Below are 70,447 nucleotides of genomic sequence, written 5' to 3'. Positions count from 1 at the left end.
GAAAAAGGGTAAAAATGAAAAAAAAACTGTCTGCCTTTTTCGCAGTTGGTGAAACATTTACGCGGCGGCGATCAGCGAAGATCCCTTCACCTTCGTTCACGGCATTTCACTGTCTCCGCAAAACCCTCCTTCCAGCTTCACGCCTGCCACAGCCTTGTCAATGGCGTCGGCGTTAGTGCCGGCCTCTTTTTCCCTGGCTCACCCAGCAGCCCGCCGCCCCGTGAATTCAACCGGCCCCGCGGCGATGTTAATGTTACGCCGAGCGGGTCTCGCCACCGTATGCCCGCCGGAGCGGTCGCTGGGCTCCGATTGCCTGAGGGCTGGCGCTGACCCGAGGCTGGCGATCCACGTTGCTTTGCGCTGCCGCTCTGCGTCGTCGACCGGGCGTGGGACGCGCGCCGCGGCGACGATGACCAAGAAGAGCGTGGGCGATCTCACCGCAGCGGACCTCGAGGGGAAACGCGTGCTCGTGCGCGCCGACCTCAACGTTCCCCTCGACGACAGCCAGAACATCACCGATGACACCCGCGTCCGCGCCGCCATCCCAACCATCAAGCACCTCATTAGCAACGGCGCCAGGGTCATCCTCACCAGCCATCTGGTAAGCCTCGATTACTATCGTGATATGCACGCATATGTCTCCCATATGAGTGTACATCAAACTCAAATCGGTTCGATACTTCTATCAAATCTATAGAACTGAATAACTGATGCATATATTAGCTGTGGATTCAGATGTAGTAACAAGTCTGAATGACTGATACATATATTAGCTGTGGATTCAGACGTAGTAAAGCCGCATTGGCACTTGTGTTAGTAGGTGCTTGAGTTGTGGACTGGTGGCCATTTAAGTTATGTTGAGTGACATCCTCTTTGGTGATTTAGATAACACGCGCATAATTTTTTGAAAACTTTTACTTAGACTAACCATATTCCTTAGCATTCTTCTGTAATTCGTTTTTCTATCTTCTAAAATAATTGAACCTGCACAATCGAATTTACCAAGAGATGTACTCCCTCCATCTCAAATTAAAATTCGTTTTTCCCTTTTAGTAGATTCATATAATAATTAATGTATCTGTTCTATATACGTGTCTAGATTCGTTATCATCTATATGAATATAGACATACAAATTTAGAACTAAAACTACTACTATTTTGAAACAGCAGGAGTAGTTAACTCTACATCATGGAAGCTAGTGTTCGAGTTTACATGTCCCGGATCTGGCATAATATTTCAACTTTCAAGTGACGAGGTGATGTGGATTATGTAGGGATAGTAATTCTTTGTCGGGGGAACTAGAAGTTCTGAATGATCTGCACTTGTATTTGCTGCTGGTGAAACTTTTACTAGACAACATTTATCACAACGCAAGGTTCATGTGGAGGGTGTCCCTAGGGTTAAACTTTTGTGAATGACATTTAGGGCTAGTTTGGCAACAAGAGGATAAAAAATCTAGGGAAGCATTCCACCAAAGGGATTCTAAATGGCACTTTAATTCCCTAGGAGGATTTTCCCCACGAGTATACTTTCCCACCACCGTTTGGCAACCAAGTGGCTAAATACCCCTCTTGAGTAAAAAACGCTTTAAAATCAGAAAAAATCAAAGAAAATAAGAAATATTTAGACAAATTAGAAACACAATGAAATCTCACTAAAAATCCAAGAAAACTGCACTAGATATAATTCACGCAAAGTATAAGTTCAAATAGCTAGCATACGTTCAAATAGCTAGCATACGGACAGCAGGTAACCAATTACCATCTGTCCCGAATTGGTAGCCAAATTCACTTCTGAACCTTCAAGCCAAAACCGTAATCACCATTCTTTCAACCAATAGTTTTCATAACATAAACAAATATTTTCAGAACCAAAATAGTACATAATGACCATACATAAGACTTTAGTTTTCATGACAGAATAAAATAGAAACGTAAGCTACAAAGATAAGTAGGTAAGAGATGGCTTTGGTCTTCATGTCAATGTGATAATTTCAGTCTTCTCGACAGTGCTTTCAGTCTCCTACTCTCCTGGACCCCGGTCTTCACGGTAGCAGGAAATGCAGCATGCACAAGACAGGGAAACATAACCAAGGAGATCATCCATTTTCCTTTTCCGTGTCAGCTTCATATGTTGCTTCCACTCAGCACTCTGCAAGTACCAAGTAACACCAATGTAATGGCTTGGAGATATATAATCTAGTTGGTTGTCCAGCCATCCTTCATCACCATTTTGCCCTCTAATTATGTTGTGAAATGTAATGGCTGCAGCTGCGATCTTGATTTGATTTTCTATGGGATGGAATGTGTCTACTTTTAGAATTGGGAACCTTTTCTTAAGAACACCAATGGCCCTCTCTATATGGTTGCGGAGAATTGCATGGCGATGATTGAATAACTCTTTGTAGTTTGCATAACCACTTTGTGATGAACGACTCCTCCTAAATTGACTGAGATGGTATCGAACACCTCTGTATGGTGCAATGTATGATGGTGTATTTGCATACCCACCATCTACAAGATAAAACTTTCCTTCTGGCACACTAAATCTTTTGCTAATAGCAGATCGAAGCACCCCTGCGTCTGATGCCGACCCTTCCCATCCACACGAGACAAATGTAAAATTGAGATCAAAGTCGCAGACTACCATAACATTGTGTGAAAGAGTTCCTTTTCTATTTCTATATGGAGGGGCCCTATCTTCTGCGATAGTGATGGATACATGTGTGCCGTCAATGGCACCAAGGCAATTCTGCATTAAAGGAACAAATATGAAAATATGTTGAGGACATGTGGCAATTAGCATAGGATAATTGTGTGTTTGCAGTTGTAGCTCACCTGAAAAAAGGGCATGAACCTAGAATCTGTTGCAATCCTAGCATGAGTTTGAACTGAGCTAGGAAGCTTCACAAATCGTTGAGTTAGTATGGGAACTATCTCAAAAACTTCAGATATTTTTCGATGGATAGTCTCTCCACTGTGTTGAAAAGCCTTTTGTAGCATTTGGTTACTGGCGTTGTGGGAGATCATATACATGAACATCCCAAGTTGCTTCTCAACACTAACTCCTCGTGTGTCACGTAGTAAATTCTCCCTTCTAAGAAAATTTGACGTGGCTTTGAATATTTCCTTTTCCATTCTAAACTCAGATTTGCACCAGCTCTCATGCCCTTCAAGAATTTCTTTAACCTTTTTAGCACCGGTGAGGGAGGATGTGTGGATGGGTCTTTTCTCTTCCGAGAGGTATGGGATTATAGCAGGGAGAATAACAAAGAATAGTTCATCATCATCTTCCTCCTCCTCCAACAAAAATTGCCTAACATTCTCCTCCCAAGAACCCATTATCTAGAAACATAAATTTTAATCATGGACTTATATAGATGTGCTACCTATCAATATAACATATAAAACTGATGCAAATTAAGGAAACAAATTGGAACAAAATATAGTCGTGACAATGTGAAATATAGACTTCAGATTAATGGTCGTGGGGAGTCGGGGGTGGTGTGGGGGGCAATATAATGCCGGCAAGGAGATCCAGGACGAGGAGCATATATATGGATATGAAATGTCTGTAAGCAGGGGTGCTACTCAAAAGCTCGAAGCAGCAGCTTCCAAGAAGTGAATTGAAATCTGGTTGGGTGTATTGGGGCGGGCAGGCAGCAGGCAGTTTGATCACGAGCAGACACTGACAGGATGGCGACGACCTCTAGTCTAGCTCCATGTGACAATGTGCGACCTGTGCTCAGTGTCGTCCGAAAGGCACCGCGCTCGCTCGCTCCAACTGCAATGCCGCCGTCGGCCGCCCGTCGCTTTTGGTAGCGCCTGTGATCGCTTTTGGTAGCGCCCGTCACTCCAACTGCAACTGCAACGGCGTGATCGATAGGAGGCGAGACAAGTCTAGATCTGGTAGGGTTCGACGCACCTGTGATCTGTCAGGTTGTGATCTGTCAGGGTCTGAGGCTGCTAGCGCCCAGGTCCTTCGCCGCCCAAAGCACGACCACCTCCTTCCAACTCGTGTTCGTCGCGCGTCCCAGAAATCACTGGCGGAGGGGGCAGCGACGGAGATCGCACAGCGCCGCCATTCGCGAGAAGAGAAGACGAGACGAGGCCAGAGGGATAGTGGCCCGACGTCAAGAGGCCGGGCGTCTTTCCACGCGTAAGTTGGACTCGAGGCGGGCTGAGTTCCCCACGGAGCCGCCTTCCAAACAAGCCAAAAATCAAGCCCGTGGAATCTTGTCACGTGGGCTGCTGGCCCAGGGAAAATGCTGGGTTCCCGACGGGGAAACGGGCTGCGAAACCAGCCCTTATGGGTCGGTTGGATCCCTTCATTTTGAAGGAATTGAAATTTACTTAATAAACTAATTAATAGAGTAGGTTATTTAGTTTGGAATTTGATGTTCCACCGCTTTCCCAAGTTCAGGTGTGAAAATTGATTTTATGTATCACTAGTTTATGTTTCTATTCTGCAACTTATAATATGTTACTCGGCTCGCTCCCGGTAATAGAAATGTAGCATATAAATATCTCACACATATGATCAACAATAGTATACAAATAAATTCTATATAAAATTATATTAACTTAATTGATCTATGCCTAAATTAGGATTATTATTTTCTCGTTCTTTGTTTTCCCCACTGTGGATGTGCAGGGTCGCCCTAAGGGTGTTACTCCCAAGTTTAGCTTGGCTCCCCTTGTACCAAGGTTGTCTGAATTTCTAGGTATACAGGTACCTTTTGCTTTCACAATGATACAAATATCAAAATTAGAGCTCATCTATTGCTTTATTTATGTTGAGTATATCGTGTGCACATGCACAAATAGGTGATAAAGGCAGATGATGTTGTTGGACCAGAAGTTGAGAAATTGGTGTCTGCATTGCCAAATGGTAATGTTGTGCTCCTTGAAAATGTTAGATTCTACAAGGAGGAAGAGAAGAATGACCCAGAGTTTGCAAAGAAGCTTGCCTCTTTAGCAGATCTTTATGTGAACGATGCCTTTGGAACTGCTCACAGAGCACATGCGTCAACTGAGGGAGTTACCAAGTTCTTGAAGCCCTCAGACTAGCTCCAACAATGAGCTCTAAAGGGTCCTGTACCCTAAATTTAGAGGATGAAGACGTCCTCTACCCCTCCAGCAGCGTCCTCTAAACGGTCCTCTAAATTTAGAGGACGCTGCTGGATCCTCTATGTATAGAGTTCCTCTAAACGGTTCTCTATCTATTTGAATACTTTAAACAACCGTTTTAGTAAAACTAAAATATGTACAATACATTTGAGAGTATGACAAACACGTATGTACAAAAATTTAAAAATAAAAATGTCTTTAATATATGTATTTACATATAGGGGACGTGATTTAGAGGACGTTGTTGGAGAGGAAATAAATATAGGGGGTAGAATCTTTTAGAGAAGACTGTAAAGGACGAATATAGAGGATGTATATAGAGGACGTTGCTGGAGACAGTCTCAGTCGCAGGGTTCCTTTTGCAGAAGGTTTGTGTATTTTATGTCAATATATGAATCCTAACCATGAAAAGTTTAAAGAGCAAATGCTATTATTTCCTTTTATTTTCCTGTATTTCTCTTACATGCACAGGTTTGTCTCTTCAGTTTCCTGATCTTCTACACAAAATAAAAATAGCAGGAGCTTGATTACCTTGTAGGAGCTGTTTCAAACCCCAAACGACCATTTGCTGCTGTTATTGGTGGCTCCAAAGTGTCATCTAAGATCGGAGTTATTGAATCACTATTGGAGAAATGTGACATCCTTCTTCTGGGTGGTGGTATGATCTTCACGTTTTACAAGGCACAAGGGCACTCAATAGGTTCTTCCTTGGTTGAAGATGACAAGCTTGAGCTTGCGACCTCTCTCCTTAGAAAAGCAAAGGAGAAGGGTGTCTCCCTTATGTTGCCATTCGATCTGGTCGTCGCTGATAAGTTTGCTCCTGATGCTAGCAGTCAGGTTGGTTACATTTTTATTTCTAGTATTGTTATCACGGCATGCATGACACTTAAGAGAAAAAAACTAGCTGCTCTTGTATGCTTGTAGTGATGGTCTGAACGTGAGATTGCTCTCCAGGTTGTTCCTGCATCTGCAATTCCTGATGCATGGATGGGTCTGGACATAGGTCCAGATTCGATTTCGGCGTTCAGTTCTGCCCTGGAAACTACTCAGACAGTCATCTGGAATGGACCCATGGGAGTTTTTGAATTTGACAAGTTTGCAGTTGGAACCAAGGTAATGCTATGTGATGTCTCCTCTGCTTAATATAATGGCGCGCAGTTCTCTTGCGCTTATCGAGAAAAAAATGCTATGTGATATCATTGTTTCTGCTATTGACACTTTTGAGGAAATTGTGTAAAGAAACTTGACCATGAATTCTCTTCTTCAGGCAATTGCAAAGAAGTTAGCCGAGCTTAGTGGCAAGGGCGTCACTACAATAGTTGGTGGGGGAGACTCCATTGCAGCTGTTGAGAAGGTGGGTGTCGCCGACTCTCTGAGCCACATTTCAACTGGGGGTGGTGCAAGTTTGGAGTTGCTGGAAGGGAAGGAGCTCCCAGGAGTAGCTGCACTGGACGAAGCTTAGGATGACCAAGCTTAGGATGTCTTCAGGAACATCACCTAAATTTCATTATCTAAAGAAGCACATTCTAAAAGATTTCGTCTTTTATATCTTCTCTATCTCCAGTGTCCTCTAAATTCGGTTCTCTATATTTATAGTGATAACAAAATTCTTATTCCAATTTATTTTCCCTCAAAATTGCATTGTTTGTCAATTATAAATTATGTACGTATTCAAGTTAAATTTTAAATTAACTATTTAAAATTCGAAATTTGTGGCCTCATAAATTATTTAGGATAAAACAAATTTATCGGGACCACTCCAATTGAGTCCCACTCACTCACTCCTATAAATCACGAGAGCATCCAAATACTATCATGTTGGCAAAACTTAACAATTGTACATTGACAAGCAATGATTATATTAATTTGTTGGACAGAGATTTCAGAATCTATAATAGCATTGATCTCTGCATTGAGAAAATACATTGAAGACTGCTCAACAAGTGAACTATATACTTGTGCCAACTGATGTTTGATACACTAGTTTTTCAACAAATTGGTCATGAATCTTTACAGGATTTCATAACCATCACAGCACATGTTTGTCTGTATTTGAGCGTACTGGTAGTTGTGAACTTAAATTTGTATAGTTATTTTATAATGACACAACCCGATGTCACACAAGATACAAAAAGCCAGAGAGAAATTTTGATATAGCTGGAAGGATCACACGAGATCTCAAAAACAACAGCAAGCTCCATCACATACACAATGAAGGAGGAGATGCAGTGGCACAATTGGAGTTGAGAGAACAATCTGCATTTAGTATGGTGATGGCTTCTGCTCAATGCATGCACAATGAATTCATCCACTATAATTTACAACCTTCAAAACAATACATACTACTAAATAAGAATGCAAGGATTTTTTAAAAGAAGGAACGTTGCCATACCAAGACTGGTATACATCTTCTGTCTTTATATATAACTGGCATGTCAACGTAAAAATTTAACAAAATAATTGAAGAGAACAGCACAACATCAGGTTTTGGTTTTGCTGAGGGCGCCGTAGGCAGAGCACACATGGAAATTGGGTCACTGTCATTCTGATCAATTAACTGATGCTGCTCTTGCAACAGCCTGGGACATGGAGTAGATTGAGCAAAACGTTTATTCACCTAACAATGCAAACTCAATGAATTACATTGCCATATTATTCAAGTGAACTGAAGAATTATGTTGCCTTGAAGATATATAAGTCTGTTTAATCCGCAAGTCACATGAACCAAAGGACTTAGGTAGTTGTGATGAACTGCAACATGGTTTCATAACATTCTCAGTCTCCTGGCCAATTACAGTGTTCATTGTTGGATGACTCATTTGTGAGGCAATATTTGGAATATAATTTGGATCAGAGAGAGTATTGCATTTCATTTCAACGTGTAAATTCAATATTAGATAAATTAGTAGCCACAAGAACCAGCATAAGTTTTTTAAGAAATATTTTCAGAAGCCAGATAAGAAAGCAAAAATGGATGCAGATAAATTGACCACAACAAATTGCATAAGTTTCCAAATTAAAGAACTAAATTACCATCTAATTCTTCAATAAAAATATATTACTGAAACAGAAAGAGAATGGAGAAGGGTTTTCGTATCAGTACGTGTCTGCTAGCCACCCCATCAAAGAGCGGCTTTCCGTTGTAGTCTCGGCCTTCCAGAATTGCTTCGTCGCATAAGCTGATAACGGCACCGGCAGCGATGGTGGGCTGGTGGCTGGATTAGCTTGAAGAAACCTGGGGGCAGGTCAACGACCGCTGAAACCCTTGCCCGATTCATCACGAAGTCGTCCCATCCTGTGCCCCTCGCCCTCTCACCGCTTCCGACCGCACCCTCGCCGTCTAATCAGAGTCGCTGCCACCATCGAACCCCACATCATACCTCGAGGAACAATTGCCGGAGCGAGAGTGGTGGCAGAGATTGGGGGCTTGCTGTGTGAGGATTGGATGGGGAGTCGAGGGAGCGTGCGCGGAAGGGGGGGAGCTCAATGTCATCGGAGACATACCACAGAGACGATGTGATGCTCGGTCGACGCGACAACACAAGAGGGTTCTGACTTCCGAGCAGCGTGGGAGTGAATCAGAAGGCGGCGGCGCGGGAGGTAAGAGACAATAGTGAACGGTAGCGAGTTCACCGCATTTGGCGACACTCAGTTTATATTCGTCATTTACGGTCTATTCTAAAAAAATTTATCTTTTATATCTTCTTTCTTTTCAACATCATCCTTTAAATCACGTTCTCTATTGTAAATATCTATATTAGAGATATTTTTTATTTTTTATATATGTATTTATCATACTCTGAAATATTATACATATATTTAGTTTTGTTAAACCGGTTATTTAAAGTATTCAAATGGATAGGGGACCGTTTAGAGAAATTCTATATATATAATCCAACAACGTTATCTAAATTTAGAGGACGCTGCTAGAGACCATAAAAGACCGTTTGATTCTCTATATTTAGGGTAGAGTAGCCTTTAGCGGCTATCGCTGCGTCCGCTACAGGATGTTTTAGCACACCTCTTTTGCACACCTTATCGGAGAAAGACTCAGACCATCTACAAGCGATTCTTTATTTTTAGCTCTCTATTTAACTCTTTATTTATCATTTCTTAAAATATATACTATATATATAATATCTTATTCCAACAGACAATCTATCTAGTTTGGCTAGTTAGATCTAGTTTAGCTAGTTAGAGTGGCTAGTTAAATTTAGCTAGTGAGGAAGCCAATTTGGAGAGTCTAATAACTTGGTAAGCTAAATAACGAGTCTGTTGAATAGCCAAAATTTAGCTTTACGAGCCATTTAACTAATCTCTCGAAGATGTTGTCTCCACTACCACATTAAGGTCCACTACATAGAATCATCTTCAAGGCTATATTGCAATTTATTTCAGGTTTTTAAAACGCTCACCGGCTTGAAATGTAAAGATTGAATGTTTTCGGCGTTTCCATGAACTACTCGAATGTATTGTGACGTGGCTATACTGACAAGAGATGAAACCAAATTGCTTGTTTTATCTTTATAAAAGGGATTAAGAGAGGAGGTCCCGATAGAAACCGGTTTATTTAGAGTGATGCAAATAAATATATCAGGACTTATTCTCTTCATCTATTTTTTAGATAAAATAAGCAATTTGGCTTCATCTCTTGCCACTATGAGAATCAGATCACTTATTACAACATGAAGATCAACAAGAAAAGTTTATCTCAAAACTCAATTTTAATATTATTTGACCATTCAAAGGAAGGAAAAAAAATATGCATTGGAGCCTGTCTCGAGTAATTGACAAGCGTAGTATTGTTGGCTTCACCAACATAAAAACTATTTTATTTACTAAACACTCACATGAACTTTTAAAAAATATAGGGACAAGATCATAATTAGACTTCAAAAACAAGGGCACAAGCACAAGAGTCCCTACAAAATAACGTGGGCATCTATGTCTCAAGATTTCATAAAAATATAATCTACTGTTAATCTAGTAACATTTATTTGACATCTTAGTATTTTTATAGATTTTATCAAACTTGAAATTATTTTTTAAAAGAAATGCATTCTTGAGACCATTGATTTATTTTAAAAACAAGAAACGAACTCTTTTAGGCGGAAGTTTTTTTCTATAAGGAATCGATTAAATCGTGGAGAGCACAGTACAAAAATTTAAGGGAACAGTTCTCAAAGACACAAGTGCAGCTCCGTACCTATGACTCAAGAGTCAACACAACGATTCATACAAAGATGCTCAATGGAAAGGGGGGAAATGGATCTAGGCACCAGCACGGCAGCACCACAGCGGCACAGCCTCACACGAGGTACAACTCTTGACCAGCAGTCCAGCTCATGAGCAGTCCGTATCATGAATACACCAGAAACCACTAGTAGATAATGAGGTTCAATATAGGAATACACACACAAAAAAAAGGAACACTCGTTTTACATCAGATGTTCAACAGCAAGAAGAAACTGCAAATGCAAGACGGCTTGTCGGATACATGACCATTGCACTTTCCGGTTATCACTTATCCAGTTATCCCGGAGAACGGGTACGTCGTCACACTCACACAGCATGATGCATTGGCATCAACAAATGTCTCATGAGAAGTTTGAACAACATACACAAAAAGCAGCGCAATAGCTATCACGACGCACCCACTGACCCACCATGAAAGTGATATAAAAAAAATGTCCCCCCATAGTGACCGATACCACTCTTGATCCCCGTAAAACTACTATATTGGCGAAGATAAGTCTTTTTTTAGCTCCAGCGATACTCCAAATAGTTTTTTTTGGCACCAATATCCCTCTCAACGCACCCCCCCCCTAACCCCAACACACACACACAAATAGATGAGGTTATGGGTCTCCCCAAAATAGGCAAGGACCCCACCTATCGCTCACCTCCCTCTTCCCCTCCATCATAGTCACCAATGCCATGTGCGCCAAGCACGTGAAGCTAGGGTTAGACAAAATACTTGAGCTTGGTTCGTTTCAATTCTTTTACAAGCTGAGCTAGTATCTCACATCGGTTTGTCAATAATTCGACTTGAGACAACTCGCGAGCTTAAACTAGCTAGCATTTGTCAGCAAAACGTGGCTGGTCCGCGCCCTAGGTTGGGCGATGTGGAGGCTCCTCCGAGGTCAAGGTCGAGTTCGTCTTCCGTGGCCGAGGCCGAGTCTGAGCCCCTAGGTCGGGCGAGGCGTAGACTGTTGGTGAGGCCAGGGCGGAATTTGAGTCCTGGGGTCGGGCGAAGCGGAGTTCGTCATCTTCTGGGGCTGAGCCCAAGTCTGAGCCATGTGTCGCCTTTCCGCAAGGAGGAGGGGGGAGAGCGCCATGTTGCCCTCGGTGGGCGCCGAACATGGTGTCTCCGGTGAGCTGCAGGCGGGTGATCCGAGCGGACGTCCGTGCCCCATTCGTTAGGGGTCGGCTAGAGGCCCAGAGGCGCGCCCAAAAGTACCTGCGGGTGATCTGCCGGACTCGGTCCCCTGGCGACGGGGTCCGAGGGCTCGATGCCTCCCTCCGATGGGATTCCGTTACAAGATCGTTCCCGCTGGTCTCGGAAATGTCCTATGGTACCTCGAGAGCGCAGCCCGAGCCTTGGTTATGTATCGAAAGTACCCATGGTCATCCCTTGCTCTGTGTCTGAGGCGGCTGTGAACCCTTCGGGGGCCAGCCTTCGAACCCCTGATCAGTAGTGGGCGCGGAGCCCGAGTAGCCTGAGGCGGCCGTTGAACCCTTCCGAGGGGCCGGCCTTCGAACCCCTGACCAGTAGTGGGTGTGGAGCCCACGTGCTCTAAGGCGGCTGTTGAACCCTTCCGAGGGGCCAGCCTTCGAACCTCTGATCAGTAGGGAGGCTCGGAGCCTGGTTCCTTCATAGGGAAGGATCCCTTCCGGGGTATCCCCTTTCCCGGTCCCTGTTGCAAGAGAGAGAAAGAGGAAAAAAGGAAAAGGATACGAAATCGAACGACGCGGCGTACCTTTTTTGACGCGGTCATTATGGCGAAGGCGAAGCGTCGCTCGCTTCTCCTGCCAGAGGCGCCGCCTGTCCTGCCGCGGAGTTAATGCGACGGGGCGAGTGGTTCGCACGGCAGCCGTTGCGCGTGCGCGAGCCATTCGAGGAACGGGACACGGGCGCGTTGTCTTCACGCCGTGAGAGAGGGTTCTCTCGCTGCCCCCGGATGAGACGTAAGCTTGGCTGACGACGTGACCGCTGCTCTTGCCCGCCTGCCACCGCCATTACTGCCGGCCCATTTTCGGCCGCATTGACCGTCGCGCCAGGCTGGAGTCGCTAGGTTGTGCGCTGGGTCGCCTCGAGTCGCGGTATTGGTTCCGCAGTCGAGGAGGCGCGGTGGTGGCGCAGGTGGCGGTGCAGTTGCAGACGCGAAGCATTCGGCGCGCCGGTTGCATGACGCGTGGGTCTGGGCCTCCATGCTGGGCGTGTTGGGAGTCGGAAAAGCGGCCCACTTGGCACGGTTGCATGCCGCCCGCATGGCTGCCCGCCCTCTCGCCCGCTGGTCTGGGCAAAAGTGGAGAGCCGCTTGTAACCGCTGGGCGGTTGCACGTACCACGCGCGGCGGTTTGGCTTCTTCTGCTCTGGGCCGGCTTGCATGACGTGTGGGACCCAGCCCCCGCGCCGTAGGGGGAGGACCTTGGAGCGTGTTGGAGAAGACTCAGCCCACGACGGCTGGGGACGCAAGTGGGGAGAGTCGCCTTTAAAAGGAGGGTGGCCCTCTTTGAAGGCGACCGTGTCTTCGCGCTCCCTTATGCATCGTGTCTTTCCACCTTCCAAGCCCCCGGATGGGGGATATCCGCCGTCTTTCCGCTTCGTTGTTGGAGGAACGCAACTCCGCGGGAGTTGGTACCTTTCAGCCGTCGTTCGGCTTCAAGGATTTTCATCATGCAGCCCGGCTGCACCCCTCCGCCGGCGGTCACCCAAGACGGTGACCTCCAGCCCCTGGATGGGGAGAGGCAAGCCGAGCTGCGATCTTGGTCCCGCCCTCAGCCTCAAGGATGTTCATCATCCTCGCTGGGGCGGGGAGCGAGGCGAGCCGGGGCTCTACCTCCCGCGCGGGCCGGCTGGCCACCCCTTCTTCCAGCTTCAAGTGGTGGCAACCATCCTCCAGCTCTGCGGAGGAGGCGTCCTCCAGCCATGCCGGGGAAGGCGAACTGTTGCTGCCCAGCTAGGATGCAACATTCCGCCTTCTTCCTCGCTTTCGTGGCGAGGACGGGAACGAGGACCTGCCGGTGCGCTTTGGAGTGGCCCGCTCTTTGGCTTTGATGGCTGGTTCGCGTCCCTTGAGCGGGAACGTGAACGAGAGCCTTCTGGCGGCCGCGTCCGTCCTGGGACCATGGCTGCTGCTGCAGAGGTCGCTGGCGGGTCGCCCGGAGCTCGTCGCCCCGCAGGCTCCCCGGAGTGGAGGCTGTTCATATCCGTGGGGACGGAACCAGAGTTCCGTTTGTAATGGCACTTCGAATGCCAGTGTTTTTGTTCACTGTGGCTGTCGAGGCCTGAACATGTATGTAAATTCGGCATGGAGCCGTGTTTTTCCCCATTTTCGAGCACTAAGTCTCGCCTGTTGGTTGTCTGAACCGCTTCACCAAGCGTGAGTCGCCCCGTGTAAAGGTGACGAGTGAGGTATCTGTATCCCGGAGGCGTAGGAGTCCCTTGGCTCGGTCAGCCTTGTTGTCCGAGGCTTCCCTTGCTTAGTTAGAGGAAACCCTCGGCCGCTCTTCGATGAGCCGAGGCCAGGGGTAGCGGTGCCAGCGCGAACAGAGGCAGAGTTGGCTCGAAAAGAAGACCAGGTCGGCCGGAGCCTGGCCGGGTCGTCTGTTAGCGGGACCGACGCCGGAATTGACCTGCCGAGGCCTCGGGGTGACCGGCCGAGACGCCTGCTCGGGCCGGATTCTTGGAGAAGACCCTGGCGGCGATGGCCCGAGCTTGGTGATGACGTTGTCCTTCAGAGTGGAGACCCTTGGACCGCGTCGCCGTCCGAGGCTAGGTCGGACCTCGCCAGAGGTGTTGTCGACGCCGAGGGTGCTGCTGCTCCCTTTAGCCATCAAGATCCGAGCCTGCAGGATTGGATTATCTTGTAGCGTGTGTTTTCTGCGGCCGCCGAGGCCAAAACACACCCTCGCCGTATTGTAAAGCCGCGTCTCCTTTCCTCTTGTTTCGAGTATCTGGACTTTTTTGTTGGTAACAGAACTGTTTGTGCGAGCGAGAGTTGCTTCTCACGGAAGGTGATGAGTGAGGTATCCGTATCCCGGAGGCGTAGGAGTCCCTCGGCTCGGTCGGCCTTGCCGCTTACGCGCACTCTTACCCGTCCATGGGGTTCTGTCACCGACGCAGTCGAGAAGGCTCGAAGAATCGCTCCGGCAGAAGAGCTTCCGAACGTGAAGACTTGTTCGGTCCGCGGAATCACTTATCTGAACGTGAGTTACTTATGGCAGAAGGTGATGAGTGAGGTATCCGTATCCCGGAGGCGTAGGAGTCCCTCGGCTCGGTCAACCTTGGCTGCTTACGTGTACTCCGTCGTTTTCAGGATCCACCTTCGAAGTAGTCGAAAAGCACGAAAGACATTCCGGCGGAAAAGATCTTTTTTCGAGGAGAATTTCGACGCAGAGGGGTTCCCCCCTTTTAGCCCCCGAGGGAGGGTCGGGCTTTGCCGGGGCAAGGCTGACCCTTCCTTGACGACTAAACTTTGCGTGAGAGCGAGGTATATGAACAACTTGAAAACATCTTAAGGGTAGAGGCGACGTAGCTGTTGGATGTTCCAAGCGTTGCTGTAGACCTCGCCTTGACTGTTGGCCAGCTTGTATGTTCCGGGTTTTAGAACTTTGGCGATGACGAACGGCCCCTCCCAGGGGGGCGTGAGCTTGTGTCGACCTCGGGCGTCTTGTCGCAGCCGAAGCACCAGGTCGCCCACCTGGAGGTCTCGGGACCGGACCCCTCGGGCGTGGTAGCGTTGCATGGACTACTGGTACCGCGCCAAGTGTAGTAAGGCCTTGTCCCGAGCCTCTTCCAGCTGGTCCAGCGAGTCTTTTCGACTAGCTTGGTTGCTTTGGTCGTCATAGGCCCTAGTCCTCGGGGAACCGTACTCCAGGTCTGTGGGCAAGATGGCCTCGGCCCCATAGACTAGGAAGAACGGCGTGAAGCCCGTGGCTCGGCTCGGTGTCGTTCTCAGGCTCCAGACCACTGAGGGGAGTTCCTTCATCCATCGCTTGCCGAACTTGTTGAGGTCGTTGTAGATCCGAGGCTTGAGTCCTTGTAGAATCATGTCGTTGGCACGCTCTACTTGCCCATTCGTCATGGGATGAGCCACGGCGGCCCAGTCCACCCGGATGTGGTGATCCTCGTAGAAGTCCAGGAACTTTCTGCCGGTGAACTGGGTGCCGTTGTCGGTGATGATGGAGTTCGGAACCCCGAATCGATGGATGATGTTGGTGAAGAACGCCACCGCCTGCTCGGACCTGATGCTGTTCAGGGGTCGGACCTCGATCCACTTGGAAAATTTGTCGATGGCGACCAACAGGTGCGTGTAGCCCCCGGGTGCCTTCTGCAAGGGGCCGACGAGGTCCAGACCCCACACAGCAAAAGGCCATGTGATGGGTATTGTCTGCAGAGCCTGAGCGGGCAGGTGGGTCTGCCTTGCGTAGAATTGACACCCTTCGCAGGCGCGGACAATTCTAGTGGCGTCGGCCACCGCCGTTGGCCAGTAGAAACCTTGTCGGAAAGCATTTCCGACAAGGGCTCGAGGTGCTGCGTGGTGGCCGCAAGCCCCCGAGTGTATTTCTTGGAGGAGTTCCTGACCTTCGGTGGTGGAGATGCATCGCTGGAGGATGCCTGAAGGGCTGCGGTGGTAGAGCTCCTTCCCTTCTCCCAGCAAGACGAACGATTTGGCGCGCCGCGCCATCCGCCGAGCTTCGGCTCGGTCAAGGGGTAGCTCTCCTCGGTGGAGATATTGCAGGTACGGGGTCTGCCAGTTTTGATCAGGCGTGACCCCGCTTTGCTCCCCCTCGACGCGCAGCGTTTCGCCCTCGGGGGCCGAGGGTACCTCGGGCCGAACCGAGGGTGCCTCGGGCCGAGCCGAGGGTGCCTCGGACTGTGCCGAGGGTACCTCGGGCTGGACCGAGGGTGCCTCAGGCTCGGGCGCGTCGTCGATCTTGACGGAGGGTTGATGCAGATCTCGGGAGAAGACGTCCGGGGGTACCGTTGTTCGCCCCGAGGCTATTTTGGCCAGCTCGTCCGCAGTCTCGTTGTAGCGCCGAGCGATGTGGTTGAGCTCGAGCCCGTAGAACTTGTCTTCCAGGCGCCGAACCTCATCGCAGTAGGCCTCCATCTTCGGGTCGCGGCAGTGGGAGTTCTTCATGACTTGGTCGATGACGAGCTGCGAGTCACCGCGAGCGTCGAGGCGTCGGACCCCTAGCTCAACGGCAATCCGCAACCCGTTGACCAGAGCCTCGTACTCAGCTACATTGTTGGACGCCGGGAAGTGGAGGCGTAACACGTAGCGTAGGTGCTTCCCGAGGGGCGAGATGAAGAGTTGGCCTGCGCCGGCTCCTGTCTTCATCAGCGACCCATCGAAGAACATGGTCCAGAGCTCCGGTTCGATCGGAGCTGTTGGTAGCTGGGTGTCGACCCATTCAGCCACGAAGTCCGCCAGGACCTGGGATTTGATGGCCTTCCGAGGGGCGAACGAGATTGTTTCGCCCATGATTTCCACCACCCACTTTGCAATCCTAGCCGAGGCCTCTCGGCAATGGATGATCTCCCTCAGGGGGAAGGATGACACCACAGTTACCGGATGAGACTCGAAGTAGTGTCGCAACTTCCGCCGTGTCAGGATCACCGCGTACAGCAGCTTCTGAATTTGTGGGTAGCGGATTTTGGTTTCGGACAGTACCTCGCTGACGAAGTAGACTGACCTCTGAACGGGCAATGCATGCCCCTCTTCTTGCCTCTCGACCACAATCGCGGCGCTAACCACCTGAGTGGTCGCGGCGACGTAGACCAAGAGGGCTTCTCCGGCAGCTGGGGGCACCAGGATAGGCGCCTTCGTGAGGAGCGCCTTCAGGTTCCCGAGGGCTTCCTCGGCCTCAGGGGTCCAAGTGAAGCGCTCGACCTTCCTTAAGAGGCGGTACAGGGGTAGACCTCTTTCGCCGAGGCGTGAGATGAAGCGGCTCAGAGCCGCGAGACATCCCATGACCCTCTGTACGCCTTTCAAGTCCTCGATGGGCCCCATGCTGGTGATGGCTGCGATCTTCTCCGGGTTGGCTTCGATGCCCCGCTCGGAGACGATGAACCCCAAGAGCATGCCTCGGGGCACCCCGAAGACACACTTTTCGGGATTGAGCTTGACGCCTTTCGCCTTGAGACATCGGAATGTCACTTCAAGGTCGGAAAGGATGTCAGAGGCTTTCCTCGTCTTGACTACGATGTCATTGACGTAGGCCTCGACCGTGCGGCCAATGTGTTCGCCGAACACATGGTTCATGCACCGCTGGTACGTCGCGCCCGCATTCCTCAAGCCAAACGGCATGGTGACATAGCAGTACATGCCGAAGGGTGTGATGAAAGAAGTCGCGAGCTGGTCGGACTCTTTCATCCTGATTTGGTGATACCCTGAGTAGGCATCGAGGAAAGACAGGGTTTCACACCCAGCAGTGGAATCCACGATCTGATCGATGCGAGGCAGAGGGTAGGGAACCTTTGGACATGCTTTGTTCAGACCAGTGTAGTCTACACACATCCGTCATTTCCCCCCTTTCTTTCTCACAAGCACAGGGTTGGCAAGCCATTCGGGATGGAATACCTCTTTGATGAACCCTGCCGCCATTAGCTTGTGGATCTCCTCGCCTATGGCTCTGCGCTTCTCCTCGTCGAATCGGCGCAGAGGCTGCTTGACGGGTCGGGCTCCAGCTCGGATGTCCAGCGAGTGCTCGGCGACATCCCTCGGTATGCCGGGCATGTCCGAGGGACTCCACGCGAAGACGTCGGCGTTCGTGCGGAGAAAGTCGACGAGCACTGCTTCCTATTTGGGATCGAGCTCGGAGCCGATCCGGACTTGCTTGGAGGCGTCGCTGCTGGGGTCGAGGGGGACGGACTTAACCGTCTCCGCTGGCTCGAAGTTGCCGGCATGACGCTTCACGTCTGGCACCTCCTTAGAGAGGCTCTCCAGGTCGGCGATGAGGGCCTCGGACTCGGCGTACTCCACGCACTCCACGTCGCATTCGAACGCGTGTTTGTACGTGGGGCCGACGGTGATGACCCCGTTGGGGCCCGACATCTTGAGCTTGAGGTAGGTGTAGTTGGGGATGGCCATGAACTTTGCGTAGCAGGGCCTCCCCAATACCGCGTGGTAGGTTCCTCGGAACCCGACCACCTCGAACGTCAGGGTCTCCCTTCGGAAGTTGGAGGGTGTTCCGAAGCAGACGGGAAGATCGAGTTGTCCGAGGGGCTGGACGCGCTTCCCGGGGATGATCCCATGGAAAGGCGCAGCGCCCGCCCGGACCGAAGACAGATCGATACGCAGAAGCCCGAGGGTCTCGGCGTAGATGATGTTGAGGCTGCTGCCTCCGTCCATGAGGACCTTGGTGAGCCTGACGTCGCCAATGACGGGGTCGACGACGAGCGGGTATTTCCCCGGGCTCGGCACATGGTCGGGGTGGTCGGCTTGGTCGAAGGTGATGGGCTCGTCGGACCAGTCTAGGTAGACTGGCGCCGCCACCTTCACCGAACAGACTTCCCGGCGCTCTTGCTTGCGGTGCCGAGCCGAGGCGTTCGCCGCTTGCCCGCCGTAGATCATGAAGCAGTCGCGGACCTCGGGGAACTCTCCTGCCTGGTGATCTTCCTTCTTGTCGTCGTTGCGGGCCCTGCCACCCTCCGCGGGTGGCCCGGCCCTGTGGAAGTGGCGCCGAAGCATGACGCACTCCTCAAGGGTGTGCTTGACGGGCCCCTGGTGATAGGGGCACGGCTCCTTGAGCATCTTGTCGAAGAGGTTGGGACCTCCGGGGGGTTTCCGAGGGTTCTTGTGCTCGGCGGCGGCGACAAGGTCCGCGTCGACGGCATCGCGTTTCGCTTGCGACTTCTTCTTGCCCTTCTTCTTAGCGTCGCGCTGAGTTGACGCCTCGGGGGCATCTTCCGATGGGCGGCCCCGGGGCTGCTTGTCCCTCCGGAAGATAGCCTCGACCGCCTCCTGGCCGGAGGCGAACTTGGTGGCGATGTCCATCAGCTCGCTCGCCTTGGTGGGGGTCTTGCGACCCAGCTTGCTCACCAGGTCGCGGCAGGTGGTGCCGGCGAGGAACGCGCCGATGACATCCGAGTCGGTGATGTTGGGCAGCTCGGTGCGCTGCTTCGAGAACCGCCGGATGTAGTCCCGGAGGGACTCTCCCGGCTGCTGTCGGCAGCTTCGGAGGTCCCAGGAATTCCCGGGGCGCATGTACGTGCCCTGGAAATTGCCGGCGAAAGCTTGGACTAGGTCGTCCCAGTTGGAGATCTGCCCCGGAGGCAGGTGCTCCAACCAGGCGCGAGCGGTGTCGGAGAGGAACAGGGGGAGGTTGCGGATGATGAGGTTGTCATCGTCCGTTCCACCCAGTTGGCAGGTCAGACGGTAATCCGCGAGCCACAGTTCCGGTCTCGTCTCCCCCGAGTACTTTGTGATAGTAGTCGGGGGTCGGAACCGGGTCGGGAACGGCGCCCGTCGTATGGCCCGGCTGAAGGCCTGTGGACCGGGTGGTTCGGGCGAGGGACTCCGATCCTCCCCGCTGTCGTAGCGCCCCCCACGCCTGGGGTGGTAGCCTCGGCGCACCCTCTCGTCGAGGTGGGCCCGACGATCGCGGTGATGGTGCTCGTCGCCGAGGCGACCCGGGGCCGCAGGCGCTGTGTTGCGCGTGCGCCCGGTGTGGACCGAGGCTTCCCGCATGAATCGGGAAGTCGCGGCATGATGTTCCGAGGGGTACCCCTGCCTTCGGGAGGCGGAGCTCTCGGCCCGCCGGACCGCGGCGCCTTCCAGGAGATCCTTGAGCTCTCCCTGGATTCGCCGCCCCTCGGTGGTTGATGGCTCCGGCATTGCGCGGAGGAGCATTGCTGCTGCAGCCAGGTTCTGGCCGACCCCACTGGATGCGGGTGGCGGCCTGACCCTGACATCGTTGGCGATGCGGTGCTGGAAGCCCTGGGGTAGATGACACATTTCTCCGGCCGGAGGTTGGCCCGCCCATGCCTGCCCGACGTCCCGGTGGATTGGCTCAAGCGCTCCTGCTCCCTCGTCGAGCCTGGCCTGCACCCCGCGGATTTGCTCGAGTTGTGGGTCGTGACCCCCCGCCGGAACGGGGACCACAGCTAGCTCCCGCGGGATGTCAACGCGAGGCACCGGCCTAGGGAGATCACCGTCCTCCGGCATGCCGAGATGGTTGCCTTCGGAGGGACCCCCTAGATCGACGTGGAAACATTCACGGCTCGGGCCGCAGTCCTCGTCGCCGAGGCTACGGCTACCGCCGGAACAGTCGGAAAGGCAGTAGTCGCATGCGGTCATGAGGTCCCGCATGGCACTGGGGTTGCCAAGTTCGGCGAAATCCCAACAGAAGCTGGGCTCGTCGTCTTCCTCGGACCCAGAGGGCCCGTAGGTCGAGACGTCCGTCAGCCGGTCCCAAGGTGACCGCATACGAAACCCCAGAGGGTTCGGATTCGCCTCTACGAAAGCGTCCGCCAAAGCCGAGCCGCTAGGCGGGTCGAGGCTAAATCCGAGATGCGTGGGATGGGAATCGGTCGGTACCTCTTGGTCGACGGGCGGTGATGAGGTCACGTCGGGAGCTGACTGCACTGTTGTCTCAGGTACGAGGGCGACACCCAGCAAGCCTTTCGCGAGCGTGCTGGCGTCGTCCGTTTGCTTGGGATTGACGTGTCGCGGGGGAACAGCGCTCGTCTTCGTCTCAAGCGCGAGGCCGATGCCCGGCGCGCCCCCCGTTGGAGTGCTGGCGTTGTCGACTCGCTCGACGGCCGACGAGGCGCCACCTCCTGCTTGGCCTTGGTCGCCCCGCCTCCTCCTCCGTCGACGGGGAAGAAGACGGGGCGAGCTCGAAGGTTGTTCTTCCACCACGCGGGGAAGACGTCGTCGATCCCGCCGCCGGCGGGCGGACTGTCGGCCGCCACTGTCGCCGTCGCCCGGCGGTGGAAAGAGTATCATGTCGTAGCTGCCGTCGAGGGACATGAACTCAAGGCTCCCGAAACGGAGCACCGTCCCGGGCCGGAGAGGTTGCTGGAGACTACCCATCTGGAGCTTGACGGGAAGCTGTTCGTCAACACGCAGCAGGCCCCTACCTGGCGCGCCAACTGTCGGCGTTTCGAGACCGGGGGGTCCCTGAGCCGACGAGTGAAGTGTCGCTGCGTGCCCCAGCCCAGATGGGTCGACGCGAGGCCGAACGCGAAGGGGGGAAAGTGAGGTGGCCGAAGATGGGCGAGAGAGAGGTGGAAATCCCGCGGCCTTCGTGTTCGTCCCGTGCCCAGGTCGGGTGCGCTTGCAGTAGGGGGTTACAAGCGTCCACACGGGGGAAGGAGCGAGTGGCCTTACGCGAGCGCCCGTCTCGTCCTCGTCCCCGTGCGGCCAACCCTCTCTGAGAGGGCCCTGGTCCTTCCTTTTATAGGCGCAAGGAGAGGATCCAGGTGTACAATGGGGGGTGTAGCAGAGTGCTACGTGTCTAGCGGAGGAGAGCTAGCGCCCTAAGTACACGCCATCGTGGCGGCCGGAGAGATTTTGGCGTCCGGTTTGTGTGATGTCGTGGTCGTCGGAGGAGCGCTGGAGCCTGGCGGAGGGACAGCTGTCGGGGCCGTCAAGTCCTTGCTGACGTCCTCTTGCTTCCGTAAGGGGGCCGAGAGCCGCCATCGTCAGGGAGCGTGCGGGGCGCCATCATCGCCTATCTAGCGGAGCGAGCCAGATGGGACGCCGGTCTTGTTCCCCGTAGCCTGAGTCAGCTTGGAGTAGGGTAATGATGGCGCCTCCTGTTGACGTGGCTGGTCCGCGCCCTAGGTTGGGCGATGTGGAGGCTCCTCCGAGGTCGAGGTCGAGTTCGTCTTCCGTGGCCGAGGCCGAGTCCGAGCCCCTAGGTCGGGCGAGGCGTAGACTGTTGGCTGAGACCAGGGCGGAATTTGAGTCCTGGGGTCGGGCGAAGCGGAGTTCGTCATCTTCCGGGGCTGAGCCCAAGTCTGAGCCCTGGGTCGGGCGGAGTGGAGTTCGCCGTCTTCCGGGGCTTAGCCCGAGTCCGAGCCCTGGGTCGGGCGGAGCGGAGTTCGCCGTCTTCCGGGGCTTAGCCCAAGTCCGAGCCCTGGGTCGGGCGGAGCGGAGTTCGCCGTCTTCCGGGGCTTAGCCCGAGTCCGAGCCCTGGGTCGGGCGGAGCGGAGTTTCCTACGGTGTGTGCGGCCGGGCCTGACTGCCTGTCAGCCTCACTCTGTCAAGTGGCACCGCAGTCGGCGCAGGCGGCGCTGTCTTTCTGCCAGACCGGTCAGTGGAGCGGCAAAGTGACAGCGGTCACTTCGGCTCTGTCAGCTGAGGGGCGCGCGACAGGATAAAGGTGTCAGGCCACCTTTGCATTAAATGCTCCTGCGATTTGGTCGGGGTTGCTTCTTGGCGAAGACAGGGCCTTGGGCGAGCCGGGAACGTGTTTGCCGTTGGAGGGGGGCCTCGGGCGAGGCGGAGATTCTCCGGGGTCGGCTGCCCTTGTCCGAGGCTAGGCTCGGGCGAGGTGTGATCGAGCCCCTCGAATGGACTGATCCCTGACTTGATCGCACCATCAGGTCTTTGCAGCTTTATGCTGATGGGGGTTACCAGCTGAGAATTAGGAGCCTTGAAGGTACCCCTAATTATGGTCCCCGACAACTAATGAACATGTGTGTTGTATAATTGTGTTTGGATGAACTGATGGGTAATGATCTGTGTTAATCTAGTGTTGAATTGATGTGGTCTTTAAAAATGTGAGCATTATTGCTCTTTTCTGGTGTTAAATTGGTTTGAAATTAACTAGCAATTGATTATGTTCACGATGTTAAATTGTATTAGTTCGACCAAGTAATCAACACAAAATAAGTCATAACCTAGCCCGACTTAAATTCTTTCAAGGATAACAACTAGTAGCCAAGTGATCAATCATGATGATGGCGTTTCGTAGAAGTTTAAGCAGGGCATGATGATCATAGACATTAAGATACAGATTACGAGTTGATAGCACAATCTTTACGACTTTACCCAGTAGAATGAACTAGCATGGACTCTGCTAGCATGTTTCAAATATTTCAGCACACGTGGTATATATAGAAAGCCTAAAGATAAACTCATGATCTTGATGTACAGAGTTAGAGTAACAATGGCATCTAATAACGCAATATCTTACCAAACGGTATGGAACGCGAGAGGGACGGATATCCCGCAACAGAATCGACAACACCAGCTGATGTGAACAGCCTCTCACAGTCTCACATGAGCAGAGAGAGAACTAATTGTGCATCAGTGCATGTTAACCCCCAATCTCTAAACCATGAACCATAGTCACGAACAATAACACAACTCACATGAAAGCAAGGATATACAAGAACGCAGTTTGCGAGATGAAAGACAACCTTGTTCATGCATCTCTGTTCCATACTTCCATTCCACAGATTGGTTCCATACTGTGCATTACCACTTATACAGATTACGAACTACTACATGGTACTAGAATCAACAAGACCAGATAGCCCCTTGTAAGCCATACTCATATTCTGATAAAGATCCACATGAAACTGCTAGTATGAAGCAATGAGGTGTGTAACTTACCCTTGTCCTATGCTCCAATCTCAAAGGTTCTCCATCTGGATATTGCTCTTGAGTGGCACGTACTCCCCAAGGTACCCTCCAAGGTGCTCATACAACGCAGTCCGGTCAATCTGCTGGTTGTGGAAGGCCTTGCAGGCGTAGTAGAAGACGCTCTGCACGAGCAGTCCCAGCAAATTGACACAGACAAGAACGCACAGCAGCACGGCGCCGACAAGCAGCCGCCCGGGCAAGGCCAGACCGAAGCTCCCCTCCTCGGCGCGCCCCTTAACGACGGCGGCACGGAACAGCACGGAGGTGACGCCGCAGACCGCGAAGTAGGAGACGACAAGCGTGGCTGCGGTGCCGGTGCGGCCCTGGAGCAGATCCTTGCTCTTGGCCATGGCGGCGAGTCCGCAGAGCGGCTCGAGCACGGAGATGACGCTGGCGAGGTGCCACAGCGCGGAGATGTAGACGTGGATCCCGAGGAAGACGAAGACGACGACGACGAGGAAGAGTACGAAGGCGAGGGAGGGCGGCGCGGACTCGGACTCGGACGCGTTGGGGATGAAGACGACGATGAGCAGGAGGACGGTGAGCGCGAAGACGAGGTGGTAGGCGAGCATGAGAAGGGAGACCCAGAGGAAGGTGCGGAGGAGGCGGGGCAGGATGGGGGGCAGCGCGGTGAGCGAGGAGGAGATGGACGCGGGCTTGTTGGCGTAGAGCGAGGCGACGGTGAAGACGGCGGCGGCGGTGGAGAGGAGGGAGAAGGTGAAGAGGACGATGAGGTAGAGGAACTGGTAGGCGAAGAGCCTGAGCCACTGCGCTAGCTCGGAGTGGGTGGCGCCCTGGATGCGGAGCAGGATGGGGTGGGTGAAGAGGGAGTGCGCGAGCACGGCGAAGGAGAGCGGGAAGACGAGGCAGGCGGTGAGCAGCGCGAAGGTGCGGGGAGCCGCGCGCGGGATCGACGCCGAGACGCGGACCAGCTCCGCCGCGCCCAGCGCCGCAAGGTCGCTCGACGCCAGGTCCATCGCCACGGGCTGCGGCTTGTGTCGGCCGGCCCGGTTGGTTTGGCGATGTGTTGCGGGGTCCGACCGGCTGGGTTTGGCGAAATTTGGCAGAGTTTGGGGGGTTCAGGCGCGAGCTCGAGCGGCGGTTCCGCGGGTGTGCCGCGGCTGGTGGTGGAGGAAGGCACGGTGGCCGGTGGAATCGGCGAAAGGTAAGGGGTGCTGCGGAACCGCGCGCAGCATGCGCCTGAGCGGTGGGAGATCCGGCGTGGAATGGCCGTGGGCCCGTGGCGGATCGCGTGTCGAGTGTTGCGTGCGGCCAGCCGGCGGGCTGGCAGGCAGCGGTGGCCACAGATCAGTACCACTACCGGGTGCGCGTGCGTCACGCGGGATTCTCGTCGGTATGCGGTGCGTTATGCTTGTGGAGTTGTGGCCTTGTGGGCCAGTGAGAAGTGGACGTGGACTGGTGTTCGCGTCGAGGCCGCGGCCCGCGGCTGAGGGGTGGCTTCGACGCGAAGTATCTGAAAGAAGGAAACCACGAGAACCTCGCGCCTTCGTGCCCTACTGTACCGCAGAAAACTATTTTCCACTACCGTGCAGTCCGTGCTAACTAGCACGTCTTTCGTTAAGCGGGTAGCGACACAAAAGCCAAGCCATAGCATATCCTACAACAAAAAAGGTGAAAGCAAAAAAAAAAAAAAAAACTAGAAAGAGAGGACAATAGAAATTACAGTTACACAGTCGCATGTTTGAATAATAATTATGTGTATTAAATATAATCTGACTATAGAACTAATTATATAGATAAAGACTTTGAGCATATCTAACAACATGATCTATAAAAATGTTCTATAATTTGAAATTAGTATATTTTATAAAATTTAGGACACCAACAAAATATTCTGCTAGAACATTAAAGCTCTAAATCTAGATTATAGAGCAGTCCACTACGATATAATATATTTGAGACACTTGAGAGGGTGTACTATATTTTTTTACCAAACTTTACAAAATTAGGTACCATTGAAATAGTTTTTTTTTCTGTGTACAACACTATATTTCAATTTAAGGCATCAATTTAAGATATTGTTGGAGATACTCTAAAATATGAGACAGATTTATAAAATCTAATTATATTTATATTTAATACTTATAATTAATATTCAAAATTTAATATGACATGAGCTAAACTTAAGTAAAAATAATCAAACACCCTCTAAAATAAATTTCAACTAGACTGACTCTAGCGGTGCCAACCTCTTGAAGTCAGGCAGGTACAGCAGGTAACCTCATCACGAATGTGAAGCAGTAGTCAAGCTAGGGACGGTAATGGAGACCCAAATCCCAATCCCTAATTTTCTCTGAAGAATTTTTCTATTAGTAGATAAAGATAAGACAAATTTAGTCTTTACGGAGATTGAAGCAGAAAAAATATGGTCTCCATCGAGGTCGCGGCAATATAAAAGAAAAATCATATACATTCAGGGCCGGAGCTAGGATTATGATATAAGGGGGGCCGACCAATCTATCAATACTATATGATAAAAATATTGTATAGTAAAAATATTATATAATGTTATCAGGTGACAACTTTAGTTGAAAATTTGTATATTTTATTATCCATAAGATCTAATATAGTATGTGTCGGGGACCATAATTAGGGGTACTCTCAAGACGCCTAATTCTCAGCTGGTAACCCCCATCAGCATAAAGCTGCAAAGGCCTGATGGACACGATTAAGTCAGGGATCAGTCCACACGAGTGACTCGATCACGCTTCACCCGAGCCTAGCCTCGGCCGAAGGCAGCCGACCTCGAGAGACTTCCGTCTCGCCCGAGGCCCCCTTTTTATGGCGGACACATCACCGGCTTGCCCAAGGCCTTGGCTTCGCTCAGAAGCAACCTTGACTAAATCACCACACCGACTGACCAAATTGCAGGGGCATTTAACGCAAAGGTGGCCTGACACCTCTATCCTGACACGCGCCCCCGGCAGAGCCGAGGTGACCGCCGTCACTCCACCGCTCCACTGGCCAGTCTGACAGAAGGACAGCGCCGCCTGCGCCACTCCGACTGCAGTGCCACTCGACAGAGTGAGTCTGACAGGCAATTAGGCCTTGCCAAAGGCGCCACGGCGAACTCCGCTCCGCCCGACCCCAGGGCTCGGACTCGGGCTAAGACCCGGAAGACGGCGAACTCCGCTCCGCCTGACCCCAGGGCTCGGACTCGGGCTAAGACCCGGAAGACGGCGAACTCCGCTCCGCCCGACCCCAGGGCTCGGACTCGGGCTAAGACCCGGAAGACGACGAAACTCCGCCTCGCCCGACCCCAGGGCTCGGACTCCGCCCTGGCCTCGGCCGGACGACTTCCGCCTCGCCCGACCCCCTGGCTCGGGCTCGGCCACGACAACTGGAGGCAAGACTCAACCTCGGCTTCAGAGGAAACCCCACGTCGCCCTGCCTAGAGCACAGACTGCCACGTCAACAGGAAACGTCATCATCATCCTACCCCGAATCGACTCAGGTCACGGAGAACAAGACCGGCGTCTCGTCCGGCCAGCTCCGCCAGAGGGGCAATGATGGCGCTCCACGAGCTCTATGACGACGGCGGCCCCCAGCTCTCTTACGGCAGCAGGACAACGTCAGCAGGGACTCGACCGCTCCAACAGCTGTCCCTCCATCAGGCTCCATCGCACCTCCGATAGCCACGACATCACGCCAGCAGGATGCCCAGATCTCTCCGGCTGCCACATCGGCATGTACCTAGGGCACTAGCTCTCCCTCCGCTAGACACGTAGCACTCTGCTACATCCCCATTGTACACCTGGATCCTCTCCTTACAACTATAAAAGGAAGGACCAGGGCCTTCTCAGAGAAGGTTGGCCGCGCGGGACCGAGGACGGGACAGGCGCTCTCTTGGGACCGCTCGCTTCCCTCACCCGCGTGGACGCTTGTAACCCCCCTACTGCAAGCGCACCTGACCTGGGCGCGGGACGAACACGAAGGCCGCGGGACTTCCACCTCTCTCACGCTCGGCTCCGGCCGCCTCGCCTCTCCCCCCTCCGCGCTCGCCCACGCGCTCGACCCATCTGGGCTGGGGCACGCAGCACACTCACTCGTCGGCTTAGGGACCCCCCTGTCTCGAAACGCCGACAGTTGGCGCGCCAGGTAGGGGCCTGCTGCGTGCTGACGAATAGCTCCCCGTCAAGCTCCAGATGGGCAGTCTCCAGCAACCTCTCCGGCCCGGGACGATGCTTCGTTTCGGGGCTCTCGAGTTCATGTCCTTCGACGGCAGCTACGACATGATACTTCTTCCACCGCCGTGCGACCACGACAATGGCGGCCGACAACCCGCCCGCCGGCGGCGGAATCGACGACGTCTACCCCGCGTGGTGGAAAAGCAACATTCGGGCTCGCTCCGTTCTCTCCCCCGCCAACGGAGGAGGAGGCGGGGCCGTCAAGGCCAGACGGGAGGCCGCGCTTCGCCGGCCGTCGAGCGAATCGACGCCCCCGACGCCCCGACGGAAGGCACGCCGGACATCGACCTCGCGTTCAAGACGGAGGCAAGCGTCGTCCCCCCGCGGCACGACGACCCCGAGCAAGAAGACGACGCCGGCGCGCTCGCGGAAAGCCTGCAGGACGTCGCCCTCGAACCAGAGATGACGGCGCAACCAGTCCCCGATGTGACTACGTCGCTCCTCGTCGACCAAAAGGTAACGACTAACTCCCATCTTGCGTCATTTCGACTCGGCCTCAACCCGCCAAACGACCTCGTTTTGGCGGGCGCCCTCATTGAGGCGAGTGCAACCCCACTGAGGTTCTGTATGCGATCGCCTTGGGACCGACTGACGGACGTCTCGACCTACGGGCCCTCTGGGTCCGAGGAAGATGACGACCCCAGCATCGGTTGGGATTTCTCCGGACTTGGCAACCCCAGTGCCGTGCGGGACTTCATGGCCGCATGTGACTACTGTCTGTCCGACTGTTCCGATGCAAGCCGCAGCCTTGGCGACGAGAGTTGCGGCCCAAGCCGCGAATGTTTCCACATCGAGCTAGGGAATCCCACCGAAGGCAACCATCTTGGCATGCCGGAGGATGGTGATCTCCCTAGGCCGGTGCCTCGCGCCGACATCCCACGGGAGCTAGCTGTGGTCCCCGCTCCGGCGGGGGGTTACGACCCACAACTCGAGCAAGTCCGCGAGGCGCAGGCCAGGCTCAACGAGGGAACGGGAGCGCTTGAGCCGATCCGTCGGGACGTCGGACAGGCATGGGTGGGCCAACCCCTGGCCGGAGAAATACGTCATCTACCCCAAGGTCTCCAGCACCGCGTCGCCAACGACGTCAGGATCAGGCCGCCGCCCGCATCCAGCGGGGTCGGTCAGAACCTGGCAACCGCAGCAATGCTCATCCGCGCGATGCCGGAGCCGTCAACCACCGAGGGTCGGCGGATCCAGGGAGAACTCAAGAATCTCCTGGAAGGCGCCGTGGCCCGGCGGGCCGAGAGCACTGCATCCCGAAGGCAAGGATATCCCTCGGAACCTCATGCCGCGACTTCCCGATTCATGCGGGAAGCCTCGGTCTACACCGGGCGCACGCGCAACACCGCGCCTGCGGCCCCGGGCCACCTCGGCAACGAGCACCATCGACGCGACCGTCGGGCTCACCTCGACGAAAGGGTGCGCCGAGGCTATCACCCCAGGCGTGGGGGACGTTACGACAGCGGGGAGGATCGGAGTCCTTCGCCCGAACCACCCGGTCCGCAGGCTTTCAGTCGGGCCATTCGACGGGCGCCATTCCCGACCCGGTTCCGACCCCCGACTACTATCGTAAAGTACTCGGGGGAAACGAGACCGGAGCTGTGGCTCGCGGACTACCGCCTTGCCTGCCAACTGGGTGGAACGGACGACGACAACCTCATCATCCGCAACCTCCCCCTGTTCCTCTCCGACACTGCTCGTGCCTGGTTGGAGCACCTGCCTCCGGGGCAGATTTCCAACTGGGACGACTTGGTCCAAGCCTTCGCTGGCAATTTCTAGGGCACATACGTGCGCCCCGGGAATTCCTGGGACCTTCGAAGCTGCCGGCAACAGCCGGGGGAGTCGCTCCGGGACTACATCCGGCGATTCTCGAAGCAGCGCACCGAGCTGCCCAACATCACCGACTCGGATGTCATCGGCGCGTTCCTCGCCGGCACCACTTGCCGCGACCTGGTGAGCAAGCTGGGTCGCAAAACCCCCACCAGGGCCAGCGAGCTGATGGACATCGCCACCAAGTTCGCCTCCGGCCAGGAGGCGGTCGAGGCTATCTTCCGAAAGGACAAGCAGCCCCAGGGCCGCCCATCGGAAGAAGCCCCCGAGGCGTCTGCTCCACGCGGCGCCAAGAAGAAAGGCAAGAAGAAGTCGCAATCGAAACGCGACGCCGCCGACGCGGACCTTGTCGCCGCCGCCGAGTATAAGAACCCTCGGAAGCCCCCCGGAGGTGCAAACCTCTTCGACAAGATGCTCAAGGAGCCGTGCCCCTACCATCAGGGGTCCGTCAAGCACACCCTCGAGGAGTGTGTTATGCTTCGGCGTCATTTCCACAGGGCCGGGCCACCCGCCGAGGGTGGCAGGGCCCGCGACGACGACAAGAACGAAGATCACCAAGCAGGAGAATTCCCCGAGGTCCGCGACTGCTTCATGATCTACGGAGGGCATGCGGCGAATGCCTCGGCTCGGCACCGCAAGCAAGAGCACCGGGAGGTCTGCTCGTTGAAGGTGGCGGCGCCAGTCTACCTAGACTGGTCCGACAAGCCCATCACTTTCGACCGAGCCGACCACCCCGACCATGTGCCGAGCCCGGGGAAATACCCGCTCGTCGTCGACCCCGTTGTCGGCGATGTCAGGCTCACCAAGGTCCTGATGGACGGGGGCAGCTGCCTCAACATCATCTACGCCGAGACCCTCAAGCTCCTGCGCGTCGATCCGTCCACCATCCGAGCAGGCGCTGCGCCCTTCCACGGGATCATCCCTGGGAAGCGCGTCCAGCCCCTCGGGCGACTCGACCTCCCAGTCTGCTTCGGGACACCCTCCAACTTCCGAAGGGAGACCCTGACGTTCGAAGTGGTCGGGTTCCGAGGAACCTACCACGCCGTGTTAGGGAGGCCATGCTACGCGAAGTTCATGGCCGTCCCCAACTACACCTACCTGAAGCTCAAGATGCCGGGCCCCAACGGGGTCATCACCGTCGGCCCCACGTACAAACACGCGTTCGAATGCGACGTGGAGTGCGTGGAGTACGCCGAGGCCCTCGCCGAGTCCGAGGCCCTCATCGCCGACCTGGAGAACCTCTCCAAGGAGGTCCCAGACGTGAAGCGCCATGCCGGCAACTTCGAGCCAGCGGAGACGGTCAAGGCCGTCCCCCTCGACCCCAGCGGCGACACCACCAAGCAGATCCGGATCGGTTCCGGGCTCGACCCCAAATAGGAAGCAGTGCTCGTCGACTTTCTCCGCGCAAACGCCGACGTCTTTGCGTGGAGTCCCTCGGACATGCCCGGCATACCGAGGGATGTCGCCGAGCACTCGCTGGATATTCGGGCCGGAGCCCGACCCGTCAGACAGCCTCTGCGCCGATTCGACGAGGAGAAGCGCAGAGCGATTGGCGAAGAGATCCACAAGCTAATGGCGGCAGGGTTCATCAAAGAGGTATTCCATCCCGAATGGCTTGCCAACCCTGTGCTTGTGAGGAAGAAAGGGGGGAAATGGCGGATGTGTGTAGACTACACTGGTCTCAACAAAGCATGTCCGAAGGTTCCCTACCCTCTGCCTCGCATCGACCAAATCGTGGATTCCACTGCTGGGTGCGAAACCCTGTCCTTCCTCGATGCCTACTCGGGGTATCACCAGATCCGGATGAAAGAGTCCGACCAGCTCGCGACTTCTTTCATCACGCCGTTCGGCATGTACTGCTACGTCACCATGCCGTTCGGCCTGAGGAATGCAGGCGCGACGTACCAGCGGTGCATGAACCATGTGTTCGGCGAACACATCGGTCGCACAGTCGAGGCCTACGTCGATGACATCGTAGTCAAGACACGGAAGGCTCCCAACCTCCTCTCCGACCTTGAAGTGACATTCCGGTGTCTCAAGGCGAAAGGAGTCAAGCTTAATCCTGAGAAGTGTGTCTTCGGGGTGCCCCGAGGCATGCTCCTAGGGTTCATCGTCTCTGAGCGAGGCATCGAGGCCAACCCGGAGAAGATCGCGGCCATCACCAGCATGGGGCCCATCAAGGACTTAAAAGGGGTACAGAGGGTCATGGGATGCCTCGCGGCCCTGAGCCGCTTCATCTCACGCCTCGGCGAAAGAGGTCTGCCCCTGTACCGCCTTTTAAGGAAAGCCGAGTGTTTCGTTTGGACCCCTGAGGCCGAGGAAGCCCTCGGCAACCTAAAGGCGCTCCTTACAAAGGCGCCAGTCTTGGTGCCGCCGGCGGACGGAGAAACCCTCTTGGTCTACGTCGCCGCGACCACTCAGGTGGTTAGCGCCGCGATTGTGGTCGAAAGGCAGGAGGAAGGGCATACATTGCCCGTTCAGAGGCCGGTTTACTGCATCAGCGAAGTGCTGTCCGAGACTAAGATCCGCTACCCACAAGTTCAAAAGCTGCTGTATGCTGTGATCCTGACGAGGCGGAAGCTACGACACTACTTCGAGTCCCATCCGGTGACTGTGGTGTCATCCTTCCCCCTGGGGGAGATCATCCAGTGCCGAGAGGCCTCGGGCAGGATCGCAAAGTGGGCAGTGGAGATCATGGGCGAAACGATCTCGTTCGCCCCTCGGAAGGCCATCAAGTCCCAAGTGTTGGCAGATTTCGTGGCTGAATGGGTCGATACCCAACTACCAACGACTCCGATCCAACCGGAGCTCTGGACCATGTTTTTCGACGGGTCGCTGATGAAGACGGGGGCCGGTGCGGGCCTGCTCTTCATCTCGCCCCTCGGAAAGCACTTGCGCTACGTGCTGCGCCTCCACTTCCCGGCGTCCAACAATGTGGCTGAGTACGAAGCTCTGGTCAACGGATTGCGGATCGCCATCGAGCTAGGGGTCAGACGCCTCGACGCACGCGGTGATTCGCAGCTCGTCATCGACCAAGTCATGAAGAACTCCCACTGCCGCGACCCGAAGATGGAGGCCTACTGCGACGAGGTTCGGCGCCTGGAAGACAAGTTCTTCGGGCTCGAGCTCAACCACATCGCTCGGCGCTACAACGAAACCGCAGACGAGCTGGCGAAGATAGCCTCGGGGCGAACGACAGTCCCCCCGGACGTCTTCTCCCGGGATCTACATCAACCCTCCGTCAAGCTCGACGACGCGCCCGAGCCCGAGGTATCCTCGGCTCAGCCCGAGGTACCCTCGGCTCAGCCCGAGGTACCCTCGGCTCAGCCCGAGGTACCCTCGGTTCAGCCCGAGGCACCCTCGGCCCAGCCCGAGGTACTCTCGGCCCCCGAGGGCGGGGCATTGAACGTCGAGGAAGGGCAGAGCGGGGCCACGCCAGACCAGGATTGGCAGGCCCCGTACCTGCAATATCTCCGTCGAGGAGAGCTACCCCTCGACCAAGTCGAGGCTCGGTGGGTAGCGCGACGCGCCAAGTCATTCGTCTTGCTGGGCGACGAAGAGGAGCTCTACCATCGCAGCCCCTCGGGCATCCTCCAGCGATGCATCTCCATCGCCGAAGGTCGGGAACTGCTGCAAGAAGTACACTCGGGGGCTTGCGGCCACCACGCAGCACCCCGAGCCCTTGTTGGAAATGCTTTCCGGCAAGGCTTCTACTGGCCAACGGCGGTGGCTGACGCCACTAAAATTGTCCGCACCTGCGAAGGGTGCCAATTCTATGCGAAGCGGACACACCTGCCCGCTCAGGCTCTGCAGACAATACCCATCACCTGGCCCTTCGCTGTATGGGGTCTGGACCTCGTCGGTCCCTTGCAAAAGGCGCCCGGGGGCTACACGCACCTGCTGGTCGCCATCGACAAATTCTCCAAGTGGATCGAGGTCCGACCTCTGAACAGCATCAGGTCCGAGCAGGCGGTGGCATTCTTCACCAACATCATCCATCGCTTCGGGGTCCCGAACTCCATCATCACCGACAATGGCACCCAGTTCACCGGCAAAAAATTCTTGGATTTTTGCGAGGATCACCATATCCGGGTGGACTGGGCCGCCGTGGCTCATCCCATGTCGAATGGGCAAGTAGAGCGTGCCAACGGCATGATTCTACAAGGGCTCAAGCCTCGGATCTATAACGACCTCAACCAGTTCGGCAGGCGATGGATGAAGGAACTCCCCTCGGTGGTCTGGAGCCTAAGGACGACGCCGAGTCGTGCCACGGGCTTCACGCCGTTTTTCCTGGTCTATGGGGCTGAAGCTATCCTGCCCACTGACCTGGAATACGGCTCCCCAAGGGCGAGGGCCTACACCGAGCAAAGCAACCAAGCCAGCCGAGAGGAATCGCTGGACCAGTTGGAGGAAGCTCGGGACAGGGCCTTACTACACTCGGCGCGGTACCAACAGTCCCTGCGACGTTACCACGCCCGAGGGGTCCGGTCCCGAGAACTCCAGGTGGGCGACCTGGTGCTTCGGCTGCGACAAGACGCCCGAGGGAGGCACAAGCTCACGCCCCCCTGGGAAGGGCCGTTCGTCATCGCCAAAGTTCTGAAGCCCGGAACATACAAGCTGGCCAACAATCAAGGCGAGATCTACGGCAACGCTTGGAACATCAAACAGCTACGTCGTTTCTACCCTTAAGATGTTTTCAAGTTGTTCATATACCTCGCACCTACGCAAGGTTTAGTTGTCAAGGAAGGGTCGGCCTAGCCTCGGCAAGGCCCGACCCTCCCTCGGGGGCTAAAAGGGGGGAGACCCCCCTCTGCGTCGAATTTTTTCCTCGAAAAAGGACCTCTTTTTAGCAGGATTTCTTCCGTGCTTCTTGACTACTTTGGAAAGCGGATCCTGGAAACGACGAGGTACACGTAAGCAGCCAAGGCTGACCGAGCCGAGGGACTCCTACGCCTCCGGGATACGGATACCTCACTCGTCCCCTTCTGCGATAAGTAACTTGCGCTCGGATAAAGCGACTCCGTGGACCGAACGAGTCATCACGTTCGGAAGCTCTCCTGCCGAAGCAGTCCTTCAAGCTTTCTCGACTAAATTGGGGACAGGGCCTCATGGACGGGTGAAAGTACGCGTAAGCGGCAAGGCCGACCGAGCCGAGGGATTCCCACGCCTCTGGGATACAGATACCTCACTCGTCCCTTCCGCGAAAAGCAACTCTCGCTCACACAAACATCCCTATTACCGACAGAGTCCAGATGCTCGAAACAAGAGGAAAAAAGGACGCAGCTTCGCAAGCGCGGCGAGGGTGTGTTCTTCTGGCCTCGGCGGCCGCAGAAAGCGCACGCTACAAGATGATCTGATCCTGCAGGCTCGGGTCTTCACGCCGAAGGGAGCCGTAGCACCCTCGGCATCGACGACGTCTACAGCAAAGCCCGACCCAGCCTCGGGCGGCGCCGAGGTCCAGGGGCTCCTCCAGGAATCCGGCCCGAGCAGGCGGCTCAACCGGTTACCCCTGGGGCCTCAGGCAACCGGCTTCCAAGGGCGCTAGCCCGATCCGAGGCCTCGACTGACCGACTTGGGCGTCGGCACCGCTGACGGGCGACACGGCTAGGCTCCGGCCAACCAGGTTCCCCATTCTCGAGCCAACTCCGCCTCTGTTCATACTGATATCGCTACCCCCGGCCTCGATCCACCAAAGGGCGGCCGAGGGGTCCCTTCAACTAAGCTAGAGGAGCCTCACGTAACAAGGCCGAACGGGCCGAGGGATTCCTACGCCTCCGGGATACGGATACCTCACCCGTCACCTTGACACGGGGCAACTCATGCTTGGTAAAGCGGTTCAGATAATAAAACAGGCGAGACTTAGTGCTCGGAAATGAGGAAAAAACACGGCTCCGTGCCAAAATTACATACACGTTCAGGCCTCGACAGCCACAATGAACGAACTCACTGGCATTCGAAGTGCCATTACAAACGGAACTCCGGTTCCCCCTCCGCAGGTACAAACAACCCCACTCCGAGGGGGAAGGCCTGCGGAGCAACGGAAGGCCGACGAGTGGTGCGCCGTCGCCCGCTCCAGCAGCAGCGACGACAACGCCTTCTGCTCCGAGGGACCAAGCAGCGGCAGCGCCAACCTCGGGCTCGATGCCGCTGCCAGGAAGCCCCCGCCCATGCCAAAACTTGTGAGGCAAGGACGGGTAGAAGGCCATAGAGTCGGAGGTCAGCCCGCGGTCGGCCCCGGCCATCTCGCCGGCGGGAGAACTTCTTCAAGCTGCCGCGGCGGATGCCGGCGCCGCGAGTGGCTCCGAAGCCACTCACGCCTGAAGGCCAGGCACGCTGCAGCTGCCAGCGCCACGGGCGACGGCCGCCTTTCCCTCCGATCACTGAGTGAAGGAGCGGGCTGCCGCCCACGCGGGGGCCGACCTCAACTCGGCGCACTCCCCTCCCCAGCCCTGGCGATGAAAATCCTTGAGGCTGAGGGAGAGGAAGAGGCCGCGGCCCGGCTTGCTTTCCCTCACCATCAAGTCGGAGGTCGCCATCTCAGGTGACCGCCGGCGGAGGGGAGCAGCCGGACAGCGTGATGAAAATCCTTGAAGCCGAACGATGGCTGAGAGGTACCAACTCCCATGGAGTTGTGTTCCTCCAACGAGGAGGCGGAAAGGCGGCGGATATCCCCCATCCGGGGGCTTGGAAGACGGGAAGACCCGGCGCTTAAGGGAGGAAGAAGACATGGTTGCCTTACGAAGGGAGCCTCCCTCCTTTTAAAGGCAACTCCCCCTACGTGCGCCCCCAGGCGCCGCAGGCCGAGTCTTCTCCAACACGCTCCAAGGCCCTCCCCTGCGACTCGGGGGCTGGGTCCCGCATGTCATGCAAGCCGGCTCAGGGCAGAAGAAGCCAAACCGCCGCGCATGGTGCGCACGACCGTCCAGCGGTTACAGGCGACCCCCCATTTCCGCCCAGACCAACGGACAGAAGGGGCGAGCAGCCATGCAGGCGGCATGCAACCGCGCCAGATGGACGCGCTTCTCCAACTTCTGACACGCCAGCCTGGGGCCCAGGCCCACGCGTCGAGCAACTGGCACGCCAGTTGCTGCATGCAAGCAACCGCACCGCCACTTGTGCCACCATCGCGCCTCTTCGGTTGCGAAGCCTATGCCACGACTCGAGGCGACCCAACAGCGCCAGACTGGCGCGTCGGTCAAAGCGACCGAAAGTGGGCCGGCAGTAATAGCGGTGGCAGGCGGGCGGGCGCAGCGGTCACGTCGTCAGCCAGGCTCACGTCCCATCCTGAGACAGCAAGAGAGCCTCCTCTCACGGCGTGAAGACGGTGCACCCGTGACCCGTTCCTCGAACGGATCACCCGCGCGCAACGGCCGCCCCGCCAACCACTCGCCCCGTCGCATTAACTCCGCGGCGGGACACGCGGCGCTTCTGGCAGGAGGAGCGCGCGACGCTTCACCTTCGCCTTAATAACCGCGTCAGAAAAGGTACGCCACGTCGTCTGATTTCGTATCCTTTTCCGTTTTCCTCTTTCTCTATCTCTTGCAACAGGGACCGGGGAAGGGGGATACCCCGAGAGGGATCCTTCTCTGCGAAGGAACCGGGCTCCGCGCCCCCCATTACTGATCAGGGGTTCGAAGGCTGGCCCCCCGAGGGTTCAACAGCCGCCTCAGATCACGTGGGCCCGACACCCACTACTGGTCAGGGGTTCGAAGGCCAGCCCCCCGAAGGGCTCCATGGCCGCCTCAGGCTACTCGGGCTCCGCGCCCATTACTGATCAGGGGTTCGAAGGCTGGCCCCCGAAGGGTTCACAGTCGCCTCAGACACCGAGCGAGGGATGACCAGGGGTACGTTCGATACATAACCGAGGCTCGGGCTGCGCTCCCGAGGTACCCTAGGACATATCCGAGACCAGTGGGAACGATCTTGTAACAGAATCCCATCGGAGGGAGGCATCGAGCCCTCGGACCCCGTCGCCAGGGGACCGGGTCCGGCAAGTCACCCGCAGGTACTTTTGGGCGTGCCTCTGGGCCCCTAGCCGACCCCCAACGAACGGGGCACGGACGTCCACTCGGATTACCCGCTTGCAGCTCACCGGAGACACCATGTTCGGTGCCCATCGAGGGTAACATGGCGCACTCCCCCCCTCCTCCTTGCGGAAAGGCGACGAAGGGGCGTATGTAAAAAGCCGAGTCTGTCCCTGATCGTCCTCTCGCCCTGTGCAGAGGCTCGGGGGCTGCTCTCGCAAAAACCGGCTCCGGCCAAATCGTTGACAGCGTCAACATACCAGCCCGAGAGCTTGGGCCCCGACCGTGCACCCGGGCTACGGCCAGTTCGCATGAGGGAACGACCAGACCAGCCGAAGCGTTAAGCGAAGTATTAAGACCTCGAAGGAGTGTAACCACTCCTCCGAGGCCTCGGGGGCTACACCCGACGGGTGCGCTCGCGCGCACCCACCGGAACGAAATGCAACCGAGAAAGGCTGGTCCCCTTGCAAAAAAGTGCGACGAAAGCCTCCAAGCGAGTGCTAACACTCCCTTCGAGGCTCGGGGGCTACTGTCGGGGACCATAATTAGGGGTACCCTCAAGACGCCTAATTCTCAGCTGGTAACCCCCATCAGCATAAAGCTGCAAAGGCCTGATGGGCACGATTAAGTCAGGGATCAGTCCACACGAGTGACTCGATCACGCTTCACCCGAGCCTAGCCTCGGCCGAAGGCAGCCGACCTCGAGAGACTTCCGTCTCGCCCGAGGCCCCCTTTTTATGGCGGACACATCACCGGCTTGCCCAAGGCCTTGGCTTCGCTCAGAAGCAACCTTGACTAAATCACCACACCGACTGACCAAATTGCAGGGGCATTTAACGTAAAGGTGGCCTGACACCTCTATCCTGACACGCGCCCCCGGCAGAGCCGAGGTGACCGCCGTCACTCCACCGCTCCACTGGCCAGTCTGACAGAAGGACAGCGCCGCCTGCGCCACTCCGACTGCAGTGCCACTCGACAGAGTGAGTCTGACAGGCAATTAGGCCTTGCCAAAGGCGCCACGGCGAACTCCGCTCCGCCCGACCCCAGGGCTCGGACTCGGGCTAAGACCCGGAAGACGGCGAACTCCGCTCCGCCTGACCCCAGGGCTCGGACTCGGGCTAAGACCCGGAAGACGGCGAACTCCGCTCCGCCCGACCCCAGGGCTCGGACTCGGGCTAAGACCCGGAAGACGACGAAACTCCGCCTCGCCCGACCCCAGGGCTCGGACTCCGCCCTGGCCTCGGCCGGACGACTTCCGCCTCGCCCGACCCCCTGGCTCGGGCTCGGCCACGGCAACTGGAGGCAAGACTCAACCTCGGCTTCGGAGGAAACCCCACGTCGCCCTGCCTAGAGCACAGACCGCCACGTCAACAGGAAACGTCATCATCATCCTACCCCGAATCGACTCAGGTCACGGAGAACAAGACCGGCGTCTCGTCCGGCCAGCTCCGCCAGAGGGGCAATGATGGTGCTCCACGAGCTCTATGACGACGGCGGCCCCCAGCTCTCTTACGGCAGCAGGACAACGTCAGCAGGGACTCGACCGCTCCAACAGCTGTCCCTCCATCAGGCTCCGTCGCACCTCCGATAGCCACGACATCACGCCAGCAGGATGCCCAGATCTCTCCGGCTGCCACATCGGCATGTACCTAGGGCACTAGCTCTCCCTCCGCTAGACACGTAGCACTCTGCTACATCCCCATTGTACACCTGGATCCTCTCCTTACAACTATAAAAGGAAGGACCAGGGCCTTCTCAGAGAAGGTTGGCCGCGCGGGACCGAGGACGGGACAGGCGCTCTCTTGGGGCCGCTCGCTTCCCTCACCCGCGTGGACGCTTGTAACCCCCCTACTGCAAGCGCACCTGACCTGGGCGCGGGACGAACACGAAGGCCGCGGGACTTCCACCTCTCTCACGCTCGGCTCCGGCCGCCTCGCCTCTCCCCCCTCCGCGCTCGCCCACGCGCTCGACCCATCTGGGCTGGGGCACGCAGCACACTCACTCGTCGGCTTAGGGACCCCCCTATCTCGAAACGCCGACAGTATGTATATAAGTTGTTGCCGCTCATTCTGCTGCTTCGCATGATCACCTTCTTTGGACTTTAGTTCTGGGGCTATGGTAGAGGCAAGTCAAGTGATCAGTGACAATCGGCAGCTGCCTAGCAAGACAAAACGAAGAAGTATAAAGGGTGAGGTTCAGATATCAACGTCTGCACGCGAATTAGGTTTGACGTTTAATGCATTGATTGGTCATTTAACGAATATTTTATCTTTTTTTTGTCTCCTTTAGACTTTGGTTGACATACTACACTAGAGTTATAGATCATGTATTACTAACCACTATATTAAATCTTTGATTAATTGCGCTGCATAAAATTTAGAGTATATATATTTACACACAAAATTTCAACTATATATATATATATATATATATATATATATATATATATATATATATATATATTCTCTTGTATGTGTCACAGTCTTGGGAGGGGCCATGGCCCCTGCCGGCCCCCCCTTGGCTCCGCCCCTGTCTACATTCCCTACATACTCCCTCGTGAACTTATCGTAATATAAATTAGTTTATTGGCATGTTAAAATTATACAGAGACTTCAAAACATAATCTATTATAAACAACAAGCTAAACTCTTGAATAGATGTATCTTGTAATTATCAATCTTGTTTTATTCAATTTATATTGAGTTTATATGATCAATTTATATTTACGTCCAAATATTACATTTCATAACGATTTCGTGAACGTTCGCGGAGATGGAAAGAGAATTTGAGATTTTTTTCATTCCGACGGAAGCCATTCCCCGACAGAAAACTCGTCATTAACATCTCTAAACCAGACTACGTTTCTTTAGGGCTTGTTTGGGATCAAAGATAATAGAGTGGATTGAGAGGGCTAAAATCCCTCACTACTTAATTTTGAATAGTGAGGGATTATAGCTCCCTTAATCCCCTCCATTACCCTTTGTCCTAAACAAGCCCTTAGGGTCATCTAGATGACGATCTGGCAGGAAGAAGTAGTAAAAACCCTGGCGCATAACCATCGGTAGCAGTTTTCTCTCCAACAGCCAACGATCAACAATGGAGGGCTCCTGCTATGACATTTGGTGTAGGGCGCCAGGCACGGTTTGATTTCTATAGTGATAAACAAGAGTAATCGAAAAATTTCTCGTTCTCGCTCCCGTGCGGATAGCGTTTCTTGCTCCGGTTTTCCCTCCGTTTTTTCCTTTTTTTTCGTTCCAAAATTAAAGATGCAAAAGTCAACTTTTTTTGTCAAAACGGAATCTCGGAACAACAAAAACGAGAATGTGAACCTTGAGGCAGGGTTGTTTTTTCTCTGACTCACGGTCAGCTTATTCCGTGGAAGAGAAAGATGAAGGTGTAATCAATTGTTTTTTATATGATTAATACTTGGATAGTAATTGATTAGATCTATAGCTTATAACTAAGTTGTAACTCTAGTCTCTACTAGATGAGTGCCCGTGCGTTGCAACGGAAACGTATAATAATACGATAACTTATGTACAAATGTGTGTTATATTGTTATGAGAAAATGTTTCGGAATCCATTGTGATCCTACCCATATATAAATTTGGTTATTTAATCTAGCTATTTCACCATTACATTGCAACCATTAGTAACATATTGATTTCTATATATGATTTTAATAATGTCATTGAGTTATAATGACAGCACAATTGAGAAAGTGTTATTTATAACTCAAATATCAGAAAAAGGGTACTAAGAAAGCACAGAAATAAGGTAATTAACTCTATCACAAGAACCAAGTGAACAATGAAATATCTCCATTCCAGCAAACAACATGATAGCCGAAAACTCGGAAAAAGATCAATACAATGTTGACCATATATCATGGCCATCACCATTGTCATCATTTATCAAGCATGGATAATATTGATCACATCGTGCACCTCCAACATGCATTGAAAGTTCTGTTTCTACCCCTAATGATGAAGAGGTCAAAGCAGAGACCCTTGACGGAGCAGACGTAGTGTGCGGCGACGGCGCGGGCATAACGGATTAGCTTGCCGCACCAGACGAGGCGGAACTGCAGGAGCACGTGCACGAGGTGCGTGACATCGGTGCAGGTCCAGAGCGTGGTGACAGCGGAAGCGAGGCCGAAGTCCATGTAGAGGCAGGGCTTAAAAGACCACATGAGCTGATGAGAACATTATTTGTAAACACATGCTCAATATAAACGAGTCACAAGATATTTTGAATTGGAAAAACAAATTTACCAGTAAACAGATAGAAGATTATTTGCAAAAGTAGGAATGAAAAGTATAGATATTTAGAATAGTACCTGTAAAAGATGTAGAATAGTGTCAAAGGGTGAAACTTCTGAAAATGAAATGGCTGCAGAGGATGAAAAAATGTGAATATGTAATGCCAGAAGAACGCTAACAAAAAACTAAATATTTAGAAGCTTGCTTGCAGTGCTGGTGGTGGCTCTGCAGAGAAACAAGCTGGGATCTGATAATCAGGTTCTCCTATAGCTGGCTCACTTGACCACGGAGAGCCAAATGTCTTGTAAAGATTATCTTGGGAGTTTAAATTCAACCCCAACGAGGTCTAATCAATCCCTAAAGCAAGAGTTGTTGGTCCAGGCTCTTTCATTCTTATTAAACTCAACAATCCAAGTAAGTTATGATGTCTTGTTGTGGTTAGAACAAGTTATGAAGTATCTAGGTCCATCACGGACATGATGACTCGAAGCAGACAGTGACATAATTTGAGCATATACTGAAGTTGGTGTCTCACTGTCACTGCTGCTCCATGAAGCCATTGGCTCATCATCCATTAAACAAATGAACCCAACAAAGGAAAAGAACAATAAAAAGAATACATGTTACTTTATCGTTCACCACACTATTTAAATATTAAAAGCAGTGCCATTAACAAAGCATCCCCACCACATTATAGAGCGACAGAGTTCTCTGATAACATAAACAACACATACGACAAAAACTACCACAAACACAGGCATGAACTACCACAAATATTGGTGTTTTTATACTAACTTGGTCAATGTAACACATGTGAGAACTATAGGGATTTCTGGTTTGGTGTACATAGGAGCTAAACTTTGGCAGTTTTGAACAAGTTAGACCATCATAATTCTGCTAATGATTCATTTTCTCTACTTATTCTTCGCCTTCTCATCTAAGAACTGCTTCAAGATCAGAATTTGAGTGTCCCTTGCTGCATGAAACAAAAAATGGAAATAAGCAAATATTGTGACACCTAAACCAACTTAGTTGGTATCAAATAAATATAGAAGACAAGGGGGAAACTGTTGGAATAAAGGACCACTGAATCTCATAAATCATGATGCATGCTGACAGTGTGTGAGTGTGATATGCAATGGCTAGGGAGGGAAGATGCTCAAGTTGTTGCTCAGTTCAGCTCGTGTGTACCTGAGAAGTGAGAAAGGGGCAAATCTCCTGTGAACACCTGACCCATGGTGAAGAATGTCTGAAACAAGCATGAAAGAACTTACCCGTAGTGGCTTGCTTCATGATGTTTAGTGGCCATGATACCACATAAGGATTGGTGTAACAACTGTACATTTCAAACAGATGATATTTTCATCATTCCTTAATCCTTATACATGAAAATACGGACCATCTTGTATTCTAGAGGTCCTCTTGCCATCTGACAAAATTATCAAGATGCCTAACAAAGATAACTTATGTTAGAGGAAAATTCCTTAAATCTGCTTGAAACCTTAATCAATGGACTGAGCTCCTTTTCACGGTTCCAGAAAATTATCCTTGATTATAAACCTCCTAGAGCATATGCATGCAAGCACATTTTGGCCAAAATTTCTTCATTCTGCTCATGCAGATGGAAGGCATCAAGGCCTTGAGCACAGATGAACATTCAATGTAGAAAAAGGGACATAATGTGGCTTATTCTATGTCAATGAAAGAATCAATGATAATAATATGTACGTACTCCTCAAATTGACGCAGAAATGAGAGGATATACTCTAGTTTTATTAGCACAAAAAGGGAATTCCTTCACGGTGCCCGGCATGGGACCAAAAGCTACGTATCTGAAGTTTGTTTAGTAAATGACAAATTAATCATTAAAACACTCCTAACCCATTGCAACAAAAAAAGGAACGATAGACTAAGATCCCCTGACCCAAGGGTTATTCTATGAACAAATCTGGGGAAAACAGAGAAATCAAACAGAACAGAAAAAGGAGGATGCTTCATTCACCATCGCCGACTTGGATTTGGGACCGTCGACCGAATCGAGGATGAAGACGACAGTAGGGGTGGAAATGAGACGAGCCGAGCTCGGTTCGCCCATCCGACGAGTTTGGAAAGCGGCTCGGCTCGCTTCTGGCTCGCGAGCCAACGATCCTAGCCATAAACGTAGATCTGCTCTCTAAATTATAATACAAAATCTTTAAAATATTTTTAAAAACATATTTTAAATTAGTAAAATAGATATATTACTAATATAATATAGAAAATAGATTAATTTTGTATAGTAATCTCAAATAACATAAATTAATTGTCTACTCGGTAGTAATATTATATGCTAATTAGGATTTTATGTAACAAATTGTTGTTGAGTCGAGCCACGAGCCAGCTCGCAAGCCGAGCCGAGCTGGCTCGCTCTTTTCACGAGCCACAAAAACAGGCTCGGTTCGGGCTCGTTCTGAGCGTCGAGTCGGTCCGAGTCGAGCTGCTGCAAGCCCAAGCCAGCTCATCGAGCTCGAGCTTTATTTCTAGCCCTAGACGACAGCAGCGCCGGGCTTTGCTTCCTTTTCTCGGCACCGAGCTTGGAGGACATAACAGACAGGCGGATGCGTTTGGCGATGGCGACCTTGGGACAAATGGTTGATGGAGTTGGTCGTTGTTGCTGGCTTGAGCTCGCGAGGACCTCCACCATTGGCTCTGGTTTTGCAGGGATTCCACCCGAGATGAGCGGTCCGTCGTCGGAACCGCCCGACTCCGGCCATATAGAGCCCAGCTTCGCGTTCGCGTCCAAGTCCGACAAAGCACACTGGGAACAAACAGGCGGCGCAGGGAGACAGTTGCAACAAGGGAGAACGAGAGGGAAGGTTTTGCCCTGCCGTGGAAGAGAGAAGCAGCCAGCGACAAGGGAGAAACCGTTTCAACTTGTACATGTTTGTGCCGAATCCAACATCGATCGTCGCTCCGAGCCCTAAATTAACATAGGAATTACGAAAGGATACTCAAAACAATTCAGAGTTATTGGGGGTTATTCCAGACCTATTTTCCCAGTTCACACTTCAGTTGTCTATATCTTAATAATCAGCCAAGCCGCTTCTTAAGATATAGGCAACTTGGGAGCGTCACCAATGCTCAACACTTGATTCAAAGAAATAATTGCACATACCTAAATTGCACTGAGATTAATACCACATCCTTCGAAGGGGGCTGTTGAAAAAGCTAATCCATCATTCATTTTAGATCAAAATATGAAAATTTATACAGAACAGGATATCCTAAGACAAGCAATGAAAATAGAATTGAGGCAAAATTACTACCACACCTATGGCGAATGGCAACCTCACTTGCCTCCAGGCTCCAGCGAGGGGCTAAACTGCCCTTAGCAATCTTCTCCAGCGAGGAAGTATTATTATTAACCACAAAACCTGACACAATAGTCAGCAGCTATGTCATATTGTAGGGCTTGCAATAACAGCAAGCCCTAGCTAGGTGCTTCTTACTTCCGTCGGCCCTCAAGCACCTTCTTCAACTCCTCACTTGCTTCATTTGAGGCCGGTTTCGTCCCACTGTCTACCAATTCCTTCGCATTTATGTGGAAATGACGATCTGGTTTCGACACTAAAGTATGTTGTTGAGGTGGCACTGCTGTTGGCAGCTTACGATCATTGCCTTTGCCGGCTCCAATCTCTGCACTCAAGTCCTCGACTGCACGACGCAGCATTGTGCTCTCCGCATTCAGCTTATCCAGTTGCCTCTTCATGAGTGAGAACTCTTCATCCTCAGCTGCCGGTGGTGTGTCTTTCTTCCTCTTCTTGTCCGCTTCAGACTGTGAAGGCACCTTGGGCGTGTGCTCGATAGTGATCTTGTTCATCACCAGCAGCGGCAGCTTGCTGATGGCGAGGCTCCCAGCCTTGCGCCCGTACCCGTTGTCTGCAAGCGTGGCCTTGATCTCCGGCGGCACGCGCAGCCCCCACTGGAACCACAGGCTCGCTTTACTCCACAGTGGCAGCACGCTCCTGGTCGTGAGCCGCATCCCGGACAGCAGCGCGCCTACGCCGCCGCCGTTCGTCCCGGTGGCGGCCGCCACGTTCGCCCCGAATACATTCTCGGCGAAGGAGAGGTCGTTACCGTGTGCTTCGCAGTCGTGGTCGTCGCTGTTGGTGGTGAGGTCGACCATCTTGATCGCTAGCGGGGGCGGAGTGGATGTGGGCGGCGGTGTCGGCGGGGAGTGGACGGAGCTTGCGACGGCGAAGTCCCCGATCCGGGGCTTGAAGAGGAGCGAGAAGGCGGGCGGGTTGGAGGAGGTGAGGTTGAATTCGGCGGCGAGGGCGAATGGGGCGCGGATAGGGGACCCCGTGCGGACGGAGAGGGCAAAAGGCTGGAGGGGTTCGTTGGGGCGGTATGAGAGGCGGAGCGCCGGGACAGAGGGGAAGGCGGTGGAGAGGTCAAAACGGAGGTCCTTGGCGTCTCCCCCCGCCGCGAGGCCTGAGAGGAAGGGCAGCCCTAGCACGCCATCGACACCTTGGCGCGCAGCAGCGGTCGGTCGTCGTCCCGGAACTTGATCGACGCCTTCACGGCGGGCGGATGGGCGGCTAGGGTTAGCCTATATTGGATTTAGGATTTGCCGGGTTGGGGAGGTTCGATGGTGGTGGGGATTTGAAGTCTGGAGGCGGCCAGGAGCCTGGGCACGAGCGGCGCGACGGCGTCCCGCGGGTGCTCCCCGGCGACGAGCGCCAGCAGCCGGACCGAGTGCCGCCGCAGCGGCGTCCTGTCGGTTGCGGAGGTGGTAGGAAGAGCGGGCGAGCGGCGGGGTTTGCGGAAGGGCGTGCGGGTGGAGGCGGGGGCGGTCTACACTGCTAACTTAATAGTTAGTAGAGATATACACAAAAGGAGTCAAGGTCTCTATAAGTAACAAGAACGTATAGAATCACGACCAATTACTTCCTCCGTCTGTCGTGTTTTAGTTCAAACATAAATTAGCGGACGACAAATATTCGAGAACGGAGTTATATATCGGCAGACAGAGTACATGATTGAAGTTGAATACATCCGATCAGATATACATCAAGCATATAGACTCACGTATATACATCATAACAATTAACCACCTCATATAATTAAGACCTATGGAACAGTCATTTAGCCTAGCATGCGACGCTGTATGTTGTTATTGCTCCTTGCCCAGCTTGCGACGCCGACCGGAATGGGCGGACCTCCTCCAACACTCCTGCGCGTGGTGCCATTGCCATTGTGAGATAACGCTGCCATGTGGCCGGTTGCAAATTGCGGGTATTTTAGGTGGGTCTAAAAAAGGGAACCGGCCATATGCTTTATAGCCCTTGTGCCCTTGTGAGATACTCCTTCCGTTTCTTTTTATTTGTCGTTGGATAGTGTAATTTTGCACCATCCAGCGACAAATAAAAAGAAACGGATAGAGTAACATTTTCGGTCGTGTGCCCTTGTAGCCCTTGTGCCCTTGTGCCTAGTTGCAATGCAAAGTAGTTCAAGCAACATCCCACGAGCTCAGCGGCACCGGCCATGGTGCGCGATGCAGCGTCACCCAGGCGCACGCCCCGGGCCTCGCGCGAGCGACGATGGCGAGAGCCATGAGAGACCACATCAGTCCATGAGCCCCTAGCATCAGGCTCTGGGATGGCAACCATAGAAGCGACAAGGGAACGAGCCGACTGAGCAGGCCGCCTGGCGTCCGCCATGAATGAACTGCGATGTGGAGGGCACGCCCGACGCGTAGGCGCGTAGCGGTGGTCGTGAGCGCGGTCCTGTGGATGTGTCAGACCGAGCGTGACCGTCGTATACGCCGTGCGAGTACGCGTGTGCTTGAGCCTGATTGGGTGTGATGGCTTATGTGATGTGATGTTCTGTCATGTGGATCCTTGGGAGTATAAGTATTGTGTGGTGTATTGTGTAAGGGGTCGAACAATTACAATACGAAACAGGACAGGTCCTCGGTCCTTTCTCTGTTTCGCCTATTCATCTCTTCTTCCTTCCCGAAATCCCCTCTATCTTTTCTCCGGTGTGTCAACGATTGCTATCAGATTAGTTCATCCTTGGCCATGCCCATGTCGTCCACTCCGATTGATTCCCACCTTACTCTGGCTCTCGAATCCCAGACTCACGCGTTGCCGACTGAACTGGACATACGCCTCCATGCGATTGATATTAAAAGGGAGTCTCGTGTGTCAGCGTTGGAGTCACGGGCGACCGATTCCGATCGTGCCTTGATGGACTTCTCTGTCGTTCTTCACTCCGACGTCGAAGCTCACTTGACGGCTGCCGATGTGGCCACTGACTCGAAGCTCCTCCAGATCGAAGCCGGAGGAACTGAGCCAGAGGCTACCGAGGCCTCCGACAATGTCAAGCGAGTCGCTCGTTGGGGGGGGGGACCGAGGCTTCCGAGGCCTGACCATTGTTCCTCTATCCCTAATGACAAAGTCGAGACTCCCAAAATGGATGGTCGTTCCAGGGATCCAAACCACACCACCATCATTGCTAGCCATCTAGAGCCTAGAAAATTTTTCGAGAACGTACAAGCCCCCTACCTTGCACACCAACCATCAGTGTTTTTGAATCTCCACTCTAACAAATAAATTTCTATGTGCACATTCTGGGCTCCGTACGGTGTGCTCGATGGGCACAATGTTAATACTGGTTCGAGCAGAACGTCCCTACATCCAGTCTTTGGTGACTCGCACTACCAACACATATGTTGCTCGATGCTCGTAGTAGGGGGTTACAAGTGGGTTACAAACGGGCAAGAGAGGGAGGAAAGGCTCCCAAGTATCTTATGAGGGAGTGTCCCTAAAGACTATGGCACTTGAGTCTTACGCTAAGCCTTGGCTCTGGCCTCCAGGTCTCTCCGGGCATATGTGGTTGCCTCCTGTCGAGTGTCTTCTGTCTTGGGTCTTCTTTGGTTCATCTTGGTCTGTCTGGGACCAACCCCTTATCCTCTTGGCCGACCTCCTCCATTTATAGGCCAAGGCGAGGATCGACAGTTCGGGGTTCCTTTGAGAAGGAGCCACTATTATGTTGTAAAACCGAGTGCCTTTACCGTGGCATGGCCGTTTGTTCGCATGTGCCTTGTCGTCTCTGTCCGCACAAATTATGATGGCTAGCATGGGCGGGGTGGACCTTGGCGCCATCATTACTATCTTTGTGCCACACCGACCCCTGACCACCGCATCATGGGTCTCGGCGTGGCTCGTCACGTTGCGGGCCCTATGGATGGTTCGCTCTTTCAAGACTAGGCTTGACAGGTGATGTGTGCTCCACAAGGCGAGGATCTCATAGGTCATGAGTGTGCCATTGACTAGAGGGTTGTGTAGGTCATGAGTGAGTTGTAAGTGGAGGGGCTAAGCAGGTCATGAGTGGGGGCGGACCGACTCTCTACTGTGACATGGTGTCAGGCGTAGTCAATGAGGCCAGCCACTCACGACGAGTCAGTCTCGGGCCAGGCGAAGAACCCACTCGAGTGGTTTCCTTCTGGTTCGCCTGGCCCCCCTTTGTTGCTCTGCCACACCCGACCCCAGGCTCGGTGCCTCAGGGTTTATCCGGGGGCTGGTGCTTTCTGGGTAGACGATTCCCTTGCCTCCTCACTGACGGGTGACCCCTAACAGTCTGAGGTCCTTCCCTCGTGCGCTCTCTCTTACCGGTGGCCACCAGGGGCCCGGGGATCTTTTCCCCAACACTTCTCCCTAGTACTATTGGTTAAAAAGAAACTCAATTCTTGGCATTTTTACGTTGACTGCTGACACCTTAATGCTCTCACAGTGAAGTCCAAATATCCAGTCCCAATCATTGATGAGTAGCTCGATGAGTTGTTTGGAGATTCTTGGTTTTCTATTCTTGACTTGCATGCCGGTTTCCACCAAATTCTGTTAAAAGAGGGTGAAGCTTACAAGACAACATTCCAAACACAATTAGGACACTATGAATTCCGCATTATGGCGTTTGGACTCACAGGGGCACCGGGCACATTCTAGAAAGCATGAACCATACACTGCCTCCCTCCTCCGAAAATGTGTCCTTGTATTATTTGATGTTATATTAGTCTATAGTGCATCCTTGGAGGATCATATTAGTCACCTACAATAAGTGTTTGTCTTGCTGGCTCAAGATTAGTGGAAGATAAAACTGTCCAAATGCTCCTTTGCTCAACAACAGGTTTCCCATTTGGGTCACATTGTTAACTCACAAGGTGTGGCTACCGATCCTGCGAAGGTTCATGCTATTGCCAATTGGCCTTGTGTCGACATGTGTGAAAGATTTGTGAAGTTTTCTGGGGCTTGCTAGGTATTACCGAAAATTCATTAGACACTTCGACATTATCTGTCAACCATTAACAACTCTGCTTAAAAAGGGAGCTATGTTTGTGTGGACCACCGAGCATGACATTGCCTTTCAGATAGTGCAGCAGGCTTTGATGACTACACTGATATTATCCCTACCCAATTTTAAAGCTACATTTTTCATTGAAATCGATGCCAGTGTTGTGGGTGTCAGGGATGTGCTCATCCAAAAGGGTCATCCTATTGTGTTTCTAAAAGGGAAATAGGCTTACACCTTTTCCTAAATTGATTTTGGTGGTTGAATTGCCCAATACAAATAATTGGACTAACTAGTTTGCTCTAGTCTATAAGTTTTACAGGTGCCAAAGGTTCACAACAAGCCAATAAAAGACCAAAGATGGGTTCAAATAAAGAGAGCTAAAGACATCCCAAAGGCACCCTGGTCTGGCGCACCGGACTGTCCGGTGCACCACCGGACAGTGTCCGGTGCACCAGGGAACTTGACGCTGAACTCGCTACCTTCGGGAAAATGGGAGGCCGCTCCGCTATAATTCACCGGACTGTCCGGTGAAGCACCGGACAATGTCCGGTGTCACACCGGACTGTCCAGTGTGCCAGCGGAGCAACGACAACTTAGCGCCAACGGTCGACTGCAACCATATTAAATGCGCTACAGTGCGCGCCAGAGTCAGAGCACGCGCAGAAGGGGCACCAGACAGTCTACAGGACCTGTCCGGTGCACCACCGGACAGCCCAGAGGCCCCACTAGTCAGAGCTCCAACGGTCAGAATCCAACGGCCGGCTGACGTGGCTGGCGCACCGGACAGTGTCCGGTGGCGCACCAGACTGTCCGGTGCGCCATGCGACAGATAGTCTCCCAACGGCCACTTTTGGTGGTTGGGGCTATAAATACCCCAACCACCCCACATTCAATTGCATCCAAGTTTTCAAACTTCCACACCTTACAAGAGCTATAGCATTCAATACAAGACACACCAAAGAGATCAAATCCTCTCCCAAGTCCTTAGTTCATTCCAAATCAAATAGTGACTAGTGAGAGAGTAACTTGTGTTCATTTGAGCTCTTGCGCTTGGATTGCTTCTTTTTCTCATTCTTTCTTGTGATCAAACTCAAGTGTAACCGAGGCAAGAGAGACCACTTGTGTGGCGGTCCTTGTGAGGACTTTGTGTCCCGTTTGATTGAGAAGAGAAGCTCACTCGGTCTAAGTGACCGTTTGAGAGAGGGAAAGGGTTGAAAGAGACCCGGTCTTTATGACCACCTCAATGGGGAGTAGGTTTGCAAGAACCGAACCTCGGTAAAACAAATCCTTGTGTCTCACTCTTTATTTGCTTGCGATTTGTTTTTCGCCCTCTCTCTCGGACTCGTTTATATTTCTAACGCTAACCTGGCTTATAGTTGTGCTTAAGTTTATAAATTTCAGATTTGCCCTATTCACCCCCCCTCTAGGCGACTTTCAATTGGTATCAAAGCCAGTGCTTCATTAGAGCTTAACCGCTCGAAATGATGTCGGGAGATCACGCCAAGAAGATGGTGATCGGCGGTGAGAAGTCCACTACAAGCCACGGGAAGGCTCCATCAAGGGAGTCCACCAACAAGAAGAAGGATGGATCCCCTTCACACATTCGATCGCACAAGAGTGGCGAAAAGAAGAAGAAAATGAATAAAGTGGTCTACTACGAGACCGACTCTTCATCGCCCTCTATATCCGGATCCGACGCCGCGTCCGTCACTTCTAAGCGCCAAGAGCGCAAGAAGTATAGTAAGATCCCCCTACGCTATCCTCGCATTCCTAAGCATACTCCATTACTTTCCGTCCCATTAGGCAAACCACCGACATTTGACGGTGAAGATTATTCTAGGTGGAGTGATATGATGCGATATCACCTAACCTCACTCCACAAAAGTATATGGGATGTTGTTGAGTTTGGTGTACAGGTACCATCCGTAGGGGATGAAGATTATGATGAGGACGAGGTGGCCCAAATTGTGCACTTCAACTCCCAAGCCACCACTATACTCCTCACCTCTCTAAGTCAAGAGGAGTATAACAAGGTGCAAGGATTGAAGAGTGCCAAAGAGATTTGGGACGTACTCAAGACCGCGCACGAAGGAGACGAGGTGACCAAGATCACCAAGCGAGAGACGATTGAGGGGGAGCTCGATCGCTTCCGGCTTCGCCAAGGGGAGGAGCCACAAGAGATGTACAACCGGCTCAAGACCTTGGTGAACCAAGTGCGCAACCTCGGGAGCAAAAAATGGGATGACCATGAAATGGTCAAGGTTATTCTTAGATCACTCGTTTTTCTTAACCCTACACAAGTACAATTAATACGTGGTGATCCTAGATACACACTAATGTCTCCCGAGGAAGTAATAGGAAAATTTGTGAGCTTTGAATTGATGATCAAAGGCTCAAAGAAAATCATCGAGCAAGATGGCCCCTCCATGCCCGAAGCACAACCGGTCGCATTCAAGGCGACGGAGGAGAAGAAGGAAGAGTCTACATCAAGTAGACTCCCCATTGACGCCTCCAAGCTCGACAATGAGGAGATGGCGCTCATCATCAAGAGCTTCCGCCAAATCCTCAAGCAAAGGAGGGGGAAGGACTACAAATCCCGCTCCAAGAAAGTGTGCTACAAGTGTGGTAAGCCCGGTCACTTCATAGCAAAATGTCCATTATCAAGTGACAGTGACAGAGATAACGACAAGAAGGGCAAGAGGAGAGAGGAAGAGGTACCACAAGAAGAGGGGTGGTGATGCCCATGTGTGTCGCGAATGGGACTCCGACTAGAGCTCCACCGACTCCTTCTCCGACGAGGACGCCGCCAACATCGCCGTCACCAAAGGACTTCTCTTCCCCAACGTCGGCCACAAATGCCTCATGGCAAAGGACGGCAAAAGGAAGAAGGTAAAATCAAAATCCTCCACTAAATATGCAACCTCTAGTGATGAGGATAATTCTAGTGATGGGGAGGATAATTTACGCACCCTTTTTGCCAACCTAAACATGCAACAAAAAGAAAAATTGAATGAATTAATTAGTGCTATTCATGAGAAGGATGAACTCTTGGATTCTCAAGAGGACTTCCTAATTAAAGAAAACAAGAAGCATGTTAAGGTTAAGAATGCTTACGCTCTAGAAGTAGAGAAATGTGAAAAACTATCTTGTGAGCTAAGCACTTGCCATGATATTATTGCCAACCTTAGAAATGAAAATGCTAAAATAATTGCTAAGGTTGATTCAAATACTTGTGATGTTTCAATTCCCAATCTTAGAGATGATAATGTTAGTTTACTTGCTAAGATTGAAGAATTGAATGTCTCTCTTGCTAGCCTTAAAAATGAGAATGAAAAATTAATTGCTAAGGCTAAAGACTTAGATGTTTGCAATGTTACCATTTCCAATCTTAGAAGTGAAAATGACATTTTACATGCTAAGATTGTTGAACTAAAATCTCGCAAACCCTCTACATCTACCGTTGAGCATGTTTCCATTTGCACTAGATGTAGAGACATTAATGTTGATGCTATTCATGATCACCTAGCTTTAATTAAGAAACAAAATAATCACATAGCTCAACTTAATGCCAAAATTAATGAGCATGACTTAGAAAATGAAAAATTTAAATTTGCTAGAAGCATGCTCTATAGTGGGTGACGCCCTGGCATCAAAGATGGCATTGGCTTCCAAAAGGGAGACAATGTCAAACTTAATGCCCCTCCTAAAAGATTGTCTAACTTTGTTAAGGGCAAGGCTCTCATGCCTCAGGATAACGAGGGTTACATTTTGTACCCTGCCGGTTATCCCGAGCACAAAATTAGGAGAATCCACTCTAGGAAGTCTCACTCTGGCCCTAATCATGCTTTTATGTATAAGGGTGAGACATCTAGTTCTAGGCAATCAACCCGTGCTAAATTGCCTAATAAGAAAACTCCTATTGCATCAAATAATTCTAACATTTCATTTAAAACTTTTGATGCATCTTATGTTTTAACTAACAAATCTGGCAAGGTAGTTGCCAAGTATGTTGGGGGCAAGCACAAGGGGTCAAAGACTTGTGTTTGGGTACCCAAAGTTCTTGTATCTAATGTCAAAGGACCCAAAACCGTTTGGGTACCTAAAATCAAGAACTAAATTTGTTTTGTAGGTTTATGCATCCGGAGGCTCAAGTTGGATCATCGATAGCGGGTGCACAAACCACATGACAGGGGAGAAGAAGATGTTCTCCTCCTATGAGAAAAACCAAGATCCCCAACGAGCTATCACATTCGGGGATGGAAATCAAGGTTTGGTCAAAGGATTGGGTATAATTGCTATATCTCTTGACCACTCCATTTCCAATGTTTTTCTTGTAGATTCTTTAGATTACAACTTGCTTTGAGTTTCGCAATTATGTAAAATGGGTTACAACTGTCTTTTTACAGATATAGGTGTTACTATCTTTAGAAGAAGTGATGATTCAATAGCATTTAAGGGAGTGTTAGAGGGTCAGCTATACTTAGTTGATTTTGATAGAGCTGAACTCAACACTTGCTTAATTGCTAAGACTAACATGGGCTGGCTCTGGCATCGCCGACTAGCACATGTTGGAATGAAGAATCTTCACAAGCTTCTAAAGGGAGAACACATTTTGGGACTAACAAATGTTCATTTTGAGAAAGACAGCATTTGTAGCGCATGTCAGGCAGGGAAGCAAGTTGGTGTTCATCATCCACACAAGAACATCATGACGACTAACATGCCACTCGAGCTCCTACACATGGATCTATTCGGCCTGATTGCTTACATAAGCATCGGCGGGAGTAAGTACTGTCTAGTTATTGTGGATGACTATTCTCGCTTCACTTGGGTGTTCTTTTTGCAGGAAAAATCTCATACCCAAGACACCTTAAAGGGATTCTTGAGACGGGCTCAAAATGAGTTCGGCTTAAGGATCAAGAAGATAAGAAGCGATAACGGGACGGAGTTCAAGAACTCTCAAATCGAAGGCTTCCTTGAGGAGGAGGGCATCAAGCATGAGTTCTCTTCTCCCTACACGCCACAACAAAATGGTGTAGTGGAGAGGAAGAATAGAACTCTATTGGACATGGCAAGGACCATGCTTGATGAATACAAGACTTTGGATCGGTTTTGGGCGGAGGCGGTCAACACCGTGTGCTACGCCATCAACCGATTATATCTACACCGAATCCTCAAGAAGACATCGTATGAACTCCTAACCGGTAAAAAGCCCAATGTTTCATATTTTAGAGTATTTGGTAGCAAATGCTTCATTCTTGTTAAAAGAGGTAGAAAATCCAAATTTGCTCCTAAGGTTGTAGAAGGCTTTTTACTAGGATATGATTCAAACACAAGGGCATATAGAGTCTTTAACAAGTCCTCTGGACTAGTTGAAGTTTCTTGTGACATTGTGTATGATGAGACTAACGGCTCTCAAGTAGAGCAAGTTGATCTTGATGAGCTAGATGATGAAGAGGCTTCGTGCGTCGTGCTAAGGAACATGTCCATTAGGGATGTGTGTCCTAAGGAATCCGAAGAGCCTCCACAAGCACAAGATCAACCATCTTCCTCCATGCAAGCATCTCCACCAACTCAAAATGAGGATGAGGCTCAAGACAATGAAGGAGAAGATCAAGAGGACGAGCCACCTCAAGAGGAGAGAAATGATCAAGGGGGAGATGTCCATGATCAAGATGAGGAAGATGTACAAGTTCCAAGACCGCCACACCCAAGAGTCCACCAAGCAATCCAACGAGATCACCCTGTGAACACCATCCTCGGTGATATTCAAAAGGGGGTAACTACTAGATCTCATGTTGCTCATTTTTGTGAACATTACTCTTTTGTTTCCTCTATTGAGCCACACAGGGTAGAGGAAGCACTTCAAGATTCGGATTGGGTGGTGGCGATGCAAGAGGAGCTCAACAACTTCACTAGGAATGAGGTATGGCATTTAGTTCCACATCCTAATCAAAATGTTGTAGGAACCAAGTGGGTCTTCCGCAACAAGCAAGATGAGCATGGTGTGGTGACAAGGAACAAAGCCCGACTTGTGGCCAAGGGATATTCACAAGTCGAAGGTTTGGATTTCGGTGAAACCTATGCACCCATAGCTAGGCTTGAGTCAATTCGCATTTTACTTGCCTATGCTACTTACCATGGCTTTAAGCTTTACCAAATGGACGTGAAAAGTGCCTTCCTCAATGGACCAGTCAAGGAGGAGGTCTATGTTGAGCTACCTCCCAGCTTTGAAGATAGTGAGTATCCTAACCATGTGTATAAACTCTCTAAGGCGCTTTATGGGCTCAAGCAAGCCCCAAGAGCATGATATGAATGTCTAAGAGATTTTCTTATCACTAATGGCTTCAAAGTCGGAAAGGCCGATCCTACTCTATTTACTAAAACTCTTGAAAATGATTTGTTTGTATGCCAAATTTATGTTGATGATATTATATTTGGGTCTACTAACGAATCTACATGTGAGGAATTTAGTAGGATCGTGACACAGAAATTCAAGATGTCTATGGTGAGGGAGTTGAAGTACTTATTAGGATTTCAAGTGAAGCAACTCCATGAGGGCACCTTCATTAGCCAAACGAAGTATATTCAAGACATTCTAAACAAGTTTGGGATGAAGGATGCCAAGCCTATCAAGACACCCATGGGAACCAATGGGCATCTCGACCTCGACACAGGAGGTAAATTCGTAGATCAAAAGGTATACCGGTCAATGATAGGTTCTTTACTCTATTTATGTGCTTCACGACCGGATATAATGCTTTCCGTATGCATGTGTGCAAGATTCCAAGCCGATCCTAAGGAAGCTCACCTTAGAGCCGTAAAACGAATCTTGAGATATTTAGTTTATACTCCTAAGTTTGGACTTTGGTACCCTCGGGGATCCACATTTGATTTGATTGGTTATTCGGATGCCGATTGGGCGGGGTGTAAAATTAATAGAAAGAGCACATCGGGGACTTGCCAGTTCTTGGGAAGGTCTCTGGTGTCATGGGCTTCAAAGAAACAAAATTCCGTAGCTCTTTCTACCGCCGAAGCCGAGTATATTGCCGCAGGCCATTGTTGCGTGCAATTGCTTTGGATGAGACAAACATTTAGGGACTATGGTTACAAATTAACCAAAGTTCCTCTTCTATGTGATAATGAGAGTGCAATTCGCATGGCGGATAATCCCGTTGAGCATAGCCGCACTAAACACATAGCCATTCGGTATCATTTTCTAAGGGATCACCAACAAAAGGGGGATATCAAGATTGCATATATTAACACCAAAGAACAATTAGCCGATATCTTTACCAAGCCACTAGATGAACAAACATTTAACAAACTTAGGCATGAGCTAAATATTCTTGATTCTCGGAATTTCTTTTGATGTTTTGCACACATAGCTCAATAATATACCTTTGATCATATCTCTTTCATGTGCTATGACTAATGTGTTTTCAAGTACATTTCATGCTAAGTCATAGATTTAAAGGGAATTAGAGTCTTCGGCAAAGACAAAGGCTTCCACTCCACTCCATCGAAATTACTCATCCTTCGCCGTCACTCCACGCCGCTCTCCAACTTTGGTATAATCTTCACTCATATTTTGTTCGCCAAAGGGGGAGAAAATAGTTGAAAGGGCTTATATTTCACTCAAGTATCCGTTTTTGGCGATTCATGCCAAAGGGGAGAAAGTATTAGCCCAAAGCAAAAGGACCGCACCACCACCAATTTTCAAAAAAATTGAATTAAGAAAAGATTTTTCAATTGGTGATTTTTCAATCGATATCTTATTTTTAGAATTTCAAATTGGTACAACCCTTTCAAAACTAATATCTAAAACCCTCTTGAACTCTAAGAGGAGGATTTGATTGAGGGAGAGTTTTGTTTAGTCAAAGGAAAAGCATTTGAAATAGGGGGAGAAAATTTCAAATCTTGAAAATGCTTCTAATCTTATTCATTTACCTTTGACTATTTGCAAAAGAACTTTGAAAAGAATTTACAAAAGAATTTGCAAAAACAAAACATGTGGTGCAAGCGTGGTCCAAAATGTTAAAAATATAAAGAAACAATTCATGCATATCTTATGAGAATTTATTGGTTCAAATTCTTAGTAACCTTTTGCACTTACATTATGCAAACTAGTTCAATTATGCACTTCTATATTTGCTTTGGTTTGTGTTGCCATCAATCACCAAAAAGGGGGAGATTGAAAGGGAAATAGGCTTACACCTTTTCCTAAATTGATTTTGGTGGTTGAATTGCCCAACACAAATAATTGGACTAACTAGTTTGCTCTAGTCTATAAGTTTTACAGGTGCCAAAGGTTCACAACAAGCCAATAAAAAGACCAAAGATGGGTTCAAATAAAGAGAGCTAAAGACATCCCAAAGGCACCCTGGTTTGGCGCACCGGACTGTGTCCGGTGCACCAGGGAACTTGACGCTGAACACGCTACCTTCGGGAAAATGGGAGGTCGCTCCGCTATAATTCACCGGACTGTCCGGTGTGCCAGCGGAGCAACGGCTACTTCGCGCCAAAGGTCGACTGCAACCGCATTAAATGCGCTACAGTGCGCGCCAGAGTCAGAGCACGCACAGAAGGGGCACCAGACAGTCTACAGGACCTGTCCGGTGCACCACCGGATAGCCCAGAGGCCCCACCAGTCAGAGCTCCAACGGTCAGAACCCAACGGCCGGCTGACGTGGCTGGCGCACCGGACTGTCCGGTGCGCCATGCGACAGACAGCCTCCCAACGGCCACTTTTGGTGGTTGGGGCTATAAATACCCCAACCACCCTACATTCAATTGCATCTAAGTTACTTCCACACCTTACAAGAGCTATAGCATTCAATACAAGACACACCAAAGAGATCAAATCCTCTCCCAAGTCCTTAGTTCATTCCAAATCAAATAGTGACTAGTGAGAGAGTAACTTGTGTTCATTTGAACTCTTGCGCTTGGATTACTTCTTTTTCTCATTCTTTCTTGTGATCAAACTCAAGTGTAACCGAGGCAAGAGACACCAATTGTGTGGTGGTCCTTGTGGGGACTTTGTGTCCCGTTTGATTGAGAAGAGAAGCTCACTCGGTCTAAGTGACCGTTTGAGAGAGGGAAAGGGTTGAAAGAGACCCGGTCTTTGTGACCACCTCAACGGGGAGTAGGTTTGCAAGAACCGAACCTCGGTAAAACAAATCCTTGTGTCTCACTCTTTATTTGCTTGCGATTTGTTTTTCGCCCTCTCTCTCGGACTCATTTATATTTCTAACGCTAACCCGACTTGTAGTTGTGTTTAAGTTTATAAATTTCAGATTCGCCCTATTCACCCCCCTCTAGGCGACTTTCAGTTTCTTAGTAAAGCCTTGAGACCCAAATATTGTGGATTATCAACTTATGAAAAAGGGAAATTTAGCAGTCATCTTAGCAGTGCAACAGTGGCGATCATACCACCTGCATCATGAATTCGTCATTTTGAGTGATCAGAAGAGCTTATCTCAGCTTAACGAACAACGACTGCACACTCCATGGCAACACAAAGTGTTCACCAAATTGCTCGGTCTCCATTATAAAATTTAGTATTGCCCAGGTGCCAAGAATCGAGTTGCAAATGCCTTGTCCCACTGTCCATAGTCTAAACTCCAATTTGTTTCTGTGATTGTCCCTTAGTGGCTATCGGACGTGCAATCCAACTATTCTAATAATCCAACAACATAGTTGTGGGGGACGGATGTAGCATCCCAAAAATTCAAATCCTGAAAATTTCTCAAACTTGCTCTAAATTCAAAATGAATTTTAAATTTCATTTCAAAATGTTTGTTTGCGAGTTGATATCAACAAATAAAATATAGTGGTCTATATTCTCTCCAAAATCCTCCTCAAATATCCTACAAATATTTCCCTAGTGATCCCCCTCAAATTCTTTCTAGAAATATTGCCCAGATATTTCCCCAGTAATCCCCTCTGATTCTTTCCAGAAATACTGCCCAAATATTCCATCGATATATCACAAGATATTTTCCTCTTGAGAAATACCTTCAGAATCATTTTTCAAGTCCCCACAAATATTTTCTTCATAACTTTCCTCATGCTCACACGTATACGTATGCCTCCGGTGTCATACGTTGAGCTCTACAAGCTAATTGCACTCATATAAGACAAATCCATGCTAATCTCCCACTAATCCTCTCATCCTCCCACTAATCCTCTCATCCCTCCCCCCTAATCCCCCACCATGGCTATAAATAGAGGGGCAAGGGCCTCCTCTCATCCCACCCAAGCCATTTCATGGCAACTCTCTCCCCCCACCACAGACACACTCACTCCATGTTCCACACAAGCACACACTAGCACAAGGATCGTTCGGTCGTTCTTCGACCGTTCGTCCCACTGTTCTTAGTTTGTTCGTTCGTTCGTCCGATCGTTCGATCGTTCGTCCGATCATTCATGGTTCGTTCGTCTGTTCGTCCGATCGTTCAATCGTTCGTCCGTTCGTTCGTCCAAATAATCTTTTTCCTACCGTTATGCTGCCGAAATTCCGATCGTTCGTTCGTTCGATCATTCGATCGTTCATCGTTCGTTCATAGTTCCTATTCATCGTTCATCGTTCGTTCATAGTCCCTATTCATCGTTCTTCTAGATAATCTTTGTCCTGCCATTATGCTACCGAAATTCCGATCGTTCGTTCGTCCGATCATTCGATTGTTCGTCCGTTCGTTCATAGTTCATATTCATCGTTCATCGTTTGTTCATCGTCAATATCCATCATTCATCGTTCGTTCATACGACTATTCATCGTTCATTCATACGACTATTCATCGATGATATCTATGGCAACCTTTTCGTCGTCACTATTCATCGTTACTATTCATCGATCATCCGATCACCCCAAATTTCAACTACTCATCCGTCATGCTGTCCAGTCCACCTAAGACCAGCCAGACCAATATTTCAGTCATACGAACTCTAGTGACTGTGATTTTCCTTCCAGTGGGAACTTCCCATCTGGTCACCCGTCCCAGGTTTCTCCAAGTTGAGCACGCTTAACTTTGAGATTCCTTCGAATCAGGCTTCCAAACTCCGATTCCAATAATTCTTGTTTCTAAATCCTTATCGAATTATTCCCTATCCAACCATGTCATCCCTTAAGCATGGTTCATATTCCAGAAAACTCCCAAAATACTCTTGTCCCATATTTTGCCTATAACTCTCCTGTTCATACTAAGTCAGACGATTCATTCGTCACTATTCTCACCAACAGTGAACTTCACTGTGCTATACCACATACACTCAGCTATAAATACACCCAGCTACCCTCTCCCTCTCCACACACACTCAACACCCTCAGCCAAGGCAAACGCCCACCCACTCAGTTACTCCGCTCTGCCGGCTACACACATAGTGTCGCTTCGCCTCCAGTCCACCCTCTTGGTAAGCACCTCCGCTCCACCACCAGTAATATCACAACACCACATGACACAGATTCTACTCAAGACTCTACCCATCCATATATCGCTATTCTGACCACTATACTAAATATTTGTTGGTATACTTGCTGGTTTGTATGTTTGCGTGTTCATGTTGCATAGTTATCGGAGCGTTTGTGCCATCTCGTGGAGGCCAGATCTGCAAGTTTACGCCAGACGGTGGAGCCAGAAGCCAGTTCCGCGAGCTCTCCTTCCCCCTTCCCCGGATAAGCACGGCAAGCTCACTGGATCCCTTTGATGCATAAATTACCTATGATTTTTCAACCACAACCCTCAGCCTATTATTTTATGCATGATATGATTTTGAGACAAGTTATTATGGCCACCCAGTCGCTTACCGCAATCAATCCTTGATATATTTGTTACAAATGATTTGAGAAAAGGTGTGAGTTTTCAAAAGAAAATGTTTTTCAAAATGTGTATGATGAAGGGTTTTCACCCTTATCACCTTGTGAGTGGGATGATCAGGGACTCCCTGGTTTAGGGGAGGGCCTAAGGTGAAGGCTCAGCTGGTTTAGGCGTGAGCAGAAGGATTGTCCCCTCATATAAGGATTGGTTTGTCATCTTTCACTACCTGTATTCATGATAAGTACAACCACTTGAGACTGTATGGGCAGTCACTCAATCTGAACTCGTACGGTTCAAACCCAGGGTTATGAAGGCTGGGGAGCACCGGGAGGATAAGGAGGGGGAATGTTTTGTCCGGTTTGGGCATGGCGGTGGCCTGACTCCTTCCGGTATAATCGTTAAGGTAGGGACGTGCGAGGAAAGAAAGAGATTCGGATTCGGGTCTCACTAGCTATGAGATCGCAGACCCGGACTGGTGGGTAAAGTGTACACCTCTGCGCAGAGTTCAAACCTATTCGAATAGTCTGTGTCCACAGGAATGGACGAGTCTGGTGTGGTATGACAATTATTGTTTGTTTTTTTAAAAAAGGATGGTTTTGAGAAAAGTGATTTTTAAAAGGTCCGACGGTTGAGCCGTGAGCTATGGTGGACGGGAAGTCCAGTAGCTGTTTTTGAAAATGAAAACCAGTGGGAAACTGCTGAGATACCTGGATGGTTTAGTCCAGGGGATTTTATTCTATATTGAAAAACTTCCTGCTCCTTTGGGAGAGGATGCGCTTTGAAAAATACAAAATGTTTACAAAACAGCCCTGCATAAAATATTGTTGTTTCTGCAAAATATCCTGAGCTCCACATATTCCATGCATTATATCTGATTTCCCCATTCCGTGGGTGAAGGTGGGCTGCTGAGTACGTTTGTACTCACCCTTGCTTATTTGTTGTTTTTTCAGAAAAAGAAGATCGGGTAAGAGTTACGACTGTTCCCAACCTTGCTTGTGGTTGTTGGACCGCTGATTTGCTTCGCTGCGTATATCGGGCTGCTTCAGCCCCACTCTGATGATATGTCCCGAATTGTGGACCAACTCTTAAAGTTGTTTGCCACCATTATAGGTTTGTCTCATTTAAAGCAGATCTGAAATCATCTGATGTATAAATGTGTTTACTAGCCTCCTGGGACTAGTAATTGTATCACATTTGAGTCCTAGAGGATTGGGGCGCTTCAACGGATATCCCCCGGGTCCACCGGAAGGATAAAAGACCTCACGAAAGGCCCGTGGGCCCAATAATTTGCAAGGTCATCCCTTCGTGGGCCTGGGGAGGAACGTCTAGTGAAGCGAATTGACACAAGACCGGTTCGACGCAAGCCCAGACGGCCCGATGAATTTGAGCAATGATCGCAACAGTGATCCGACATCCCGTGCAGTGCCCTCATACATCAGAACTGAATAAGGGATAGGTCGGTGGAAATATAGGAAGATAGGCTTAGTCGGTTCACTATTACTTAGGCGCACATTGTTATCATATCCACATGTAATGCCCCACAGTCGAGTATATAAGGCCTAGGGGGCACCCCTTCGAAAGCATCTCATTACTTAGCCATTCATCTGGTTCTCTAGCATCCTCGACACTAGAGAGCCTCCTTGTAACCCACCGCATAAAGTACTCACGCCAGGATGTAGGGTGTTACGCATCTCAAAGCGGCCCGAACCTGTACAAAACTATCCACTGTCTCTCGTGCATCCAGCGCGAACCATCGAGCTACAGTCGGTAACACCGTCCTACTCCAAAAAGCACCTTGATGGCAACCCCGGGTGCGCGGTCAGACCCAAAACACCGACAGCTGGCGCGCCAGGTAGGGGGTGTGTCACTGATCCAAGCTAGCTCAATGGCCGTCACTTTCCAGCACAAGATCGTCCTCCGCCCCGGGTCCGTGTTCTGCTTCGGAACCATTTCGTCCGTAGCAGATGAAGAAGGAACTCTACATCGCATCGCGGATCTGCCGGAGAGAAAGTCTTCCTAAAAAATCTCTAGGAAAATCGGAGCGAAGCAGGAAAAAGCGCAACCTCCAGCGCTCCGAGCAAAGACCACCTTCGGCAAGCTAGGAGCCGAGAGTCTGTCTACCCGGAGAACTCCGCTGTCCACCTCTCCGATGGAAAAATGGACACGAATCACAAGGAAAAAGGAAGCGAACAAGGCAAAGGATTGTCAAACTGCTCTTTCGGTGCCTCCGTCCTCAAAGGAGAACAGAAAGAAGCTCGTCACAGTGGCAGTTCTATTCTACCCCGACGTCCTCTTCATCGGGAGAGTGGAGTCACCCCCCTGTCTCCGACGATGAACCAACTGCGCCCGGGGAAGAACCTCCTCAGCGGGAATCCCGCCGACAAAGGAACCGGCGCCGAAATATTCGGCGACATCACGAGGCCGGAGAGCGGGACCCGGCGCAGCCCGTATCACGAGACGAGGTCTCGGAGATAGGAGAAACTCCAGAAGAATAGGTCTTCAGGGAAAGGAGGAATTACCGACGCCCGACGGCGTGACCGTCGGCAAGCCCAAGAGCAGGCTGAGCAGGAAGCGAGGCAACGCCGAGAGAAACCACTTTTCGGACACAACCTGAACCCTGACTTTGCCCGAGCCATGAACACACCGAGTGAAGTTGGTGGAGTATTGGCTCGGATAGCCGATGGCCTCCCCCAGACTCCAGACGCCGAGGGCTATCGGCGGCTGTTCACTCGGGCAGCCAACCACCTTCTACCTCTCGCTCATCCGTCGAGCGATCTACGACATGCCATCAACAGTCGGCGAGATGCACGGAGCTCCATCAACGCCTCGCGCGAACGACGACATGAGAACAAGATCCGGCGCCGGGAAGAATATGACTGGGATCACGACATCCCTGCGCGGAGTCAGGCCACCAGAACTGAGTCGGCAACGGCTTCGACTGGTGGCACGACCCAGGGACGGCCGAGGCACCATGACAACAACTCCCCTCCCCGGGACAGACATCATCATCGACGACAGGAGGACACATGTGGAGTATCGGCACTCACTCCACGCCTCAGGGCCATTCAATGGCCCCCTAACTTTAAAGTCTCCAACATCGACAAGTACGAGCCTAAGCAGGATCCGGAAGGCTGGCTGGCCGTCTACACCGCCGCCGCCCAAGCCGCTGGGGCAACCGAAGGCGTCATGACCGCATACTTTCCTATCGTCCTCGGGCAGGATGCACTACAATGGCTGCGACACCTACCCCGACACTGCATCGACGACTGGAGCGATTGCAGTCGGCGCTTCACCGCCAACTTCTAATCTCTCTCTAACAAACCGGCGCAGCCATGGGACCTCAAATCCATCAAGCGCCGAGGGGATGAGACTCTTCGGTCATACCTCAAAAGATTTCAGACCATGAGAAATCGTATCCCCGAGGTCGCAGAAGCAGCAGTGATCGAGGACTTCTATCGGGGATCTAATGACTCGGCCTTCGTCCGCACCATACTACAGAAAGCGCCGACTACCTCCGAGCAGCTGTTCCGAGAAGCCGACCTCTACATCACCACCGACGAACAAGCTTAGGACCTCATCGGAGGAGCAAAGCCTGCACCGGCGGCACCGCGACGCGACACGAACCAACAACCCGACAAACGTTGGGAGAAGAGGCCTCGTGAAGAAGTCCACGCCGCCGGACCACCCACCTCTCGCGCCCGAGGAGGACCTCGCGGAGGCGAACGCATGCTGGACGACATCCTTGACGCCCAGTGCCTGTACCACAAGGACATGCGCCACACCCTTTGGAACTGCAGAGACTTCAAGCATTCCGTGGGGAACCACCGACCCTTCCAACATCTGCCACCTCCCCCACCACGAGGAGGACCTGGAGAACCTCGACAACCCCAACAGCAGGAGGGGGGAGGTGGTGGAGCCTTCCCACGCGTCGACGGAGAAGTCAATGTCATCTTCGGCGGACATGGGTCGCAAGAAAGCAAGAGGCAACAAAAGCTCAACGACCGTCAGATATTAGTGGCGACCGTTGGACCTCCCGCCCCGTATCGATGGTCCGAACACCCGATCACCTTCACTCGGACAGATCAGTGGCTCAACTTCGACCACCCGGGCAAGTACCCGCTCCTCGTCAATCCGGTGATCCGAGAAAGCAGGGTAAAAAAGGTACTAGTGGATGGGGGAAGCAGCATCAACGTCACCTTCCCCCGGACGCTCCAAGGCTTGGGAGTTCCCCTCAAATAGCTCCATGAGTCGGACACTCCTTTCTTTGGCATCGTGCCGACTGAGGGAGAATATCCACTGGGACACATCTACATGTCGGTCACCTTCGAAACTTCGGAAAACTATAGAACCGAGTTCCTGAGGTTCGAGGTGGCAAACTTCGACTGCGGGTACAATGCCATCATAGGCAGGCCAAGATTGGCAAAGTTCATGGCCATTCCACATTATATGTACATAATATTGAATATGCCAGGACCACAAGGAATCATAACTGTGCGTGCTGACTTCCAAGGCGTCGCAGAATGTTTCCGAGTGGCCATTCAGCGGCCCTCACCACCAAACCGCCAGCGACTTCTTCTGCGCAGGCGATCTCAAAGCCTGAGGAAGACTTCGCGGTACCCGTGAATGAAGCTCAAGCCGTGACCTCTATGCGGCCGACCAAAGAAACCAAGAGAATCAACCTCGGGTTCGCTGATGAGCGCAAGACTACCATCATCAGTTCCAGCCTGGATGATAAATAGGAAGGCGTGCTCGTCCGGTTCCTGCAAGATAACCGAGACGTATTCGCATAGCAACATGCGGATATGCCGGGAGTCCCAAGAGAACTGGCCGAGCATAAACTGAAGGTCTACCCCCAGGCGAGGCCGATCCGACAAAAATTACGTCGCTTCACGCCCGACAAGATAGAAGCCATTCGTGCAGAGTTGGCTCGCTTGGTCGCGGCCAGATTCATTAGAGAAGTGTTACATCCTGAGTGGTTAGCAAATCCTGTTCTTGTACTCAAAAAGAATAAAGTGGATTGGTGCATGTGTGTCGACTATACGAATCTCAACAAACATTGTCCGAAGGATCCCTTCGGACTCCCTAGAATAGACCAGGTGGTAGACTCAACTGCTGGGTGTTCTATGTTGTCTTTCTTGGATTGCTACTCCGGGTATCATCAGATCAGCCTGGCAAAAGAAGACGAAGAAAAAACAACATTGATCACCCTGTTCGGAGCCTTTTGCTAATACCTCCATGTCGTTTGGCCTCAAAAACGCTGGAGCGACTTACCAGAGGGCCATTCAGACATGCTTAGCCGACCACTGGGGCAAGCGTGTGGAAGCTTATGTGGATGATGTGGTGATCAAGACAGAAAACTCAGAAAATTTCATTGAAGATTTACAGCTGGTCTTCAACAGTCTACGGCAATATCGATGGAAGCTTAATCCTGAAAAATGCGTCTTTGGAGTACCAGCAGGAAAATCGCTCGGGTTTATTGTCAGCCACCGGGGAATTGAGGCCAATCCAGAAAAGATCGAAGCTATCATGAGAATGGAAGCACCACGATCACAGAAGAAAGTACAAAGACTTACCGGATGCATGGCAGCTCTAAGCAGATTCATATCAAGGCTGGGAGAAAAAGGCCTACCGTTCTACAAATTGCTAAAGAAGGTAGATAAATTCTAGTGGACTTCAGAGGCTCAGGAAGCTCTAGACGCACTGAAGAAATTCCTGACAACACCACCAGTGCTAAAACCGCCGCGCCGAGCCACGCCAATTCAACCGGCTGAAGATCTGCTGTTATACATCTCTTGCATGACTCATGTGGTGAGCACCGCGTTAGTAGTCGAGCGAGCAGAAGAAGGACACGCATACCCAGTGCAACATCCTGTCTATTTCATCAGTGAAGTCCTGGGTCCCTCGAAGAAGAAATACCCTCAAGTTTAGAAACTATTGTATGCAGTACTTCTAACTGCACGCAAGCTCCGTCACTACTTCGTCGATCACAAAGTCATAATAGTCACTGGATTTCCAATAGGGGATATTCTCCACAATAAAGAAGCCATCAGAAGAATAGCCAAGTGGGCCTGTGAACTGGGAGCTCATGACATTGAGTTTCGACCTTGTACCACAATCAAGACTCAAGCACTAGTAGACTTCGTGTCAGAATGGATCGAGCAACAAGTGCTAGATAACCCGGAAACTGCGGAAGTATGGCGAATGTATTTTGATGGCTCGTTGAAGCTGCAGGGGGCAGGTGCAGGGATCCTCTTCATTGCACCTGGAGGTTGTTGGGGGTATGCTTCGTAGCTGAAGATCCTAAAAAGAACACCTTCGAAAGGTCTTCTCAGAAGCAAGCGCCGAAGCTATTATCTGTACAGCTTCGGCACAAAGACAAATCTCAAGATGAAGGATCGAACCGACTTAAAGATGAATTGACTTAAAGACCCATGATGTTTTGTGTCATTATTGTAGTTGATTGTAAAGGACATAAATGTAATTTTGCGTAGGTTGCATCCTGTGCCTATAAATAGGTGAACAGTATCCCGGTACTGTTCACGCGATCCGGTAATCACGGACACATCACGCTTGTACTTTTGCTTTCATTCAAGCCGAAGGTACATTTGTAATTTAATGTCATCTCTATTTTTCTGTGTTAATAAAATAGAAATGATTTAATAATAATATATAAATGTTTGTGCTATCTTTTGTATTTCGTATGTTTCCCATTAACACTATCATATATCATGATGATGAAGGTATGTCCTTCATGACCTTCGTCCGAAGATCGTTATATCCCAAGGGAAATAATGTTTCAAAGGACGAAGGGCATTAACCATTTAACCTTCTTTTGTGTTGCCTTGTTCTTGATTCATAGTATTTGAGAACAAGTCCCCAATAGAGGTGAACAACTCAAATATGCTCTTCAATTGCTATTCCCAGCGTCCAACAATACAGCAGAATACAAAGCTTTGATTCATGGACTGAACATTGCCATATCACTGGGCATCAAGAGACTGATGGTATATGGGGATTCTCTGGTGGTCATAAGTCAGATAAACAAAGAATGGGATTGCTCGAATGATTCCATGGGGAAATACTGCACTGTCGTCCAATAGCTAGAAGACAAGTTTGAAGGTTTGGAATTTCATCATGTGGAGAGAGACTGCAACACGGCAGCTGATGCATTGTCAAAGCTAGGATCCAGTCGGACTCAGGTCCCGCCCGGAGTTTTCATCCAAGAAGTACTGCACCCGAGCATTTCACTAGATCGGGTAGAGGAATGCAATATTCTGAGCCAACCAGAGTCAGACTCTGATGACTGGAGGGAGCCAATCATCAGGTACATAAAGAATGAGGAGGAGCCGGATGACAAAAATGCAGCAGAGCGCATTGCAAGGCAGTCATCTCATTATACTCTCATTGGGGAAACGCTATACAGAAGGGGCGCATCCGGAGTCCTCATGAAATGCATTCTTTCGGCTACTGGGAAGCAACTGCTAGATGAGGTCCATGCTGGGCAATGCGAGATACACGCAGCATCCAGGACTCTGGTTGGGAAGGTCTTTAGGTCTGGTTTCTACTGGCCAATGGCAAAGAGTGATGCAGCTGAGTTAGTCCAGAGGTGCGAAGCTTGTCAGTACTTATCAAAACAGCAGCATCTACCAGCACAGCAACTGCAAACCATACCTGTAACTTGGTCGTTCGCGTGCTGGGGACTGGATATGATTGGACCTTTCATGAAAGCTCAAGGAGGATACACTCATGTACTGGTTGCTATCGACAAATTCACTAAGTGGATAGAGTTCAAACCCATTGCTTCTCTAACTTCAGCTAAGGCAGTGGAATTCATATAAGACATAATATTCAGGTTCGGGATACCGAATAGCATCATAACCGACCTGGGGTCCAATTTCACAAGCTCAGAGTTCTTTGATTTCTGTGAACAAAAAAGCATTCAGATCAAATATGCCTCGGTGGCGCACCCAAGAGCCAACGGGCAAGTAGAAAGAGCCAACAGGATGATATTGG

At 51.5% G+C, this 70,447-nt stretch overlaps 3 protein-coding genes, 2 long non-coding RNA genes and 1 pseudogene across 10 annotated transcripts; 1 reads left to right on the top strand and 5 right to left on the bottom strand.

The window, feature by feature from the left end:
• Nucleotides 1-99: 99 nt before the first annotated feature.
• LOC100381624 (phosphoglycerate kinase) lies at nt 100-6,752 on the top strand. The gene is made up of 4 exons (NM_001174441.1): nt 100-601; nt 5,647-5,967; nt 6,085-6,243; nt 6,398-6,752. Exons 1-4 carry the CDS (start codon nt 161-163, stop codon nt 6,590-6,592), a joined length of 1,116 nt encoding a protein of 371 aa, NP_001167912.1. The 5' UTR covers nt 100-160; the 3' UTR covers nt 6,593-6,752.
• Nucleotides 1,802-4,273, bottom strand: LOC100381556 (uncharacterized). 6 transcript variants are annotated; one of them, XM_008674841.4, is made up of 4 exons: nt 3,926-4,124; nt 3,740-3,865; nt 2,839-3,345; nt 1,802-2,752 (listed from the first exon to the last, which is right to left on the bottom strand). In XM_008674841.4, the coding sequence occupies exons 3-4, from the start codon at nt 3,340-3,342 to the stop codon at nt 2,024-2,026; spliced, it is 1,233 nt and encodes a 410-aa protein (XP_008673063.1). In that variant the 5' UTR covers nt 3,343-3,345; nt 3,740-3,865; nt 3,926-4,124; the 3' UTR covers nt 1,802-2,023. The 6 variants fall into 6 exon arrangements, 5 of the variants coding, with proteins under 5 accessions (XP_008673063.1, NP_001307819.1, XP_008673067.1 ...); XM_008674845.4 differs by having other exon boundaries at nt 1,811-2,752; nt 3,740-3,825; nt 3,926-4,273; XM_008674844.3 differs by having other exon boundaries at nt 1,811-2,752; nt 3,740-3,834; nt 3,926-4,135.
• A 615-nt stretch (nt 6,753-7,367) lies between the features above and the next one.
• On the bottom strand, nt 7,368-8,767 carry LOC109945316 (uncharacterized). The gene is made up of 2 exons (XR_002268457.1): nt 8,234-8,767; nt 7,368-7,747 (listed from the first exon to the last, which is right to left on the bottom strand). It is a non-coding gene; the product is annotated as an uncharacterized lncRNA (long non-coding RNA).
• A 14,970-nt stretch (nt 8,768-23,737) lies between these two features.
• LOC100276723 (uncharacterized) lies at nt 23,738-25,295 on the bottom strand. Its single transcript, NM_001150443.2, has one exon. The coding sequence runs from the start codon at nt 24,935-24,937 to the stop codon at nt 23,951-23,953; it is 987 nt and encodes a 328-aa protein (NP_001143915.2). The 5' UTR covers nt 24,938-25,295; the 3' UTR covers nt 23,738-23,950.
• Nucleotides 25,296-42,975: 17,680 nt separating this feature from the next.
• Nucleotides 42,976-44,354, bottom strand: LOC118476734 (uncharacterized). The gene is made up of 2 exons (XR_004857333.1): nt 43,559-44,354; nt 42,976-43,475 (listed from the first exon to the last, which is right to left on the bottom strand). It is a non-coding gene; the product is annotated as an uncharacterized lncRNA (long non-coding RNA).
• A 1,095-nt stretch (nt 44,355-45,449) lies between these two features.
• LOC103652445 (uncharacterized) lies at nt 45,450-46,886 on the bottom strand (annotated as a pseudogene).
• Nucleotides 46,887-70,447: the final 23,561 nt, after the last annotated feature.

The sequence above is a fragment of the Zea mays genome, chromosome 3, assembly GCF_902167145.1.
Source record: "Zea mays cultivar B73 chromosome 3, Zm-B73-REFERENCE-NAM-5.0, whole genome shotgun sequence".
In the NCBI taxonomy this organism is placed as follows: Eukaryota; Viridiplantae; Streptophyta; class Magnoliopsida; order Poales; family Poaceae; genus Zea; species Zea mays.
The sequence above is the reverse complement of the archived record's forward strand: the minus strand, read 5'-3'. Positions and strand labels throughout refer to the sequence as shown.

What these genes read in the sequence shown, in the direction of transcription:
- LOC100381624 (NM_001174441.1), top strand. Translation starts at nt 161, where the DNA reads ATGGCGTCGGCGTTAGTGCCGGCCTCTTTTTCCCTGGCTCACCCAGCA. An exon ending in TCATCCTCACCAGCCATCTG is followed by an intron (nt 602 to 5,646) that starts GTAAGCCTCGAT and finishes AAATAAAAATAG; the next exon opens with CAGGAGCTTGATTACCTTGT. An exon ending in CTCCTGATGCTAGCAGTCAG is followed by an intron (nt 5,968 to 6,084) that starts GTTGGTTACATT and finishes ATTGCTCTCCAG; the next exon opens with GTTGTTCCTGCATCTGCAAT.
- LOC100381556 (XM_008674845.4), bottom strand. Translation starts at nt 3,342, where the DNA reads ATGGGTTCTTGGGAGGAGAATGTTAGGCAATTTTTGTTGGAGGAGGAG. An exon ending in GGTTCATGCCCTTTTTTCAG is followed by an intron (nt 2,753 to 2,838) that starts GTGAGCTACAAC and finishes CCTTTAATGCAG; the next exon opens with AATTGCCTTGGTGCCATTGA.
- LOC100276723 (NM_001150443.2), bottom strand. Translation starts at nt 24,937, where the DNA reads ATGGACCTGGCGTCGAGCGACCTTGCGGCGCTGGGCGCGGCGGAGCTG.